The 71,597-nt window shown below is 45.8% G+C and overlaps 6 protein-coding genes; 4 read left to right on the top strand and 2 right to left on the bottom strand.

Moving 5' to 3' along the window:
- Positions 1–13,546: 13,546 nt before the first annotated feature.
- GSTUM_00008121001 (uncharacterized protein) lies at positions 13,547–13,713 on the top strand (the record flags this gene model as incomplete). The annotated part of the gene is made up of 2 exons (XM_002839852.1): positions 13,547–13,659; positions 13,701–13,713. 2 exons carry the CDS (start codon positions 13,547–13,549, stop codon positions 13,711–13,713), a joined length of 126 nt encoding a protein of 41 aa, XP_002839898.1.
- An 11-nt stretch (positions 13,714–13,724) lies between these two features.
- GSTUM_00008120001 (uncharacterized protein) lies at positions 13,725–19,246 on the bottom strand (the record flags this gene model as incomplete). The annotated part of the gene is made up of 7 exons (XM_002839851.1): positions 13,725–13,904; positions 13,972–14,834; positions 14,898–16,295; positions 16,352–16,605; positions 16,694–16,755; positions 16,806–18,879; positions 18,987–19,246. 7 exons carry the CDS (start codon positions 19,244–19,246, stop codon positions 13,725–13,727), a joined length of 5,091 nt encoding a protein of 1,696 aa, XP_002839897.1.
- A 3,277-nt stretch (positions 19,247–22,523) lies between these two features.
- On the top strand, positions 22,524–28,407 carry GSTUM_00008119001 (uncharacterized protein; the record flags this gene model as incomplete). XM_002839850.2 has 4 exons in its annotated part: positions 22,524–22,816; positions 22,914–26,477; positions 26,529–27,802; positions 27,865–28,407. 4 exons carry the CDS (start codon positions 22,524–22,526, stop codon positions 27,966–27,968), a joined length of 5,235 nt encoding a protein of 1,744 aa, XP_002839896.1. The 3' UTR covers positions 27,969–28,407.
- A 21,866-nt stretch (positions 28,408–50,273) lies between these two features.
- On the bottom strand, positions 50,274–53,497 carry GSTUM_00008116001 (uncharacterized protein). XM_002839849.2 has 4 exons: positions 52,067–53,497; positions 51,616–52,009; positions 50,647–51,555; positions 50,274–50,583 (listed from the first exon to the last, which is right to left on the bottom strand). The coding sequence occupies exons 1-4, from the start codon at positions 52,250–52,252 to the stop codon at positions 50,432–50,434; spliced, it is 1,641 nt and encodes a 546-aa protein (XP_002839895.1). The 5' UTR covers positions 52,253–53,497; the 3' UTR covers positions 50,274–50,431.
- Positions 53,498–55,827: 2,330 nt separating this feature from the next.
- GSTUM_00008113001 (uncharacterized protein) lies at positions 55,828–56,853 on the top strand. XM_002839848.2 has 2 exons: positions 55,828–56,580; positions 56,673–56,853. Exons 1-2 carry the CDS (start codon positions 56,537–56,539, stop codon positions 56,830–56,832), a joined length of 204 nt encoding a protein of 67 aa, XP_002839894.1. The 5' UTR covers positions 55,828–56,536; the 3' UTR covers positions 56,833–56,853.
- A 3,204-nt stretch (positions 56,854–60,057) lies between these two features.
- On the top strand, positions 60,058–60,781 carry GSTUM_00008111001 (uncharacterized protein; the record flags this gene model as incomplete). XM_002839847.2 has 2 exons in its annotated part: positions 60,058–60,162; positions 60,229–60,781. The coding sequence occupies 2 exons, from the start codon at positions 60,058–60,060 to the stop codon at positions 60,601–60,603; spliced, it is 480 nt and encodes a 159-aa protein (XP_002839893.1). The 3' UTR covers positions 60,604–60,781.
- Positions 60,782–71,597: the final 10,816 nt, after the last annotated feature.

Below are 71,597 nucleotides of genomic sequence, written 5' to 3'. Positions count from 1 at the left end.
TTCAGCTATGTCTGGAAAGTAGAATAGAGTAAACTTGTAGCAGGTGATATATTAGTTTAGTGGTTATATCGGGAACCTAGATATACAGTAGAGGTACATTACAGTACTTGGCACGGACTTGAATACCCAAAGTGATGTCAAATGTTAATTCTTATTCCTACACACACTATATATATCTCTTCCTGGCATTACACACAAACTAACATAGCTCTACTGTGAGTTTTAATCCATCAACTACTCAGACAGTTACTAGACTTCAAAGATAGGATATCTTAAGTATAGGCCATAAGTAGAGGGATGTTTTCGCATCAAAATATGATATTGAATATTGGAGAATCTTTAAGAAGAACTAACACATTCTCATCTACCCTACAATAATTCAAAAGGTCTAGAACTCCTAAGACATACTATTAAAGAATCCAATAGATTTTGTGGAGCGTTACAACTAGGTTAAGGGATGCATCGTGGTTGCCAGAATTATCTCCAATACCGGACAATAACTAAAGCTCTGTTACCTAGAACCAGGAGTTGCTAACTGAGAGATTATATACCAACTTGGTTTAATGACTTCCTACGAATTAGTAGATAGCTATTTGGAAGATATCTATCTGATAGATTAGGAGTTATGAAGATTTAAAGTCGATAACCTAGGAAGGTTGCATCTACAACTACTCCTGCAAAAATGACCTGTGGACAAAACTGATCATTTCATCAATATAAGAGATAATTAGGACCAACATAGTTCGACTTAAGAACTAGGCCTTAAGTCTAAATACTCTGAAGATCAGAGAATTACTATTGGAAATAGTACAGTTCTCTAATTAGCATAATGGTAATTACTGAAAAGGGTGTGATGATTTTTAGTGTCTCCTAATGTTCACACTTCAGGAAAATACTTAATGTTGCAAGTTATAGTTAAAGAGGTACATAATTTGTAGAAGAGATCCATGTAGTCTGTGAACACTCAGACGCAGAATATAAATATTGAAGTACCTCATAAGTTTTAAGATATCATCAAGGAACAGAGAAGAGATCTTAGCAATATAAGATTGTTTTTACAATTCTCTTCTACTTTACTCATAGTAGTTATAAACAAAACAAGTAATCCTTTAAGCCTTCATAGACAAATCTCCATCTACAAAATGAATCTCAATTGGCCTAGATGATTTTGAGTCTATCCATATTGTCTCCACCTAACAATAGGCAAAGTACTGCTCATATAACCTAACCATTAAGCTAATTACTAGCAATAGTAAAGTGCAATACTGGGAAAAGGACTCAGTAAGAGGCCCCTGTTGTACTAAATATCTGGATTACTTGTTTAAGAATATTGTAAAAAAATTATTTGCCAATCATAAGTACAATAATGCTGGCCATCCTGTTAGGCGGAAGCCAACCCCAGTGTATGTTGAAAAGACTTTGGACAGAATATTTGATATAGATGCAGATTGTCAAAAAAGGCTTGGTAATCATTCCATTCATTCATAACTATTAAGAATTCACTTTAAGAGAACAGTACTAGTAAAGATATTATTATAAAAGTTTAATGGTAAAACAATACTATATTACCAAAATCTTTTCACGATTATATACTGATGTCTTTAAAGCTCAGGAGGTACTTTGATATTGATATCCAACGTTTAAGAGTTTATGGACTACTTCTAAGTACTTTACAACTACATATCTTACTCTAATCTGTTAGCAACTGTTTTAAGTCTTAACAAGTAAAAACACTCAGGCTGTTTAACCCTGAATTCTTTCACACTAACTTCATACATACTCTTGTTAATAAGATATTCATCATCAGAGAATGTGCTTTTATCTTTCAACTAGTAGTCTCTGATTTATAGAGTTGAATCAACATCTTTTTAAAACTTTCATCTAATTGACTATTGTTCCAGTAGTCTTTTCCAAATTCACAAAGTTACTATTTTATGTATCCAGTACCTATGTATAATGCAGACTTAGTAGACAGTATGCCAACACTTTATGTCTATTACCTATTAGTCTTCTGAGTCTGAACAGCTTCCTCTCAGTCTACCTCGTCTTCAAGAAAATCACCTCCAGAAATATCCTGTTTCCAGGACTAACCAATATACAGCGGCCTTTAAATCAGTACTGGTGTCTTTTCTATCACTTATGGCCTCTGGGGTACTATAGGAGCAGTCATGAATTATTGTAACAAAATGGTCCAAATACTTGTGGCCTGTAGTTAGGATGTCTAACATTAAAGTCTAGTAACTCAATGTGTCTCTAATGGACTTCTTCCATTCTACTTCACAGAGATACCCAGAGGTCTTCTCTTGTATATCCTGCAATCAGCTTCCAATTGGATCAACAGTAGTAATATATATGGTGTTATCAAGTAGACTTCATTGAAATAATATTATAGTCATGGGATGCAACTTTTCAGAATCTCACTAAGAATGTAATGGCCTCATAATAGAACCAAAGAGAAGTGTTGACAACTTTGATAAATGAGGATCTGTGTATAGTTATCCTACCAAGAGGTCTGTACACTCCCATATGCCTAACAGTTCTACTTTGAATCTTTATCTCTTTATTTTCATTATTCTTCCAAGTAAGTTCTTAGTAGTTATAAATAGAAAAAATATTATCAAGTTTTCCTTGAAAATCTCCATCTACATTAAAGATTCCAGCATAAGTCTTCTCAACATATAGTGGAGTTGGCTTTTCCCTAACAGTATGACACTTCTGTAAGAATTTTTTATGTACTTGTAGAGTTCAATTATTCCACCTGAAGAGAGGATTACAACTATGATTTATTTCCAATATTCTTATATTCTCCATATTTTCCAATATTTCAACCCTTCTCAAAAGAGACCTTTGAAAGTGATTCTCCAGAGAGGAATAGAGACTCCATAGTACAGCTGAATTATTTCAGGCAGCTAAAGACAAGTGAGAGACTTCAGGGTCCACTGGATGCAAATTGAGGTCATACCAATGGTAGCACAATGAAATTGTTATTTTTTTTTATTTCTACTATTATCTATTTCTTAATTCAATTTATATCTTTTTTGTATATTTTTATTTTTTTATGGCAACCGGTCATATTCATTGTAGTGGTGCGATTGCCGGGGACCGTATCATACGTGGACTTTCCAGACACGACGGTACTGCTAAAGCCTCAAACGATCGCTTTTGCCAACCTCGAGACCAAAGTGATTCATGAGGCTACTGATGGCAGTCATCTTGAGAAATCATTATATTTTTGAGTCTGGATCCCAAACTTTCCGAGTCGCCAAGCATTCTCCCCTACCAATATTATAAACTTTATTCCTCGTTAATCCCGCCATCAAAGAGAACCTCGCATCCAACTCCGTCTTAGTGTGATTCCCCTGGTGGGCATCATCCGTGGTTACAAGACACACAACCCCCCCGCAATAAGTTGCCTGAGTACCGGTACGGCAAGAATTTGCATAATTGAACCTCGTGCTAAGAGGCCCAAAATTACCTTTCTTCAATAGGGGGGTGAAAGGACTGCGGAAACTGACCCCACCAGCCCTGTCTTAAGACGAAGAGGAGCAAAAACGAGCCGCACCGTACTGGCAGAGCCAACTCCAATGTCCTAACGCAATGTTCAATTGTTCGAGTTTTTACGGCACTCGACATGCGCCCCATAAGTAGGAAAGCACGGTACCGGGAGAGGCATCTTCCCGAATACCCCTTCCTGGGCGTTAAAGCGCTTACACAGCCATGCATGCGCTTTGTATACATCGCACATCCCTGGCTACGGTATTTTAAGTTACACCACACATTACAGAAATAAGCTCTTGCGGAATTTGATTTTATTCTCTGTCTATTTTCCAGGATAGGGATGGAGGGAGGGGAGGAAGGAGGCTTCGGCCTATATACGAGGCGACAGGTAAGCTTGCTAGTTGTGGGTATTTTGGCTGACAGGTGTGCTCTCATATGATGATGGCAAGGATTACAAGAAGCCCATCTCCTGTTCATTCAAGTACGGTGCACGCGTCCACAAATGCTTTTTTTTGCGATCCGATGCAGGGTCATCATAATGTTGGCCGAGTAGTGTCTCCCCCCTCTTGTGGAAGGGAAGAAACCCACACATTCATTCGTCCTATATTAACCCCCGGCAAGCGAAGCGGCGGTGCACTTTAAATTCATTCATTCATGAAACCCGCCGAAAAAACCCCAAGCATTACCGATCCAATCCAATCGATCCAACCATGGCTATCGTGGCCGCCGCATGAAGGCGAGCTCCTATTGTGCAAATATTAAGATAAGATGCAAATCGACCGAGTATATATACGAAAAAACCCCTGATCGAACAATCCTAGGCTCGCGCAGTACGGGTAGGACGGGGATAAAAGAACGACCGACAAGGGCGGCTATCCCGGCAGGGTCTCACACGCGCTTACTTAGCCAACCCGACCTTCATTCCTGGATGGTGGGGGCTGCTAAATTTACGAGTGAGCACAAGTGGCGTCGGTATTTTTTCATTTGTCTTTGTGTCAGTGTGGGGGGAGGAAAGAAGGAAAGAAAGGATGTGAGGTGGGCAAATGAGTAGCTTAGGCCGCCCAAACGCCGGAAGCGAGAGTGACGCTATAGGAAGGGAGGGGGAGACTGGCATGATACACGTTAGCGCGGTTAGGGCCTCGTCGTGCGATATACTCAGAAGTAGAGTATGATAGAAGAAGCAAGGCAGGTTAGGGTAATCAGTGCCCAGGGAGACACTGCGTGCGATACCTTAGAGATACAATCTCCTCAAACGTCACGAAAGTACCAAGGCAAATCTCACCCAACCATCTCTCCCCCGTTCACTTATTCATTTGTCCGGTTCCTCCCCCACGCATACCGCCTCCCTCCCCTCACCCCTATCCAGCCCCCGGCCTTGCCCTACTCCCAATACCCAACCCCGATGACCCCGAGTGAGACCTCATGAACTTCAGCCTTGCTGGCCAGTCCTCCGGGTTCGTCCTCTGTCGCTCATGCAAGGGGGTGTTTTGTGCGTGAGAATTATTTCGTTTGGAACATTCCGCCGGAAACCCCCGTTAATCGGGCCCGAGCTTCAAGCGATCAGAACCAGTGCACCCGGGAACCGTGACCCCTCGTCCCAGGCAAGAAGCACTCGAGCAACGAGGGCATAATTTTGCCTTTGCCTGCACGCACGGATACGCACGGATGATTAGGCCTATGTTCGTGCGCTCCTTGCCTAGGATGGGAACGATACTAATCCCATACCGGTACTACGGTACCTTCGGCCTTCTTGATTCCAGTAGCGCACTTTTCGCCTTCATTTTATTTTACTGCGTGCAATGTAGGTGTGCGGCTGGTGTTCACTTTACCGATAACTGAAATCAGTAATCGCAGCAGCGGCGGTGGTGGTAAAGAGGAGGGAAGGAATGGTGCTTGTCAGCTGGAAAAGGGATTATTGGTCAATTTATGATACAGTCCACTACAGTTCCCTTTGGTGACTCGCGGTGGGTTTTTTTTCTTCTCCTTTCATTTATGATAAGGTCTTTTTTTTAAACCGTTTTTGAGGGGGGTGGGGAATCGAGGGTTTTCCCTTTCCTTCCTTCGGTCGCCGTTTGGTATGATACCGGTGTGTGGAGGGCGGGCTTTTTTTTTTTCTTTTTCACTTTGCGCTGCTTTCTTGTTTATCGGGGTGGGGTTCGAGTGATTGCTAAATGGCCGGATCGCTTGCCTCGCTGGCATTCGTGTACTGGACTGGAGTGTAGAGGACTGAGCTGTTCGCTGTCTTGCTCGAAGGGAGTGATGTTTTCGCGTGGTTTCATCATTGCTAGCAGAGTTGAAACTTTGTTTTTTTTTTTCCCCCTCTTTTCTCCTTTCTTTTCTTTTCACTTTCGTTTCTCAGGTTTTTGGATCAGGTCCCGGGGTTTTGATGGGCAGGATAGGACAGACAAGAAGTCTGGGTCCGGACCAAACGAACCGGACGGACAGGCGAAAAATATCATAGGCGTAATATGTCTGTTCTCGGATCACCAATTTTGGACATGTCAGGTTTACGGGAGATGGAAAGAGTGATTGGCGCCATAACTTGCTTGAAGTAGTGGGACTATCCGTTCGTTATACTTGGTGGTTAAGTGGTTTACTGTCACCTCACACTTCTGCCTGACCTGATCTCCAAAAAAACCTCGCACCCCACGGCTCCATTGGTACGACTGTTCCCAACTAAACTTGAGCGCTTGTTCAGCGTGAAGGTTTTTTTTCTTTTTCAACCCTGTCATGTAGGTTATCGTAATATCCAGTCCATATCTTACCAGAGAGAGGAGTAGCGTTGAGACAAATTTTCTAGGATCTGTTAACCACAGGTAGGTGAGCATTCCCACTTAGTAAGAGTCGCAACGGTATCCAAAGCCTTATTAGTCAAATCCCATGGCTGACTTTATACTCGGGTGTGGGCGTGGGAGACCGGACCGCCAGGGATTGCTTATTACCCTCATACGAAGTAGGGGGATGGATTCGGTATGGAAATTGCTCAAACAAGCAAGAAGCTTTGATACCCCCAATACCTGGCTGTCCGATCGCCCACATTCATACTTGTACCCTAGCACTTGCCTCAGGCCATAAGTGCCAGGAAACAGGGAGTTGAGAATATGGCAAAACATCTGCCTATCTGAACGCCAATACTCGTACAAGGTAGACCCCCCTTGTTTTTTCGGCATTGATGACCTGGAGAAAGCACTTCATAACTTAAGACATGCAGATCTTGCTACTCACCCCTCATCCAAGTAAGAAACGCTCGATATATACCGCGTCCAACCATTACACCCTTCCTCCACAGAAGCGGCAGCGAGGCACACGTCATAACACCCCCCAAAGCAATTAGGCGAGGCCCCACTGCACTTTTATCCAAGAGCACAAGATTACCGCGCTCTTGGCATGCCTCACTGGGCTGTAACAAATTGTGTAGGCCATGGGAGGACAGTGATAAAGAAAGAACGAAGGGGGGAAGAAAAGAAAAAAGAAAAAACGACCTGGTAACCCACCCGACGAAAATAAACGACCCACAGTCCTGCTATCCATTGTCCCTATGGTCACACACATACTGATAAGATGCATCATAGTACGAGTAGTTTTGGGGGCTCGGTACTGATGTTTTCCTAGCGGGTACTGTGCGTTGCTGAGGGGGAAAGAAAGGGAGGAAGAATACAGAGATGTTTCCACCAACCGAGATTTTTTCTTTTTCTTTCTCTTCTACGGGAACCCCTTCCGCCTCCAGAAGGCTTTGTTCTAGTATCATACCGGTAGCTCGTTTTACCAGCACGAAGCAACTCCGTCGGAAATATCCCTGATCATGACCCCGAGGTCCGTGCTATAATGGATGATAATATGAGCACGGGAACATTCAGCATCGAATTCAAAACGGGGAAACCCTTCAGAAATCCCTCCGGAACCCTCCATTGTCGCCACCATCACCGCCATCACCAGAAAGGGTTTCTCGGATGACCAAACAGGAGCTCCGTGCATTATCGCGCGATACCATTCTTCACACTCACCTCTGTTTCCTTGACCACTCCGGTTTCCTATTGCTCCGCCAGCATACCCCGCTCGCAGAGTTATTCCAGCGCGCACAGTTCGTAGTGCATACAAACAGGCGCGGGGGGCACAGCTGAAACCGTGCGTCTATCGAACTATTGAGCGCGGCTCCCCCCCACCTGCCCTAATTCCCTCGTCCAACCTTGGCCGTATCCTATCTGTTTTGGAACCTTTTTGCGCTTTTTTCCTCTCTCCCCATTTCCTCACATTGCTTGCATGGCAGGAAGGCATTGCCAAGGGCGAGTGATATTTTGTGAACCCAGTGCAATCTTGGGATGTCTAATTCCTTCTTTGGGGCCTTCTCTTGTATAATGGGTGCGGTCTTTGGCTTTGTGGGTGGCTTAAGGTCTCCGATACGAGGAGGTAGTGAGTAGCTTAGGAGAGGAAGGAGAAAAATTTCACTGATTAGAGTGGATGCTCTGACGGGTCAGTCCGAAGGTGAGAGCTCAACCCTATCGTACCAATGCGTAGCTAGCCGACTAGGATGATCTCGGTTAGGGGTCGCGTCGAGTGAATCTGCTGTATATTTTCGTGTCACCGCTGTTGCGCTGCACTCTTTACAATATCAAGTTCAACGATTGTACGGGTGCATAAATACTGGATTGGCGCACCAGGAATGATGTAAGGCGTCAAAGCGTCGCAAGAAGAACAGTTCTCTCATGTAATGACGCGTGATCGTGACCCCGATCTACGATACTTGTAGAGCGTATGATTTATCAGTCCAACTTACCCACAGAACACCCAGTAAATTTATTCTTATCATAACATCCATTTATCATCTTGATCGGTGGCGCAGTCCAGTAATGTGCGCGCAACGGCGTTTGTGCGCTTCTGATGTGGGGGGGGATATGACTTACCTTGGGGGGGGGGGTCAGTGCGACGGATAAAAAACGAGGCTTTCCCAGTTTGCCCAGGAAGTTACCGCACCTCGCTTTCACAATCATCCACTTCTCGCGCGAAACCCCGGTTCACCGCGGAGGGTCGATGACCGGATATGCGCGCCCTATGCGCTGTTACGCGTCGGAAACGCCTTCTCCTAGGGGGTTAGGCGGTCCACCGCATCCCCTCTGTGTCTCTCTTTGCTGCACTGTACCAGGTCGGCCGCCTGGCGCGGGTATTGTTCTACAAGTAGTACTTGTGCTTTACTGTAAATGTAATTCTGTGCGCCTTCCTATAGGACATCGGTTGGTGATTTGTCCATCCGCGTGACAATTTAATTGCCGTGAGCCTTTGGGGGGGGGTCTTTCTTTTCTTTCTTTTTTTTTTTTTTTTTGGGGGGGGGGATGGTAAGTTCTCGTTACAATATAATCACTGTAGCCTGGGGAATCCTTAACCGTATTCAGGGGCGCTACCGTGGACGTGAGCAGGAGTCAAATAGGCAGCTGGTCGAGTGATCTAGTATGCAGAGTGCTAACATGCATAGTCGCCTGTGTCCGGTGCGCCCCTCGGCTGTCCGCGGTAATCCTTCCCTCTCTGACATGGGTTGCGCCGACGTGCGAGTTGCCCTAATGACGCCGGCAGTCCATCCATCCATGTAAAGTCACTCGGTAGTCAATTTGCTAACCGTGGCGCTTTTTTCAATGTTTGGAGTTAATGCGTGACCGTATCTGAATGGAGTAAGTCCCCTTTTCGTGAATATTCATCTATAGTGAGAGGAATCTATACTTTAATACACCAGTCCAACGCGGGGGAAAGCCCAGGACCCATCAACGACCTGGGCAACTTGGCCGGTGAGATGTCATAATAGCTTTTTGCGAGTATAACGGGCTGGACCCAGAGCCGCTAGTAGACTTGCAGCCCATGCAGTAGCGGGGCCGGGAGGCGAAAAGTGGGGTTCGGGCTACTCTTTCTGCTCTGTTCGGAAAAGTTGTCTAGGCGGGGAACAGCCATCAGGATACCGATAGGAACAAATCTAGGCGTTCGTGCGGCTAGGTAGCTAGGAAAGTCGAGGTCCCATGCTCCTCACGTCAGCTGCCAATGCTCGCCCTGTGGGAATCCCCTCTCTGCCCAGCCCATGTTTCGGTGGTATTCGCGAGGTCGGGCTACGGCCCGGCTCGGGTTAGGTGTCTGTGTGCTGGGGTACCGAGAGAACTTGCCGTGGGGAGGGATTTGCTAGAAGGGTATCATAGCTAGGGTGGGCAAGTGGAGACCTTGCACAAGGCTACCTTTTTTTCCCTTCCCTCTCCCCTTTATGCCATTTTCATTGATTCTGTATGGCCTGGGGTAGGCGCCGAAGATTCTCAGTTGTAGGCTGGATGTCATGAGATAGAGACTGAGTAAGAAACAGCCTTACTTCGATGAAAGTCTCCCAGCAAGTTTGCTTCAAATGAATGTGAAACTGGATATACAGGTTTGATCACTACCGCATGGTGATGGCACATGTAATCATCGCGGATGAGGAGAACTGGGACAAGACTGTCCCCTCAAAATCTGACCGGGGACTTTAGACACTATATTAATATACTTTTCCATGTGAGACTGCCAATTTTCGGGCTCGGGGTGTTACTCGTTGAAATGCTAAGTATCATACCGATCCCGGACTCTCCCCTCCGGGCCACACTTTGCAATGTGGATTAGGTGTCTATACAAAAGAATAAAGATAGACATGAGTCAGGTTTCGGAGCCTCTTACCCCGACTCCGGGTTTGCACATTTCCAGGAGAGGGTAAGAAAATTCTGGTCCTTCGAAATGCCTGGCTATGATACCGTTCCGCAGTAAAGGTAGTGAACCCACCGGGATGCCGTAGGGGGTCAGCGTGTATGATAGCTGCATCATGAATCGCTTCAATGCCGAGGTTGGGAGGCTGTGATAGGCAACAGTTCCTTCTGGTCACAAAAAATTCCCCCTGGCTTGTGAAATTGGCCGAATATCGGCTATGATATAATACAAACGCATCTTTATTAGAACCTACACATGGGCACCCAACACCAAACAATTTTTTTTTGCACAGCAAGCTTCACAGACATGTAGAGTATATATTCATAAGTTTAAAAAATATTCATGAGCCTTATATACTGTGAATTGCATCCTCTTGATTTACTTGATATTTTTTTTTCTGGTTAGCGCATTATAAAAAATGTGTTTTTCTCGTCTCAGCAAACAAAGCCTAAGTGTAGGTTCTAATAAAAGCGCGTTCATATTATTATGGTATCTTGAATTGGCCCCTCAGGTGCAAGCCTAAAGTGAAATCGTTCAGCAAGGAAGGGTTGGGTTCTTATGATACAGGGCTATCAAGCGATATCGGCACACGATATCACTCGCCTCGTTGCCGAAACTAGGAGCATCTCGATAATATGTGAAAGTGCATGATGTGCAGCCACAGCACATTTTACCATTTCCCGTGGATCCGAGAATAACGTTCGCTGTTTCACTCTGTTCATTGTTGCACTATATTGTAGGTCAAAGTGCGCGGGGGACGATTCTAGCTAGAGACGCAAGTTTTGGGATGGTAGATGTGGGGAAATCGCGGATTAGTTTTCCTACTGTGAGCAACGCTTTAAAGAGTAGCCCTTTGTGTTTTTTTTTGGCAAGGCGACACTGGGTCGAGCAAGCAGGCGTTGGTGGGCACTTGGCTGGTGTTTACGTTACAGACGGGTTTTGGGTTGTGAGAGTATCAAATCATCTGCCCTCACTCGATCTCACTTGCTATAATTGTGAATTGAGGAAGGATTTTGTGAAAATGGCCGTCGAAGAAGACTATTTTTTTCTTGCCCCTTTCTTTGACAACCAGAGCAGATCATAAATAAATACATAAAGAACACAACCCTCATAGATTTTCATACAGCCCCTTGATCCACTGCATTCCATTCGTCCTATTCCATTCCGGACATTCCATTCATGGGAAGCCTCAACCCCTGCCATGTCACAACAGATTGTCGGAAATATTGCTTCAATGTGACGGAAGCATGTTCACCTCAGAATACCGGGACCCGTATCGCTATATATACATAGCTCTCATGGGTATATGCACCGCGGTCTTGAGCGCGGGCAGCAACATAAGGATATGGGAATTGATCATTTCTACCGCATATCTATACCCCCGAGAGTCTTTCATGTGTGCGATAGTGCTGCTGCCGTACACCTCTGAAGCCTGAACCCTAGTTGCTCCAAATCGCTCTGAATTTCTGCTGAAGAAAAAAACTTTTTGTGAAAGAAAAGATGTGAACCCCCCCCCCCCCCAGCCATCCCAAAGGTGCACAGAGTTGATTCCCAGCGTGAGGACCTATATCTGAAAAGGTGCTAACCTGTTAATCACAGCCGGTACCCGTTTCGTCCCGTCTTGAACACCGTAAAAACCCTCCGGGCATCACACCGTCCTGTCTTACTTAACGAAGGAATGACATAGGGCAAACATATCAAAAAACCAACTGACAAAAAAAGGATAGTTCCCCCAATGCTTAGTCCTTAGTCAATCCTTGTTCATTTATCGCCTACTACATTCCCCCCCGCGTCCGGAAGCCGAACTCCCAACCTTCCTGTAAATCTTAGCGGCGACCTCTCTCAACAGTTGGGCCATCGGAGCCTGTCGGTACTCTCGTGATTTGGGTGAATCTGGAGTGTGATTATGGGGGATTCATTAGATATATGGGCATGCGGGGAAGGAGATTTGGCGGGGATAATGGGTATGATTCGGTGCACCTAGGAGCAAGGGATAAGCTACTCGAGAGAGAATCACTTATCTGTTCTCCCTTAGGATTGTGTCTCAATGTTCCGGGATACCCAGTTACATCGACCTGTGAGTTTGCTAAGTCGAGCCACAGAGAGAGCTGGGCTAATTGTTACTTATCTGTTCTTGTGCTCTTTCTGGGTATATTTGGCTTCGTGTTGTAGAACAGTGTGATAAGGAATACGCGGACGGTTCCACCATGGGTCTGTGGGTGCTCAGGTGTGTTATTGAGTTTGTGAATATGACAAGTAGGATTCCGAGGAGGTAGCTTTACTAAGAGCTTAAGCTATTCACAAAATGCATCATACCATATTGCTCGATGTCCATTCTTTCTCTGTTGGTGCGCTGGCTCTGCAGGGCACTGGTCACGATCCGGCTCATAGAGATTCTAGGCTAGGGCCAGGGATTATTGGCAATCATCCTCTCGTTCTCGGATCTCGATGTCCGCTTAGTTGTCGGAGGCTGCGCCAGCCGATAAGGGTTTTGAGGACAAGGTAGAGTGTAGAAACGTATTGAACAGTAGACAGATGGTGGGAGATATTGTTGCCTCTCCCTTCCCCGATACATGAGCCAGAGGCTGTGCCGGTTACGCCAGAAAGTGGAGTCAAAAGGCCCTGAATGAAGTGAAGGGTATGCATCACCTCCAGACACAATGGCAGCAGCCAAAGTTGCCGGAGCCATCGTTTCTGATAAGCGGGACCTCATGTTGGAAATCCCGAGGGGTTCACCCGCAGGAGTGGGGAAAAAGGGTTTGAGCTCTTTACCTAGTCCTTGGTAGTGGCTCCATAGCCATATCCCCATAATACCACTCGATGCTGCCCCTCCACACAACGTCCTAACATCCAGGCACTATCGCCCTGTCCATTTTTCCTAATCAAGGGAGAAAATGGCTAGTCTGGGGGTACTATCAAGTGGGATTTAAAATAGGTACTACTGGACAGGAAAATGTAATAAAGTAAGAAATGGAAAAATGAACGACACGCTACTCCAAATCCATGCATAAATATAGCAACATATAATGAATTAATTGACCCCCGCCGACCCTTTTCTGCCTCCCGTCACCCGCTTTTGTTTGCCATCTTAAGGAAAAGAAAAGGTATCAGTGGATAAATAGCCCTTATTAAAAGCAACGTTCACAAGCAATCATAAAGCCCGTACTGCAGTACTTAAAAGAAATTACAAATTGCCTCCGAGAATTGCCTCCGTAGCTGTAAAGGTGTTGTTAGTATAGGGGAAACATGTAAGAGTAGAATGATAGGGGAGAAAAACATACCAGAATTGATATAGGCTCGCTTGGCATCTAATCCCATCCCAAACTTCCTTTCTAATTCCGCCTTGATGCTCTTTTTCGTCACCGTCATCAAGTCAGCCGTCCTCAAAATCTCTCGTATCTCTGCTAATACTGCGTCGTCATTGGGCAGCTCAATCGTACACATCTCTAGCTCAGCTCCGTTCATGCCTCCTCCGCCGAAGAAAGCAGACCCGCGTTGAGAAGCTATTTCTGAGGGTGCTATGCTCAAGCGGCTTTGGTTGCGGGGCAACGGCACGTCAAGCTGGGACATTGGTCTGCTGTGCGCTGCATATCCACCCCATTCCGACTGTGCTGGTGCATAAGACTTGGTCCCATAAGAGTACCCAGAAACCTCCGAACGGGTATCATCATGGCCGCGGAGGGTCTGTGCTTCCCAGAGCTCTGCTTGGTACTCCTCCCACTTCTTGCGAGGAATACTCGCAGGATCAAATTTGCCCTCGTCGGAAATGACAATCTTCTGCCCTTTTTCGCCAGTGACGATACGAGTGTTACCCCACGAGAAATCATCCATGTGCCAGAAGGAGTATAGAGGGAGGGCGAAACTGAAGACAGGAATGGCGAGGATATAGATAACCATCCATCCGATCATCTCCCACTTTCTCCTCAAAATAAAAATAATAGCCTGTAGACCGTAAATGGCTCCAAGAAGGACAAAGGCCATCATGGGAATAACGGAGGAGCTTGTGGCCACTTGATAGATGAGATAAGCAATGTAACCGACAGTGACTGGTTGGACGATCGTTGAAAGTAAATCCAAGAAGACAATAAACCTCATGGAGAAGCAGCAAAAACCACACAGCTGCTGCATAGGCATCAGTTCCATCAAGTTGTGAAGAGTTGAATTAATCCATCGACGACGTTGTGACATAAACACACTCCACGAATCAGGAGCGATAGTCCAGGCATGGGCATTGAAGATGTATTTGGTCTTATACTTCTGATGATGCTTGAGGAGTAAGGTTGTCAGATAACGATCTTCTCCAAGATGCAAAAGATTTTTCATATGAAGGGTGTCCACGCGAATTTCGGAGTAAGCTTCAATGATTTCTTTACTGACGAAGAGTGGCTTGCCGCTCTCTGCAGCCCGAACGCGGTACATGGTGAAACAACCGGGCAGACAAGTGACACTGCCAAACAAGCTCTCGAATGCTTTAGCTAAATTGTGTGAAATGTAGTATTCGTAAACTTGAATCATGGTAATGAACGAATGTTTGGCGTTGGTAAGTGCGGTCTCGCCACAAAGCGCGATGATTCTCGTATCCGCCAAGAATGCAGCAACCATACGGGTAGCAGAATCAGTAGCAACAACGGTATCTAGCCGGCTCGTTAGTCAATCGAAATCAAGAGGCGGATGTAGGTGTCAGGTTAGCAACATACCGGCGTCGATCTGGAGCATGAACTCATAAAAGGTGGGGTTCACTCCGATAATGTTTCGGATTTGGTGATGCATTTCTAGCTCTAGAGGGCTCATGGGAAGGTTGTAATGGATACGGTTCAAGAATCTCATCATGACCATCTGGGAATCGCGCTTTCCTCTGTTACCTGGCCGAGAAACCTCCGAAGGCTTTCCAACCTTGACAACAACCATGAACGGTACGATATGTCCCTGGACTTCATACAATCCAGAGTAGACTTTGCCCATATTGTGTTGCTTCTGGCCTTCGCCCAAAGACTCAAAGGAAAGAGGTTCGGGGTCGACACTATCGGAGACACCCAAGATGTCCAATACAATCCTCGGAGTGGGCCTGTCGTTTCCTTGACCAATAATCATACCATCACAAACGACGACTAAGAGCTTGCGTTTATCATCATACTTCATTCTAGCAATCGAGTCGATAGCGCGACGGAGGGACTCCTCATCTTCGGTATAGGCGGGGACTTGACATATGATGAATTTATCGAGATTCTCGGGCATGTTCTTGCGACCGAATTGAAGCGCAGCCAAAAATTTGAAAGCGATGACCGAACACATCATAGCGGAGACAGCAAGAAGCAGATACTGCGCGAAAAGACATTGTGCCGAGTTACGGGTATCGACCTTTCCGACATAGAACAGGTTGTCAAGACAGACCTTCATGCGATGCTTCCGGTCTGCGGTCAGAGGCAAAGCGTTCCAATATTTGGTGATATCTTGCCCCGAGCGCTGGGTAAACAAATCTAGAACCATGGTGTCCATAAAATCGGTATTGATTTGGGTCTGATCAATGCCGTCGGTGTTGTGAGGAAGATCGATCCGTCTTCCACCAGCGGCATAATCACTAAGATCGTAAACACGGTCGCCGATGATGGCTATGTTCTGAGACTTTTTAGTCGCTAAAGTCTTGACATACTTCTGCGAGTATCCCATGTCACCCTTTCTGTAATTTGCCTTAAGAAGCATCATCTGCTCAAAGAACCAATCAGGCCGGGAGTCATTAGTATATGCCCTAAAATCATGGTAACGGGCATTCTTGTCGAGCGCTCGGTCTGCAGTCGCATTGGTGCCTTGGAAGTCGAGAGCTACATATGGACTAACAGACCCTTCAACACCATCACAAAGAGCTGACACTTGTACCGGGAATAAGGAGGTTGCATCTCTGCCTCCGTAGGCCATAATGTTCTTTCTCGGGACTAGCGATGGGTAATGTGAAGGCGCATATTCGGTGAGATCAAAGACCACGCCACGGATGGCAACATATGCGGTTTTTTGCATGTGGTCTTTGCCTCCGTCGTAATCGGACAGTTCCTCAAGAGTGAAGACATTTTGTTTGGGGCAAATCAACATCGGGAACCAAACTGTAAACCTAAATCAGTCAATTGCTCAACCGCGTGCGTGCTAGCATAAGACTCACCAAGGAAGAAAATCGAAAGACCACACAGGAACCAAATCATAAAGTTGATAGCAAGCTTCTCCCGCCAGGCAACCTGGATGTCTTTTCGCTTCATTCCCCCAATCCAACGAATAAGGAAATCGGGAATAAACCATGTAATAGCCCATACACCAAACATCCACCGCTTACGGCCCGCTGTAACCGGTAACTCTTCTATCTCCTGCTCCCTAGCAGCCTGACCCTTTTCTGCCATCTGCTGCCGGGTATCGAAATTCCTGAACATATCGCCCGAATGAAAGGCAGATGCGGCCGCTTCAGATCGCAGGTCATCCGCCTTAGAGAAAAAACCGCCTTTCCCATCACCAGTACCGTAGATATGTGTTCCCAAGCCCCCTGGGCCGGGAGCGCCATGACTCGGGATTAGCCTGACCCGTGAATCAGACCCCCCGAACAGACCTCCCCCAGACTCACCAACAGGTGTGAGCGGGTTGCTATGATCATCCGAATCCAAAAAGCCAGCACCAGCCATTGACCTCCTAGCAGAGCTGCCCCTTTCCCCAATATTGGCAATCTCAAACCAACACCTCTCACTGAGGAAGATACCAGTAGCTCCGACTCTTGCCTCATTCATAGGCCAATTCTTCTCCTCAACAACAAACTCGGTCTTCTCCTTTTCACTACCAACAACAATGCTCTCAGCTTCCGTAAGACCTAAGAACTCTCCGAAGGGCAAGAAGACAGAAAAGTCGGCATTCCGAACTCTCTGCGAAATTTCTGCGATGCCAAATGTCCGAACTTGGGTACGGACGCACTTCGAATCGAATTGGTTGGCAATCCTTCGGTCATTAGGTTTGAGACAGAAAACAAAGTAGGGATTGGTATTCGTTCCAGTAAGGGACCGTGTTACTGTGTCTAGGGCACTAACAAATTGGGCTGCCGCGCCTTGGTCAGGGGAGCTAACGGTATTGATCTCAGCAGAAGAGTCGAGTGCTAAGCCCTTGGTATCACCGGCAGCTCCACGCACTGGCCGCTCGCCCCTCTTGCGCATCACGCTTGGCATACGCAAAGGCTTCGACGCAATTTGACCTTGCATAATGGCGGTCTTTTCTCGCGGGTGGTGGACAGTAGTGACAGCCTTGCTACTGAACAATTCCGTAATAAACGTGCTAGTTGTCCCGCGAAATAAATTCATGAGATCGCCGGAAATAATTTCGCCATTTTCCTCCAGGAGACCATTCGCTGGATATTCTACCTCCCCGGCGAAATGTTTGATGGTGAAACTTCTAGCGGCCCCCGGGACAACGGATGCACTAGATCCGACAGTAATGGCAGAGTTATTCTTCGAGTCGAATCGCTTCCTCAAACTTTCCAAAAACTGCGCATCGGTTTTCCCGCGTTTCGTTTGATCGTCAAGAATACTAAGCAGTCCATTCCCGTGTTTCAGAATACCGCGAACAGCATCGGAATTGTCGAAGTAGCTGGTAGCTGAGACGCCGACCTCTTCACTCTCAAGCTGCTCCGCCCGTCGATCGAAAAATGTTTGAAGACAAAAGTTGTACAAACTTTCGGTGGCAGCATTGTTAAGCAGTTGGTCTAGGGTACTGCCGGTGGCCGAAACTTGTGTAAAGCCCGGAAAATCGATAATGGAGATTGTGTTGGCAACTGCGTCCTCAACAGCACAGATGCGTTCGTTGGCAGATTCGATTATCCATGTGACAAGTAGCGAATATAAAGTTCTTGCCAGCTCGTCCGCATGAGCTCTAGCCCCTCTAGCGTCAAGCATAACCGTTACCCTTTCCCGATTCAATGTCTTCGTCTTGTAACTCAAACAATTTTCCAAGGCCTCAGTACTAACACCCAAGAATGCGGAAATGACTCCGAGTACATCCTTATTCTTAACATTTACAATTTGATCGCCCCCCTCCATGGCACCAGATTCTTCCCCGTTTGCTTGTGTTGTATGGCCATTGGCAAATTCTAGTTGACCAATGTGGAGAATAGTGGCGAGAAGCTGGCAAATCTCGGCAATCTCTTGTCGAGGAAATTCCAACTTCCTGAGTGCTGTCTTAAAATGCTGGAAGCCTTCAGCGTCATTGATACCAACCTTCAGTTGTGTCGGGTGCCCTAGATAACGCCATCTCTTCTGGCCTCCACGGCCTGATGCATCACCGCTATGCCTATTGCTTGACGCGGTGGCAGAGTTGTTGAGCCCCAAATGGGCTTTTTCGGCATCGGAAGTTCCGGCAAGCAGGTAATAGAGGATGTGGAAATTTCTTTCTCCGGTAGGCACACCGGCGACACGGGAACGCTCCAAACGATGGTCCAAAAGTTTTCCACCAATGAGCGTTTGGGAGATGTTGTCATACTGAAGCTCCAGGAACAAACCGGCCTTAGATGCGGTGGGAGTAGTGAGGGATTTAGTTGTTGTAAGAGAGTCGAAGAGAAAAGTAAACAAGGATATTTTCTGTGAGAGCGGAGTTGAGGTGAAGGACAAGACATGGGAAAGCAAGTGTGATCGAAGTGTGGTTTTTCCGGAGCCAGATTCACCTCTGGGTGTTTGTTAGCAATGGAGATATGGACTGTAAAATCCCCCCCCTTTCCCCCAACAACTAGGAACTTCGCTACAAACTACACAAGAAGGAAAGCGAGGACCCACAAGAAGATGACTGCCTGATTTTCACCTCGTCCACCCAACCGCCGCCACATTCGCCCTGCAATTGCCTCCAACTCGTTACTCGCAACATTAGGGGAAGTGTAGGTGTTCAAAGAAACCAGAGCTTGTGAACTGATATTGGCCGTGGGCAATGATAGATGAAAGCGAGATGCCAAGTGAGCAGTAATGTGAGTATCAGACTGCAAATGTGCTGGCAGTGATGGTAGCGATGGCTGGGACTGCGGCGTCTGTTGTTGTGCCATGATGTTTATAATGTCGAGGGGGGTGGAAAACCCCGAGCAACAAGTTGATTAAAAAATTATTAGAGCAAGTGTACAAAGAAATGCTAGATACCAGTGAATAGAAAACGAATGTACGGCTGCTCAATGGAGTTTGTGAAGTACGGGGAATGGATGGCGAGGACTAGGGGGTTGAACGATAAAATGGATCGTTTTCGTTGTCGCGATTGTGAGTGAAGACGAGGAAAACAATACCAGGCGGCGTGGGGAACAACAAAAAAATAGAGGGCGAGAATGCAGAATGCAAGCGAGCGTATGAAAGGCCGAGGGGGGAAACAGAAATGAAGGTGTAGGTACAAGGGGGAGGGAACCCGCACGTAATTCAGCGAAGGGAAAGCAAGAAGCCCAAGCCACGAGGGTAGAAGGTTACTCGTAGAAGGAAGGGAGAGCTTATTCGAGTGAGGTGGGGAGGAAGGAGATTGGCTGGTCTACCGTCCTTTGTGGTTTTCGGGGACTGATAGGGGGGTTTTTTTTTCCCAGCAAACCCCATGGCACCACGGCGGCCTTAACCTATGCTGTTGTGCATGCGACTGATTGGATACAGTAGAAGCAGCTGTTTTCCTCCTCTTCCTCCAATTTTTTTTCCGTTGTTGTTTTTCTATTGAATTGTATTTTTATTTATTTATATGAATATGATGATAATAATAATATTACTACTTGTACATCGTTTTCTACCTGTATGGGTAACCGTTTCTAGCCATTCCCGAGTCAAAGATCCCCCCCAATGCGGTACAGTGTTATATTTCGCTCAGCTTCGATTCTTCTGAGAACCCTTTTCCCGGCCCCATTTTGCTCCCCGGCAGGCGAAACACCGCGAGAGCAGGTGTGTTGATGGGTCGCATCAGACTTATAAAAGTGCAAGTGCCGTACTCGAGTATGATACTCGTACTGTACAGCACGAGTACAGTTGCCCGCGCATGAACGTAGGTGATCGGACAGCCAGGGATTGGACGGAGGTGCCAAAGCTGCTTGTTTGAGCAATTCAAATCCCGAATTCATTCTTGTTTCCTACGAGGGTAAAACTACCAGGCCTCCAGAATCCCTGGCCGACCGGTCTCCCACATCCATACTCGAGTTCAAGGACAACACTCCTCCTCAGACCCCACTAGCAACCCTCCCCTGTTTCTGTCTGTAAATCCTATCAGAGCTTGCCACTCATCCCTCCTAGATGACGAATAAGAGATACTGTACTCGAGTACCGGTATCTCTAAAGATCGACTCCTCCCCTCCGCCCCTTGCCTTTCATCTTCCTTCGCTTTCTCCATAAAATGGTACTTGTACCGGTACCGGTACTATTCGAGTACCGTACACATCAAGCATCCCTCCATCCATCTTACCAGTACCAGTACGAGTACTTCTGCTCGGGTACTGCGCTCGTACAGTGAATACCCCTCCCTCCCTCCTCATTAACACAGGTTGATCGTTTTAGCTACCCGGTGCTTGCCGGAATTGATGGCTCAGAAATCTCTTCCTTCCCTCCATCCCCACTCTTGCTCTCGTGAGCTCACTCGAGTACGCCACAGCGTTGTCTTCCGTCATTACCGCAAGTGCAAAATCCCCCCTCCACCTCGTAGGAGTAGAATCTATAATTCCGGTACCGCGACTGGCCACATCTTGTGGCAGAGAGTGTTCAGCACTGCTCGAGTGGTGAACTCGAGCACTGGTATCGGTACTAATACTTCGAGCACAGTCACCCAAAAATAGGGGCCATAAGCTTACCGGTTGCGGTATCGCTTTACAGTATGAACTACGCATGATTTCCATGTCTCACCCGTTCCCAAAGCATTACTTTTTTTTTTTGCGGGTGTGTCGTTTCTTTCAAGCGGGACATGCATCAAATCTTGGCCCTTTAGTTTCCACCCCACGCCACGCATTACCTTCGAAAGGTGTGCAACTCGCCCGAACGAGACAGGGGAAGCCACCTTATTGGGTAAAGATCGTTGGCCCGGTTCAATCTTATTCGTCATCCGGAAGCTTGTAATGCTATGTTTAGAACAAGCCAGTCCAGTGCTCAAGGACTCGAGTACCGAACGTGTAGAGCAAGACAGGAACATGAAACCTTGGCAGCCACTTGTGAATATTTCTTTTTCCCTTTTCTCCACTGTTTGTTTTGATCATCTCTTGTGTGGCATGCACTACGACAAAATCCTTGCGCAGCCTCGCTGGAATGGAGTGTTTTGGTCACGACGTGTTTCCTATGATACCGTAAGTTCCGGTTGAGGAAAAGGATCACGAGTAGTGCAGCAGAAAATAGAATTCTTACTGGGTACGGTAGAGCACTGATCGGAGCTGAAAAGGCGGAAAAAATGTAATGGTCGATGTTGACTTTTCGATCACTCGTCCTCGTCGGGTTGGTTGCCCAGGGTGATAACCGGTCCTCCCAAGTTGGGCATTGGGAACATGGGGTTGCCCTGTCACAAAAGAAAGTCATCCAAGGGTGAATTTGCCTGTTTTAAGCCAAAGAGTACCAGTATTAGCGTGAGAACCAGGAGGAATTCTGCACCCGGACAAAACAGGACAGACCCAGCAAGAGGAACGGGCTCAAAGGAGCGGAAGTGAAGAGAACGTGGAGATAGGGAAAGCGATTCCACATTCACCCTTCGTGCTCACCCCTCCGAACCCTTCTGCCCGTTCAAACAGGAAAGAGCCTTTTCTTTCTCTCTTTCTGTTTGTTGACGTCTATTCACATTCGTTAATCCACAGTTCGTTACTCTGGCAAGGTTTGTTTCGGGATTCCCTTTCTCGCCTCCTTGACCGTGTGTCTATTTCCATCTTTAGGAAAGGGGGAAAGGGGGAAAAAGACCTCGGGCAACTCACTCTATCCGCCGGTGGGCCATAGCAATCGCGATAACCAACCCCCCAGCTGGGGCATAATAATCTTCAATTTTTGAGCTCTTCTACCAAACGCTCAAACTGGACCTCTGCACCACCCGCACACTCGCTTGACTTTAGTTAGGGCTCTGCCATTGGCCTTTTCTTTTGTTTTGTTTTTCTTTTCTTTTTTTATTTACTATACACACCAAACCCACACACACCAAACCGCGGTGGTCAACGAGTGAGTGCTTCTGTGAATTTGATCTGGCAAGAGGCAACAGCCTGCGCACAGAGGGAACTACTCGTACTCTCAGTGAGTTACCTACCCATCTATCTTGTTACTGATCCATCCTATTGCTTCCTTCAACCCCCATCCTTCTCCATGCACGCTTAATTGACGGAGCCTTCACAGTACTGTTTGTTCATCATGTCGTTCTCTAACCGGCATTCGATATATTCTACGACCTCAGCATCACCGTACGGTGGTAATGCTGCACAAACTTCTGGAACCGTCACCACTTCTTCATTACTTTCTACCCTTCACAATGCCTACCAATCCAGCATTCCTCATGCTCTTGATGCGAGTACCACTTTAGTTGTCAATTCGAGCAATAGTGGTGGAGTAGGGGGCTACGGCACTAGTGTAATTGACGAAACACTTGGGACGAGAGCTTGGGAACACGCCAGACGACGGGCAGAGGACCAGACAATTCTCCTGGGGTATGCTACTATTTTCTCATCGTTTGATTTCAACTGTTTTGCCATCCTACCTTGGCTTCGGTATTGGGAGACAATTTACTAACTTCGCTTTTCTCAGGTCTCTCCATTCAAACTCCCCCTCGTTGATTCTACCAATTCTTGGAACTCTCCCCTCACCTCCCGACATCCTGAATACATCTCTTGCATTAATATCTGCGTTCACCTCATGCCTTACACCTTCCTCTCCATTCCCCGTTCCTTATCACAACGGACTTGCTATCACTCTACAAATCTCTCTCTCTGGAACCATTACCGGTGCCCATATCTCTATCTCGGCTGCTGGCCTCGATACCCAAAATGGTCTCCTTCGAATCCCAGCTCAGGCGGGGTATCGGGCGTTCGATGTTTTCTATTACCTGCTCTCGGCAGCATCGGCCCCGGCCGAGAGGCAAGGCCTAGGTCTGCAGCCCGCTGATAAGTACTCTTTGTTGGCCAGGAGCGGCACATATTCTCTTCCTAGTTACCTTCCAACTGCAGATGATTCTGCAGCGGCAGAGGATTGGAGAGCCAATCTTAGGGCGGTCGGGATCAAGGGAAGCCTTCTTCGGGGGCTACTTTCAGCTCTTGCTGGAATCTTAAAGCTTGGTAATGCGATTGGCTTATTGGTCGATGATGAGATTATTGAGGAGGTATGCGAAGATGTTTCGGGCCTCCTTGGTGTTGAGCCAGAGATACTGGCCAAAAAGGTTGGTGATGGTGAGAGAGAAGTATTCATTGCGGCCGTATACGAGGCCATTGTCGAATGGATCGTAGCAAAGGCAAATGACGCCATAGCGGCAGACTTTGCAGCTAGGAAGGATGCCGAGTCGAGCTCTGAAGATAGTCAGGAAGGTGATACCGTACAAATAACCGTCCTCGAGCTACCGAACGAAAAAATGGCCAAGGCTCTGTGCCTCAAAGGTGTCTTTGATGACGAGAGCGGTCTCAACGTAGAAATGAAGCTGGACGGCGTCGAAATACCGAGTGCTAGTGGGACTGTCCAGCGAGAAATGAGGAGCTCGTGGGCCGAGGCCGAGAAGGAGGGATTAGTGGGTAATGGCCGGGAGAGAGAGTATGAGAGAGACCGGCGGGAGAGTGTCGTTGAGAAGACTGGTCGAGATGCCGAGGAAGGTGGATTTTTGAAAGAATTGCTATTCCCTACCGAATTTGGTCGATCCCCGGAGACTGTGAAATTTGAAGCCACCCAACTGCTCGCTGCTAGCAGAGTTTGGTGGCATTTATCACTTTTCCCGTCAGATGATATCCCATCCGGTCTTCAGCCAGTTCCTTGGTCCGCTTCTGCAGTTAGTAGGCAGCTGAGAAGTTGGAGACTACCGGAATGGGCCAACCGTCGAACTAAACATCTTGACTTCACAGCCGATTTTGATTTCGACGAATTTGCTGTTCGATACTCTCCCCTTGGTTGTACTAGCGGTAGGGACGGGGTTGAGAGCTGGGTCATTGAGAGAGGATGGAGCAACGGGGAGGTAGTGGTTGGACGGGAGAGGGTATGGATGAGAGAGGGCAGTTGGTGGGAGGCAGAGAACATGCTTGACTTGAAGCAGCCGGGGGTCCCGCCGAATATGATGGGAATGGGCGCTGGACCTGTGGATACCGGCTATACTCAGAATACCAACGGAAGTGGTTACTTTGGGCCAATGGGAGGAATGGGAATGAGTCCGCCTGGCTCGACTTCCCAGCTTTTGCAAAACCAAGGCAGCATGGGGGGCAGAGGGCTTCCCGGAAGCTCTCCCCTCGCCCACAATCGGGACGGTTCTGAGCAGGGAGCGCTTTTGTCCAAATACGAGCAAGAACACTATGCTGGGAAACTTGACCCCGAAATGGCCACCCCTAAGAACGTTGAAAGCGTCCCCACGTCGAAAACCCGAAAAATATGGGTCGCCGTAGTGTGGGCGATGACTTGGTGGATTCCTGGCTTTGTCCTCCGATTAGTTGGTAGGATGAAGAGACCGGACGTCCGGATGGCCTGGAGAGAAAAATTTGTTCTTTTCTTCTTTATCTTTATCCTCAACGCTGCAATCGTCTTCTGGATTGCCTTTTTCGCCAAACTTCTTTGTCCGGACTACGATAGAGCCTGGAATCGAAAGGAGGTCGGGTATCATCAAGGTGAGGGCGATTTCTGGGTCAGTATTCACGGCTACGTTTACGATATCACCTCTTTCTGGACTCTTCAACACAGTGATTCCAATATCAAAACTACTAGAGACAATATGATTGATTTCGCCGGCTTGGATCTCTCCCCGTACTTCCCACCTCCAATTAACCTTGGATGCCCGGACTTGGTGCAGTCCAATTTGATCAACATGCAATATAACGATACCTCTGCTCAACGCTTAGTTGTTGGTGTTCATGCTTCGGGTCCGAGGAATGCCCAGGATCCCACCTCCAAGCTCCATTCTGCCGATTGGTACTCCCAAACCTTCCTCCCAAGGATTAAAGAGTACCGCAAAGGCGACCTTGTCTGGGATCGTAAGAAAATCAAGAGGGATGGTGTGGCATTTAACAAGCCTTGGGGGATTATTGACGGAAAGATCTACGACCTCACGGATTACCTCTACACTGCTGATCAAAACCCTAACTCTGGCGCTGCCAATGTTCCCAATTACAACTATCTTGGATCGACCCTCGAAGACATCTTCAAGAACAACCCCGGCTCTGATGTCACCAAGCAGTTCCGCGAACAATTGAATGCCACTGCTCAGACCCAGACCCTCAGATGCCTCAATAATCTCTTTTACGTTGGTAAAACCGATTTCAGGAAAACTGCCAAATGTCAGGTAAATAGCTACATTCTTCCTGCATTTGCTGGTATCATTTCCGCCGTTATCCTTGCCAAGTTCTTGGCTGCTCTTCAGCTTGGATCTAAGCGCCGTCCCGCTATGCAAGATAAGTTCGTTATCTGCCAGATTCCTGCCTATACAGAGGGTGAAGACCAACTCCGTAAGGCCCTCGACTCGTTGACCGCACTGAACTATGACAACAAGAGAAAGCTGCTTTGTGTTGTTTGCGATGGTATGATTGTCGGAGGAGGCAATGACAGGCCTACACCCAGCATTATCCTTGACATCCTTGGTGTTGACCCCAAGATTGATCCTCCTGCTCTTCCATTCAAGAGCGTTGGCGAAGGAAGTGCTCAACTCAACTACGGAAAGGTCTACTCTGGTCTCTATGAATACGAGGGGTGTGTCGTCCCTTATGTGGTTGTCGTCAAGGTCGGAAAGCCATCTGAGCACGGGAAGTCGAAGCCTGGTAATCGTGGTAAACGTGATTCTCAAGTCCTGCTTCTGGATTTCCTTAACCGTGTCCACCACCGTACTCCTATGTCCCCTCTTCAACTTGAAATGTTCCACCAGATCAACAATATCATTGGTGTAGATCCTGAGCTCTACGAATACCTTCTCATGGTTGACGCCGATACTAGTGTCAGGGAGGATTCCCTAAACAGGCTCGTGGCTGCATGCGCAAATGATGCCAAGATCGCGGGCATTTGTGGGGAGACTAGTTTGGAAAACGAGGAACGCAGTTGGTGGACCATGATTCAAGTTTACGAATACTATATCTCTCATCATCTCGCCAAAGCTTTTGAGAGTTTGTTCGCTTCCGTCACTTGTTTGCCTGGTTGGTAAGTATGGTTTAACCCCTGTTGGGAGGAGAGCTAGGCTGATCTCTTTAGCTTTTGCATGTATCGTTTGCGCACTCCTGACAAGGGTCGTCCGCTTATCATTTCCAGCAAGGTCATTGATGAGTACTCGGATGGCAATGTCGACACTCTGCACAAGAAGAATTTGCTATCTCTTGGAGAAGATCGGTACCTAACCACCCTTATGACCAAGCACTTCCCCTACATGAGCTACAAGTTTATCCCCGACGCTTTCGCACACACCGCTGCTCCTGAAACCTGGAGCGTTTTGCTCTCCCAGAGACGTCGCTGGATCAACTCGACCATTCATAATCTGTTCGAATTGTTCTTTCTTAAGGAAATGTGCGGATTCTGTTTCTTCTCTATGAGATTCGTTGTGTTCCTGGACTTGATGGGAACTATTATCCTTCCGGCCACATGTGTCTACTTCGGTTACCTTATCTATGTCATTGCAAGCAAGACTGGCCCCATGCCAATTCTCTCGTTGGTCATGATTGCAGTCGTATATGGTCTCCAGGCGATTATCTTCATCATTAAGCGACAATGGCAGCACGTCGGTTGGATGGTCATTTACATCCTGGCATTCCCGATTTACTCCTTTATTCTCCCTGTCTACTCTTTCTGGGCTCAGGATGATTTCTCGTGGGGTAACACCCGTATCGTCATTGGCGAAAGCGGAGATAAGAAGATTGTGGCGACCGAAGACGAAGGCTTCGACCCCAGGAGCATTCCTCTTCAGACCTGGGATGATTATGCAGCTCAAAACTCTCTTCCTGGGCGTCGTGGCGGTGCACCCGAGAAGTTTTCTAGTGGATATGAGGACGGCGTTGAGCTTGATGACATTCAATCGACATACTCCTCTGTCAAGCCCGCCTCCACCATTCTTACTGGTCTTCCTCAGATGGGCGGTGTCCACCCCTACATGCCTCCTCAATCGCCAGCCTTCCAGAACAACAGGCAGTCTACTTACTCAGCTTATACCGCCTTCACCGGCCATCCGGGTGATCATAATCAGCACCAACGCCTCATGTCTATGGGCGGTATGAGCAACCGGGATTACTGGCAGGATGGACATGGCAACCGTGGCGCCATGAGCACTGGATTACCGAGCACTGACAACTTGATGGCTATGAATACCCCACCGACTAGGGCTCCTAGCCGTAGCCCTCTCGACTTCCCGGCTAGTAGGCCGGTAAGCCAAATAGATTTTATGAGAGCCGGGGGAGGGGTAGATGACGAGTTGATTGTCGAGGCAATTAGAGCGGTCCTTAGAGAGGTGGACTTGGAGACTGTGACAAAGAAGCAAGGTACGTTTTGAGTCTGTCTCGACATATAACTTGTTTCGAAGACTGACATTTTTACAATTCAGTGAGAGCATTGGTGGAACAGAGACTACAGACCGAATGCCAGGGAGAGAGACGAACATTCCTCGACCGACAAATCGACACTGAGCTCGCAAATATGCCGATGTAGATGATGGTTGACAAGCTCTCGATCACGTCTTGGGGAAAAAGGTTGCTTTTTTCTTCTTCTTTTGCTACCCGTTCTTGTATTTCTTTTCTCATGTATAATCGATCACATTGGAAGTTTTTTGCCGCTATCACTATTAATGGCTCGTTAGGGGGGAAGCTCTAAGATGTGGGGAGGTGGGGTGTAGGCGGGTGGAAGTATGAAACAGAAGCAGTACCGGTAATGAAAGCTGAGAGATGGCGGGGTGATTTGGGGTTGTCTTTTTTTTTTTTTCTCTTGTGGGAAGTACTCGTAGCTGTTTTTGCATAAAGGGGAAAAGCGAGGGCGGAACAAGGGTATAGTATTGGAAAGCCGAAGTTATGGAGTTGTCTTTTATTTTATTTTATTTTTTATACCACACATATGTATAGTCTAGGCATTTTTATATCATTTCGCACCATAACTTGGCGTATCATGCGATGGGGTACTATAACTAAGGTACGGTATTTTCCTGTTGTCGGTCTTTTATCTCGAATTTGTGACTCTTGGTGTCGTTCGCCCGACGTACAGTACATTACCGGTACTGTACTTTTTTTTTGCTACGGTGGTGATAATTGCTATGATACTACTATCCCTCCCTCCTTTATCCCCTCGGCCTGGGTAAAAAGGGTCTCGATTCGCTATGATATCTCTGTCAGTCTCCAATTAACCCTGTGAAATCACGCATTACCGTAGCCTATAATAGGTTTTTGTTGACGAGTTGACAAGGGTTGAGAAAAGCAGATACGGGTAGTCTACTCGAGTATGACTGTAAATTTACGAGTAACGAGATCCAACACTGCCACAGAACTCTTGACTTTTTTGTCTCAGAATGCGGAGATAGCGAACAGCAGTCTTTTTTTCCACGTTACTCCTCTCCTCGCTCCTTCCTCGCTCGGTAAAGTACGAGTATCATAGCAACTCTGCTGCACCGCTCCAAGATGGAACATGCCAAGACATCAGCCCCAACGCCACACACTTCACCCTAGATCCTCCTCCTCAATGCGGCTGATGAAGTGCAAATCCTGTACATAGATTGGGGGGGGGGGGAGTGGGGCTCGCTCTTTCGGGCGGACCGTGCCAAAGTGCTGGGTCAAGATCTGGTAGTGTTTGGGATGAAGGCACTTATTGTACTTGTACCCGCAGGTGCTACTGGTAGTGCAGTTTTTGCGGGGGTTCGGTCTCGAAGGGGGGGGGGGTGCTCTGGATAAGTTTGTGTCGGGTGGCGCTTTTTAAGCTTTGGGATGATGGGTGAGTGTCAGCGCTGGTGGAGGGGGCTGAAGTGATAAATAATATTCTGTGTGGTGGTGGAGGAATGACTGGAACACTCTTTGAGGGTCTCGTGCTTGCCGGTACCGGTATTGCCGGAGTTGTTGTAAGTTCAAAAGTTGAGTGTACTTGTACAGTACAGTACTGTACTGTACCAGTTATAGTCTAATAAGGTGTCATTTCTTTTCGCGCGCTGAGTTGATGCGAGTCGTACCAAGACATACACTAACTTATCATAACTATGATACCCTCCTCCGCCCTGTGCGAGTACTCCGAGGTATACTGTAGACTACTAGTAGAGCTCGTGTTCATGATCTGTGTGTGGTGTGGCATAGTACTGTATCATACTACAGCTAGCTTTAGGATGTCAGTTCAGGTCAGGTCAGGTCAGGTCAGGTTTGTCAGGAGGGGGGGGGGGTATTGCTCCTTTAACAGGCTCTGTCTCGCAACCGCAGCTTTCTCAGTCTGGTCTGGGTGACTATTATCACAGCCCAGGTCTTATTGTACTCGTACTCGAGTATGTATGATATACTAGCTACGGGTAGTACTTTATCCCATCCAAAAAGGGAAAAGAAAAGAAAAAAAAAAAAGATCTATATTTAACTCGGGAATTCGAAACCAGAGGAAAAAAGCATAGACCACATAATAAAGGAAATCAGCGGGAGACTTCCGGAAGTTCCGGTTTGTTTGTGTGGGCGACTTTTTTTCTTTTTTTTCTTTTTTTCTTTTTATGATGGAAGAAGTTTGGGATAAATTATTTCCCGGGGAACCACTCACTCCTTCCATCACTTTTTTATTATTATTTTGTTCGTTCCTGTATGGGATAAAGTTGGTTATCCACAGTACCGTGGAGTAGAGTACAGTACTTGTACTATATCGCAGACTGCTGTCCTCCTACGAGTACTTCCTCCTGTATAATTTTTTTCATTATATTTTTATTATTTTCGCATCCTGTAAGTTACAGTATGATAACTCGTAGAAGTGAACCAGAGGGTTGGCCTGCTGAACCCATCATTTCATTTTTTTTTTTTTTTTTTCCGCCCCCATTCCCACAGAGAGGAAATTTTGAACCATCACAACTTGCACTTACGATAACGAAAGACCAATAATCAACCAGATAGATTATTTTATTTATTTCAAGAAGCGGGAGAGGGGTTTTTTTTAAAAAAACATTTCATTCCCCCCCCACACACCGTGAGTAATTGTCATTCCCAACATTTCACATTTCGCGGTACGGATTTTCCCGCCAATTAGCACTTTTTTTGCCTTCAGAAAAGAGCACTACCATAATATTCTCTTTTTTCCTCCTTGAGGGAATTATAACCCCAAGCCTCGTGAGGAGTAAAAAGTACCCTACCCCACCCTACCGTGCAAGTAAGGTAGGAATACTCGTACCGTGCTCTTACAGAGTTGGTCTTCCCCACCTATTCACTAATCCAACCAACCCCATCAATGACTACTTGTACAATCTATTATAGGAAAACTATCTTGCTAGCCTATGACATAAATACTCGTACTGTAATGTGCTCCCTTCCGGATTATACCGGCGAGTTGAGCAAGGGTTTGGCAATGACCAGCGCTGTGCTGTATGATAGGTACTGTACAGTACTGTACTCGTGGACAATGTACGAGTACGGTACAGTACAAGTATGGTGCTAGAGTAGAGAGGGCTTTGTGGACAAGTCATTCACAACCAACTCGATCGAGCAGGTATCAGCGTTGGTGCGGTGGCGGGGTTCATCTTCGGTGCGGTATGATGATACGGGATAGTGGTGATAGCGGTGCTCCTTCTGGCGCTGGGAGAATAGATTCGTCTGTTGGTTGGTTGGGTTGGTTAGTGGCCTTTCTCCCATCCCTTCTCCCTCCTCCTCCTGCCAAACGGGAACTTTTTTTTTGAATTCAGTGCAATCACAACTTCTCACTCAACAATACACCGGATCACCACCCCCCCCCCCCCCCTACCAAACTTGCCACGTCCCCGGAATCAATGGGCCCTTGGACATCCCGGTTGGGGAATCCCCATTGTGCGTAGTGATCGATGTCAGCGGGAAGAGAAGGGAAGAGGAGAGAAAAAAAAGCCTCATTCAAATGGTATGTGCTCCATCTCATTCACCAGGTAGCTAGCAATAGCTAGCTATCTCCCTTGACCAAGACCACACTTCCTCAGCGAACATTCCCCCGGCAGAGAGATTCTCGATAGCGACTGAACAAACAAACCCCGTCGTCAAATCGCGATTGTGTCCCCCGTCAACGGAACAAAAAAAACGTAGCCCGCCATCTGAGGGAAGTGATGGATTAATCCGCAATCTGGACTGCAGCGTCACTAATACAATCTCCTGACGGGATAGTATTTCCCCGCATACATAGCATATTCCTGGAATATGTGTATCCTCCTCCTCCTTCGGAGACTTTAGGCTGTATAATTATATACATCTCGCCGACATCCGCTTTTCATCTCTCTCTCTCTCTCTCGGGGGATATGTGCGACACCGAGTGGTCGAATGGGTCAACGGAAATTCAAAATCTTTTATTGACCGCTGGGATATCCCTCCACTGGTGAGGAGGCCTGACCGAGCTTTACGTGACTAGATGGCTGGCCGGACTGCCCATGTCTGTAGACTTTCTACTAGTTTGTAGATACCCAGAGTGGTGCTGACAGGAATGCATGGCGTCGCAGATAGTCTTTCGCCCTACAGTGTAATAATAGTAAACATTTCGTCAACGGTAGAGGGCGCTTGTGCATGGCGCATTGGTATACGCATTGGTATATTACCCTACTTGTAAAGATATCTATCTACAAAAGCGCATAGATGTTAGCAAATGTTTGACAATAAGATAACAGACGTTGCAATCTACCTGCTTTAAAGCCCGGGATACACAAGGAGAAGCTATAAAAAAATAAAAAATAAAAAATCACGATTGGTTTAAAGAATTGCGGTGGGGATTCTAGGGCAGTTTGGTACAATTTAGAAATAGATAAATTACAGGTACAGTACATTCACCAATACTAGTTCATCATCGAGTAACTTCCCCCACCACCGCCTTTTGTTCTCCATCTTGACGATTCTGTAATGCCAAATTGTTTCTCCTTTTTCTTCTCTGAACTTGGTCAACTTGTCGGATACAACTGTCCAGGAGGAAATATACATGCGCTGTACTGTACAGTGCACCTAGGACTAGTTTTCCCCATCCTCCCAATCCAACTCGAAAACTCCACGAATCTAGTCTTCATCCTTAACATCGATTCCCTCTTATGGCAGTATGGGCTCGCCAGGCTCATACTACAAACTAGCTTCCCTCTCCATTTTAGTGATCCATCTCGCAAGCACAGCGGCAAAGTAAAGCCAACAGGCAGCATTACCAACCTCATCCTTCGCACAATCTGCCGTATGCTCCTTCATCCCGACGCAAAGCTCACTGCTGGTATAGAAATAGAAGAGATGATTTACGACAGCACCGAATTTTCCATGTTGAATCCGCGAGGGGAATTCCACCGGCTCTCGCTGAAACGACAGGCCATGCGTGATCGGATCCTTCACGTAAGGACAACTGTGCCGCCGGCTTAGTCGTACTTTTCATCGCACCCAACACTATATTATATAATAAACGTTAGGTTCGCATTTCATAAATTATCATCCCTGTGGAAGCTTACTTTGGTCGCTTGGCCAGACCCTCACGACCACATTTTGCGGTCGCGGATTATCTCGGCTGCGAAAGAGATTCCATCGTTTTGGTAAAAACACTATCAACGCGTCTGGACCATTAATGGCCGTGCTCACGACTAAAATGCGTCAATGCGAGATTATTCAAATAGACGTTCAGAATGAGAGAGAGTTCAACGTACATCAATGGCTACGGGGGAAGCCTTTCGTGAACATCACTGATTATGCGGGCACAGCATTTTGCGGTGAGATTCAATGACGTCCTGGATGCCTTTGCTGGGATCGAATCCCGTAACTTGAGTGTTATACCCTCTTGCAGGAGCTGGTCCCTGGGAGGCACCAATGGAGTCAGCAATTTCATTGGGAAGAAGCAAAAGTCGTTTGCAAGTTCAACTTACATCCCCTGTTCGTTGCATGAATTCCGTAGATTGTGATGATAAAATCTTAAATCCCGTTCGTGCCAGGGTTTATTAGGCCCATCAAGACTATATTTATTAGCCTTGGAAATTGGGTCGGAGGCGAAGGAGGCATACCAGTTTGTGCAAGTAGGCACCAACCCGACTATCGCCAATGGAGCGTCGCGCGGAACAAACTTGCCCACCGGGCAGCGGATAGAGATATCCGCTTACTTCACCACCGCCATACCTGCTCTTGTGGATCCCTAGGCCTTCCTACAATGCCTCTGCGGACTCCGATACGAGAACGGCAAGTGAGTTCGATCTCTGGGAGAGCCTTTCTGATTAATGGAATCAGTGAAGGTATTTGGGGGTCATTGATGATAACGACGTCTGCTCCATGTGGGGCAAGAGGGCCACCGGGCGAGAGCCAATAGCGCTTAACAGCTTAGCATTTGTCGCGATTCATTCATTGAGCAAGGCCTGCTTCTCCTCGTCAATTATTGCTTCAGGATCCGCCACTCCTTGGAGGATGTTTGTGGTTTGTCTTTGGAATTCTGAAAGCCTTCAGATTGGGCTTGGGAATTACCTGTCACATATCAGTAAATATATATTATGCGCTGTAGATGAGATGAAAACAAACCAACACATCTCAACCCCTCAATTCAGAGCAGCACCCAATCAAAACATGCCTCAACGCTATCCTGGGGTATTGCTGATAAAAAGGGTATTACAAGTACAGTTGGTGGACACGGAGAGTCCCATTCGGTCTGCCCATCTTTATATCCCCTTAACTCATATGCATACTTGAGAACAGTATTCCAAGCACAATTGTGTACCGTATCCTTGTACTCTCTCAAGTCCTCAACCAACTTGGTGGCCCTGGTAGCCCCTTGTGCGTCTCGCATCACCTGGTTTCTGAAAGCAATGGCAAGAGCCAGGTTGTGTTTAGGACCAAAGTACAAAACACACTTTCGTGCTGCAGAGTCCGCCTGCTCGTCAACGTTGATAGGAATTGTCCCAGAATCTTCGAATGCACCGAAGGCGGTCGTCTGAACTTTCAGAGCCACGCAAACATCCAATTTCCTGCAGAGTTACGCAAAAATTCCCGGGCAAGCCTCCTCAAGACCAGGGTAACCCCATCACCCACAAATTTAGCTTGGCCTTCTATAGGGTAGCCACCTGTCGTCTTAATAGCATCTGCCTTAATGAGATCTCACAGATTCCCACCATCTCTAACAACGAGTCGGCCAATGCACAGTAACCAATGGAGTGTGGGCGGCATCGTGAATTGAGATGCCAGTTCTGACAGTCTTACCATCACATCAACCCTGGTGGCTGCCGCCCCAAATCTGGAGCGGCTGCATTGTCAAGTTAGCAAACAATTTACAGAGTGTAATAATTGGAGATAAAAAAACAATTTAAAGAGGAAAGGGAAAAGGAAAAGGGGGGAACAAAAGGAAACAAGCTTACAACAAGCGGAATGCCATCCCAGCTTATCTCTTCAGTTGACAAACCACTAGACCTTCTCTCCTGAGAAGGAACAGTGTCGAAGGCATGTGTCTGAGCACAAAAAGTCACTGAATCAAGCATACTTGATGATTCCGAAGAGAAAAGAGAATGTTTGATGAAGGGGTAGATGAGTTAAAAGTAAATTTAACCCAGGAAAGGAGGGGGGAGAAAGGGGTGCCAAGAGCGCCTAGCCTTGTTACCTGCGGGGGTGTTCTTGGGATGAAGGATGTTTGGCGGGGAAGGAAAAGGAGAGGAAAAAAGAGGGAGAGAAGAGCCCTTTTTATACCCTTTAGAAGGGGAGGCTATCAAAGCGGAACCGCGAAAGTATCATAGGTATGCCAACCCAGCTCACTCGCCCCCGTTGTTTGCCCATTTTTTCTAGAATAGAATCTGATGGACGGGTTATAGGTGAAGAGCTAGTTACGAAATATCACTCACTTATTGCTCTCATTCCCCTGTTGTGAGAATATTGAATGGAACGAAGATATGGCGAAGTGAATGATTTGCTTAAGAGACTCAAAGGCTTATCTATCTCAACAGGAAGAGCAAAAGGCCTTGACTATCTACTGCTGAGAGCGAGACACAAAAGGTCGAGTGAACAGTAACAAGAGGAAAGAAAAAAAAGGAGAAAGAAGTAAGGGGGTATTAATAGGGGTAGACCAGTGATTGAGTTTGATGCAAAGGAAAAAGTCTATCCTAGCGTGATACCATAGTAGTATCAGAAGTATGTTTCAACATCCCCCACCGACCTACATCTTCCCCTTCCTCCCTCGCCATCACCCGCAGCCACACCACCGCCCACCGCTCCACCCTTCAGGACCCGCCACCGGAGCAAAAGACTGTCTTTTGCGAGAGGACGTCTGGTCTCGCCTATGTCTCTTGATATAACGTACCTTTGAGTTCTATAGTCCTTGCTCAAACCCAGCAACAACTAACCTGCCTACAGGCCAGGCATAACTGGTCTGTCTGTTAGCTGCCTTGTTCACCCCGGCCTTTCATTATCAATTCTTAGGACGAAGCTGTGTTCCCAACAGCCAGTCCGTCCGTCTTGGTGGTAGGATAGGACAGGTTATAGATCATAGCCCGTCTTTTTCCGATACCCAGACAGACTATACCCCCGGGTTACCAGCATGGCGCGGGAAACTCCGACAATTGGTCACCGTCCTCCACCGCCCTTTACATCACCTTACTAAAATATGCCTCCTACTGGGGAACACCCCTTTATTTCATCACTCGGAATGTGTACTCCCATTGCAAATCCACTAGGCCTGGGCTTCCCCCACTTTCCTCCTCTCGATAAATACCTTCCTTACCTTCCTATAGAGTTTGGGACATGGTTGCTACAGCAACAATCCCCCGTCCGATTGTGGAAATGCTTCTAAAGTTGCCATTATTTGAGGCTGCAGGCGCGGTCCGAGCAACCTTTCCGGAGCAGACAGCATACCGTAAAAATTCGAATAATTGGACCATGTACCGGACGGTTAAATTAAGGTATGTATTGTCAAGGGATCCACATGAAAATCACACATATCAGTCTCACTAACTCTTGGCATTTACTCATAGCAAAAGTCTGCCTCCTCATCAGCTGCCACAGTGATGAGAGTTTCCTCATCACCTGAACTATTTACATTATCTTCTAAGCCATCAATACCCCCCCTCTCCCAATCCTTTAATTGCCCAACTAGGAGGTCAGTGGCTAACCCTTTGATAGATATCTCCTGGTCCTCACTTCCATTGATTGGAAGTGAGAGACCTCCAATGCGAAAAGAGCGACGGATAACTTCCACTCTTTCACTTGAGAAGAGGGACCATGCCTCTCCTACAGCCTATGTCAGGGCAATACAGCGACGGCCAATCATGCTTCCAGTAAGCCTCCCCCCCTCCTCCAATATTCGCTCCTCCTCACCTTCTATAATCCCCAGCCACTCATTTATTGTATCCTAAAATAGGATAAATTTTTAGATAAGTAACCCCTCTCTTCTATTATGGGATTTGGCTAACCTTTAATATGTCCTTAAAGGGACAGTTTATAGATACGTCAAAGGGCTGCACTAATCCAGTACAGCCCCCTGGTATTACACTCGGTGTAATATCATGTACTTGGAAGGTATCAAGTACTTCCTCTGTCTTATGACCAGAAAAAAGGTCAATTGCCAGAAGGATAGGCTGACCATCAAGCACAGGCACAAGTTGCTCGTCCAGCCACTCGAGCATGTTACTCAAGTTGGCATAGGCGGTTGGGTTAAATTTGACAATAACCCGATCATCATATTGCTCTCTCTCTGCCTGGATAGTGGGCCCACACCCTGGCCCCAGAAGAAAAGCAGTGGCTTTACCTGTGGGATACTGTAACCGGTATGGGTACTTGGTTATTGGTTTTGTTTTGTTTTAAGTATCGCTTTGATACTTGTTTTGTTTTAAGTATCGCTTTGATACTTGTTTTGTTTTAAGTATCGCTTTGATACTTGGTTTGTTTTAAGTATCGTTTGATACTTGGTTTTGTTTTATGTTTTGTTTTAAGTATCACTTTGATACTTGGTTTGTTTTAAGTATCGTTTGATACTTGGTTTTGTTTTATGTTTTGTTTTAAGTATCGCTTTGATATTTAAAGAGTTTTACCAAAGTGTATCGATTGATACCTTTGATTAGTTTCGTTCATGCTAGACATGAACAGATTTGTGTATTTAAAGACCGCCTGTTTCTACGATGGAAAAGGCAGACTTCGACAGACAGTATTTCAATATACTTGGTTGAACGGTTACTATATTGTTCCCCAGTACACCCTCGAAGCCTCCTTTAGTTTCCCAGCTCTCGCCTCCTCTCTGGAAGAGCAGGCCACCTGCCAACTATCGTATCTATTACCGACAACGTGATTAGCACCTTGCGAACACGTTACATTTTTTTAACCTCAGCAAGTGGTTAAGAACCTGTCCCCGGATTTAGGCCTGATCAACCTATCGATATCCACCTCAGAACGCTAGTGGAGAGAAGCGGCAGAATTCCAGTACATTCGGCTTCATCTCAAACCCAAGATAGAGTCTTTGACGACCAAGAGTGGGAAGCAAATCCCACGGCAAGACCTTACAAGGAAGAAACAACCCCGGCGCTCTGCTAAAGAGTCCGGCGATCCTGCAAACACGGAAGATACACAACCTCCAGGAGAATTCCCTTCGAAGCCTTCCTTTGAACCTCCAATCGACCCCGAATCTAGTAGCGAATCAGATATAGCTAGCACAGGAGGAGGGCCTTCTGGAGGAGGGAAATCTCGGGCAAGGCCTGAAGAAGAGGAGGTACCCGCAGCATTTGAACCCCCTAAGTTTAAACTTCACCTCCCAGTGAAGTTCACAGGGGAAGGGAAAGACCTCAAACCTGAAGCCTTTGAACGATGGGCCACAGAACTCTCACACTTCCTACTCTTACAAGGAAAAGATGTGGAAGACCCTACAACCGGACTTATCATTGGATCATTCTGTGAAGGAAAGGCAACCGACGTATACCACCAATGCTATAAGGCCTTCGGCGGGAATGTAAGATTAAGAGGATCTACAGTTCTCGATTACTTGAAAGGACGATTCCAATCCTCTATAACCAACGACCTCCTATACAACAAATTCAACCAGCTCCAGCAAGGTAATGGAACACATGTCAAGCGAATCACCGATGTGGCTACGGACCTAATAATGTATAAGGACCGAATGGAGAGAGGAAGTATCTCCAAATACATCCTGAAGTGACGATTCTACGACGCTATGCACCCTACCCTCCGGCGAGAAGTAGAACCACTCGAGGAAGACGGCGATGATATTGCAGTAATAATTGCTAGAGCAGAACGAAAAGACGCCATTCTCCATGAGACCAAGGCCTACAAAACACAGACATCCTCTAATAGGAACAGCCAGCCACGACACAAAGCCTCCAGCAACTCTGAAGACGATACCCCACGAGTTTTCAAGAAGAAAGCAAAATCCTCCAAAGAATCGAGACGACAAAAGGGAGAATGCTTTAAATGTGGAAAAACAGGGCACATGGCAAAGAACTGCCCTACGAAGAAAGGAAAAGGAAAGGCTATTAAGAAAGAGGCATCGGCCAACAATATTGAAAGCGATTACGCTCCATCCAGTGAATATGAAGAGATCCACATTGGATACATCGATGTGGAATGCAACAGTGTTCGACCTCCGGCTACATTCAAAACATATACTGCTCTAGAAGGCACTATCCTGATCAATGGCAAAAAGGCTCGAGTCCTATTCGACACTGGTGCGATCAGGAGAGATATGATCAGAAATGCCTTTGTCTCTGTCCATGGAATCCCTACCCGAGACTTTAACCAACCCATACCAGTCAATATGGCAGTAAAAGGATCACGATCCACAAGCCATAAAACCTGTAGTGCGACCATTCGACTTGGTTCTGCAGTCCTACCCCCCCAGGAAATGCTGGTTGGAAATTTAGCCAAATATGATGCCCTAATAGGCATGCCATTCCTGAACCGCCACAAAGCTATAATCAGGTGTGGGGAATCAACTATCGATTTCCCAGATCAGAAGGTCAGAGTCTCATGCAAACCAACAAGCGGAGAATACCGAGCTGCAGTCTGTGAAACAACTGCCCTTCGACTATTGGATGAATACTCTGATGTTTTCCCTGATCAAATACCCGAAGAACTACCGCCTATGAGAGAGGTGAATCACCACATCCGCCTCTGAGACCCCTCTAATCTAAAAAACCAACCCACCTACTCTATTCCTGACGCATACAAAGGCCCACTTTGTGATTGGATCAACCAACAACAAAGAAGAGGAGTCATCTACCGGGCAGAAGCCCCAGGTGCCGCTCCTATATTCGTTCAGCCCAAAGCAGATGGCAAAAGAATCCGCCCCTTGGTTGATCTCAAACTACGGAATGAAAACACGGTTATGGACAGCTCCGCTATCCCAAACCAAACCCAGATCCTAAATGCAGTTGGACGGGCTAGGTTCCGAAGTAAGATTGACCTAAGCGATGCCTATTTCCAAACAAGGCTAGACCCAGAAAGCGAACGCTACAACAGTTTCAAAACGCCCTTCGGAAGTTTCATTAGCCGAGTTATGCTACAAGGTGATATGAATGCGCCCGCTACCTTTATGCGAAGTATGGAAAACCTCCTAAGCGAATACCTCCACCATTTTGTTTTTGGGTTTACATTGATGATATTCTCATTTTCTCGAACACCGAAAGAGAACATGCCTACCATATAGGATTAGTTTGTACCAAACTAAGGGAAGCTAAATTTTACGCTAGCAGAAACAAATCAATCCTGTTTGCCGACAAACTCGATATTCTAGGACATGTTATAGATGATGAAGGAATACATGCAGCCCCAGGAAAAATAGCTTGTTTAACGGAATGGTCAACACCTCGGAATCAAAAAGAACTCATGCGATTCCTAGGACTAGTCAACTATATTTCCCAGTTTCTCCCACACCATGCCACTGTGACAGCGCCGCTCACAGACCTCACCGGCAATGCAGAATTTGTCTGGACCCACACTCATGACCAAGCTTTTACCAACATCAAAGAACTGATTAAAAACGCCAATGTTATCCAACCTATCAACTATAGTAAACCAGAACCGATATGGTTGATTACTGATGCATCGAATGTTGGAGTAGGAGCATGGGTTGGGCAAGGGGCCTCCCATGAAATGGCAAGGCCGGCGGCATTACACAGCAGGAAGTTCACTAACTCACAGATGAACTATGGAATAACAGACAAGGAAGCCCTTGCTGTGATTGATGCTCTCGCCGCTTTCAACCACATCCTGATGGGCAATACCTTCACTATTGTTACCGACCATCAACCTCTCACTAATCTTAAAACAGAAAGGATACCGGGAAGAAGAAGAACAAGATGGATAGGCGAGATCAGCAAATACGATGCAAAAATCATATATACCCTTGGAAGAACGAACTATTTAGCTGATGCTCTCTCCCGCCTATATGAGAACCAAGACCTCGCAAACCCTCCCCTTGTTCACGACCATACAAGACAAAGCGAGGACATCCCGGACGACACCTCCTATGAACAAGAACCATCAATGGCTACCGCCAGCTCTGCCGCTCCCTCCAATCCTTTCTCTTACACCATGTACAGTGCTGCCGGAACAGAACGAGGAAAGGACATTGATGAAGAATGGAAAGACAATTGCACGCTCCGCAGCATACCTCCTCACGAACTTGAACAAAGCAGACTCCACTGGTCCCACTGTTATCATGACACCTGCCCCTTTCACCAGACTGAGATCAAGTTCGGCAACAGATACCAGCGACCATACTATATGCCTGCTGACGATTCCAGAGACACCAGCTTCGACACCATAGAAGGAGCGGAAGACATGATCAATGAAGATGAATCGACCCAACCTACTCATACCCTCAACCCTGTTCCAACACGATACCAAGGTCTCGAAGAACTCGAACAAGCAGCAGCCTACGTGGATACAATATCCTATTTACACCCCCCACAGTCAGCCCCGCCATCCTCTCCTCCCATAATCGATTCACGACCACTACATAGTGGACCCTTACGAGTATACAACAATGAAACTATTGTCTCGGTCATACCCCCTACTATTCCCGAGCATCGGCGTCAACTCTACGAAACCTTTGAGGAAGAGGAAGCTCCTATCGAACCAACAAGAGGATCCCTAATCGAGGATGAACGAGATGTTAGATCAACCACAGAAGAATTAACCTCCTCTTTCCGAAGCCAAATGATAGCAGGATACCGCCGTGACCCGATTTACTTCAAAGCCATGGATAGCTCCAGGCATGGTGACCTCGCCCCCTACAACATATCAAATGGAATGGTCTATACCAGCACCCGTTATGGTGAACACTACTTATACATACCAAAAGGCCATATGTTCAATGGAATGACTATTAGAGAATATGTTATTACCGAAATCCACAACAAAGGACACCATAGTGCGGATCGCAACCTCCAATATGCCTCAGAATATGTTTACTGGCCTGAAATGCGAAAGGACTTCCGTGATTTTATCAGACAATGCGAACTCTGCCAGGCAAATAAGGAGCGAACACAACTTCCTGAAGGGAAAGCTCAGACCCTCCAACTACCATGTGAAATATTTGAATCATATGCCATCGATTTCGCAGGACTATTCAACAAGTCCGCCGGATATGACACCGTCTTGGTAGCTGTGGATCGATTCTCTGGATACACCTGGTTAATACAAATGAAAGTTACTGACTCCTCCAAAGACACCTGGAATAACCTACAGCGATACCTGTTTACCCCCCACGGGTACCTCTTATCTATTGTCAGTGATGCTGATCCCCGCTTTACCGCCAGATTCTGGAAGCAAACCTTGACCTCCCTCGGAATAAACCACATTATGGCTGCCCCAGGACACCATGAGACTAATGGCCAAGCAGAACGAAAAATCCGCGAGGTTAAGACCGGAATTAGGAATATGATCAATGAACGACAAAACAATTAGGAACCTGCCCTTGTTGAGCTCGCTGCATATATCAACGCCAGATTTTCAGATACCTTGGGGATGTCACCATACAAGGCAGTCTTTGGCCGTCAATACCCCCTCCTACCTACAACACTATTTAAGAACTCCTCAGTCCCTGCCTCTGACGACCATCTAAACCGCCACCAAGCAATTCGGAACGATGCCTTCCAAGCTGTTAAGGCTGCCCGATTCCGAAGCACCACTACTGCCCAGAAATGACGACGCAAACATATCCCCATCTCACCAGGAGACATGCTCATGGTACACGGTAACATGTTCATTACCAATGTTGGACGCAGCAAGAAGCTGCAACCCCGATGGCGTGGACCCTTCAAAGTCATATCCTTTGACGAGCACACAGAGAACTACACTGTCCAGATGGATGGACACATGTACCGCCGCAATACTGCAGTCTTTCACGCCTCTGCTGTCAAACGGTTCCACCCAAATGACGACTCCAAGTTCCCCGGAAGAACCCACTCTCGACCCGCACCTATCATCATTGAAAAGAAAGATCAATGGGAAGTTGAAGAAATCCGAGACCACCGCCTTTGGCATGGAAACGATCAGTTCCTAGTCAAGTGGAAAGGATATCCGACGAGCGAAAACAGTTGGGAACCACTAGAGGGACTAGAGCACGCTATAGATATGGTGAACGAATGGTGGAAAGACAACATGCCAAACGAATCCCTCCCCCCAACAATCAATTATATCACCATGTGCTGGACACCTACAATGCCAGAAACTGAGCGATGGCACGCAGAACTCGAAGCTAGAGATGGATTTTGGGCACCACACTTTGAGTCGGAGTTTGAAAGCAGCGATGAGGAGAATCAAGCTATGGAGCAGGCCCTCGACAACCTTATCTAGTCACCAATCACCATCCGAATACCATAACGATGTCAAACTATGTGGAGCTCAATGTGAGGCAGCGACAACAGGTTGTTGGACTGTTGTTGAACCGCGATGCTATCCAACTTGAAGACTACTTCGAAATCCTCTGGATTGACTACTGTGCTGATTGTAATCATGCTTGGGTTGACGTACAGCACGAATCTGGTATTCGTGACTACTGTGATTTAGATTTCTTCGAGTCTAAGTGTTTCCTTAGAGTTTCCTCTTGCCCCTGGTGTGATACTTATGATGAGGAATTTCTTGCGGAAACTGAAGCCATGAGTTTCTCGGAATCCGCCTTTGATGATTATTAGGTTTTGTTTGTTTAAACAGTTGTTTTGTTTTGGGGAATGTAACCGGTATGGGTACTTGGTTATTGGTTTTGTTTTGTTTTAAGTATCGCTTTGATACTTGTTTTGTTTTAAGTATCGCTTTGATACTTGTTTTGTTTTAAGTATCGCTTTGATACTTGGTTTGTTTTAAGTATCGTTTGATACTTGGTTTTGTTTTATGTTTTGTTTTAAGTATCGCTTTGATACTTGGTTTGTTTTAAGTATCGTTTGATACTTGGTTTTGTTTTATGTTTTGTTTTAAGTATCACTTTGATACTTAAAGAGTTTTACCAAAGTGTATCGATTGATACCTTTGATTAGTTTCGTTCATGCTAGACATGAACAGATTTGTGTATTTAAAGACCGCCTGTTTCTACGATGGAAAAGGCAGACTTCGACAGACAGTATTTCAATATACTTGGTTGAATGGTTACTTCATTGTTCCCCAGTACACCCTCGAAGCCTCCTTTAGTTTCCCAGCTCTCGCCTCCTCTCTGGAAGAGCAAGCCACCTGCCAACTATCGTATCTATTACCGACAACATGATTAGCACCTTGCGAACACGTTACAGATACCATTTGCAAAAACGGTGAGTTGTATTGTACCTTGCCTTTTGTCCCACCCCAAATGGCTGTATTGCAACCAGATAGTCTTCTCGCCAATCTGATTGTAAGTTTTACCTTCTAGGTACTTGAAAGGGACAGGAGTTTAGTCCATATTACAGATGTTTTGTAATCTGTATCGACCTACTCGAGGCAAGATAGGTTCTCCTGCTACTATTTGGATATCCTGTGGTCGAAGTTGGGAGTTACGGCGATTGTATTGTACCCAGCTAACTATTGCACTAGCAAAATCAGTCGGGAGTTGACAGGCTTTGTTCGTAATATGTCAGAGGCTAATCTGATGCCAGGATAAATTTCCTCGAAACCAGCCATTGGAGAAAGTGAATCTCTGAGAAGTATCTGCCGTTGTAGGATAGTGTTTTTGGAAAAGCTCTCTGCTAACTCTCCGGAACCAGCTTCGTCGAACAGGACGCCCTAATGCCTGCCTCTCCCTGAACTTGTCAAAAAGTTCTCGCTCCATTTCTGGCCACTGACATGATCTTCCACCACCACTCATCTGCCGCTGGTCTCCCTTCATTTCCGTGAACTTCCCCTCCTCTTCCTCTGTTTTCCAGCGTGAAAGGTTTGTAGCTAGAATCCGAAACCTTCTTGCTACCTCGTTACAGCCCACTTCCCGTTCTTTTGTTGGCCCATAACTTATTCTGGCTCCAATCCAATACGAGAGAACACAAAGTTTAAAGCTGACTGTATAGGATTGATATGGGTTTTCTGCCTTTCTTGGTTTACTTTGCAGAATCTCACCAAGAGGCTTTCATTGTGGCCCCCCCCTTTTTTTTATTCTGGCATAAAATTGATCTGCTGGTAGAGGTGGAATATTTGTTTGAACCCATGCATGACCACAAGATTGGGATGGCATAGTGGTTTCCTTTTTTCAAAGTAAAAGAATAGTAGAAAAGATGGTCTGCTATCACAAGTATTGAGATTCTGTAAATATTTGATTTCTTATTTACATTTTATAAAAAGATGGCATCGCGTGAGGTTGAGAAATACGTCGCGTGTGGTCTAGTGTTTCTGATTTTTTAAAGTTCAAGACACTAATTTCTGCTTGAACGGGTTTTACACCTTATTTGAACTACCTAGCACATGGTCCAATTATTCGAGTTTTTACGGTATTCACAAATTCAGGCTTCCAGATTCCTGCTCAGTCAAGTCCTGCCGCTGGTCTGGAACAGGTAAAGGCAGAGTTAAAATCACGGGGCATCACTCGTGCCGTCCCCGGCCGTTTCCTACCGCCACCTGTGGCCTTACAACCACTCTGTAAGGCCTGCTGTCTGAGCAAATGGCGGTAGCCCCGAGATATCACTGCCCCTAACAGACCGCTGAACCCTCGGCAGTCCCCCTGAACGTTTGGAGACATCGGGATGAAGAGCGCTTGGAGACCATGTGGTGGGGAAAAGTCCATAGATAAAGCTTTAGGGAGTAAGAGATCCTAGTAATACTCGAGTGGTGTAAGAAGACAACTTGACAATCCAATAAATACAATTATGAATGTGCATTTTCAAATTATATTGAACGATAAGAAGCCATTAGAACGTGTGACTGGTATTGCATTAATTTATTGTTGCATCGTTTTCGTATGGTCAGGGTATTCTTACTATGACGCGCGATGTTGCTTAACCTTGCGGCAGGAATGTATACGTTGTGGGCTATCTATACACTCCTGCGCACCGATTGCTTCCTTTGTGTTTGCTTCCTTAAGTAGTGACTCGCTTCCTCTCCTCTAATCCCCTCTAATCCCCTCTTTTTCTCCCTTTTCCTTCGGAGGTCGTTTGCCAGCTTATGATAATAACAGCTCTTCTCTTGTTTGTTTCCACAAACGAAGTTTCCCAGCACCTCCACTACTCTCAATGCTTTCTTTATACTTATCGGAACTTGAATGCAGTTGATTTCCATCCGTTTATCACAAGCTTGAGCCACTCGCAAATACCCTCGGATATGGGATCTCACGATAAATTTATATAATATATATATCTCGGTATCTCTCAATACATCCCAGCAACTAAGGACTTCGGTAAACACCTATGGGTATATAAAGGCATTTACTACCCATTGGCGAGATATATACCGACCATACGGGATATGTTGACGGACTGCTGGTACTGTACATCCAACCTCGAGGCTATGAAAATGCTCGACCTACGACCCCCAGGTCAGCCTCACTTTGACCTGGCCCGGCCGCATATCCGAAGGGTATCCACAGGCCGACTTTGCCACCTACGAATACTGAAGTGGGCAGCAATGGTACCTGGCCGAGAGGATATCCACTTTACAGAGCGAATATCTTAATAACTGGATGGAACACATTGAAATTTCAACAATTAATCAGCGCCCAAAACTTGCATACAGAAAATCTGTACAGAAAGCGCCAAAATAGGAGTTCAAACTAACTTGAGGAATTTGGTAAAGTGAGAGTCAAAAGTCACGCATGCAGCTGGGATTGTGGGTAAGGTCATCATCAGTTGAGTCTCACGGTGAGAAACAATCAAGGGATCATAAGACCGAAAAGGTATCATAACGGTTCTTTCTTATCAGGAGGTTCCAACTCGGTGGATGCAATCCATGTAAACTACATCAATAATTTTTCATATCCATCACGACAGTCTCGCAATAAGCACACAAACGGCCAGCCACCATACCGATATTTGCGAGCAAGCCACCTCGCTGCAACATTGGTCGCAGAAAAGAGACAAAATACCAGGTGCCCAGACTATTGCGAGGCAACGGTGAAGGTCTAACGTAAAGAACCGGGAAGCGGGACAACACAACCATATTTCAAAAGTAGCCATAACTCCACCAGTCCCCAACCAAATTGAACAAAATAAAATGGAATCAATGCACAAATGGTATGGGAAGGTATCTTTGAATTAAAATTGATTAAATAAAAAACAATGCTAAAGAAAACTCATGAAAAGGTGAAAAAAGGTCAATTAGAGGCAAGTTGAGAAAAGGCAAAAAGCAAAGGCTTTGCATCACATAAAACCATGTAGAATGGGCTACTGTATAGTGTTATATTGGTATGAATAGTACAGGAGATGATATTTGGAGTTTGTAATAGTGAGACAATAGAGTAGGTAAGTTATGTACAATTTTTCCTATTACCATTGAAATATATTACCACAAGCTGAATGCTAGTTTTAGTAGATAGATGATCTATCAATATAGATTATATAGCTACCATATTTCGGAATTTGACTTAGTTTTTTACTCTTTACATATTATTTCTAATCTTTTTATAACACTTTACTACATTTTTAAAAACAATTCTTAGTGTAATACTCAATGTACTTTGCAGAATTAATTATTATCAGAAGGTACACCTTTCTCCTATAATACTAATAATAGTCTTACTATGATAGGAAGAAGTTCTAGGATCAAACTTTACAAAGTAGTTTCTGATATTGAATGCTTTCAATCTACTTGATAGACTAGAGTTGAAATTGTGAGAAAAGTCAATTATATTAGCAGTGGAAAAGCTATATCTGTTCTCCAAAATTTAGATTAACTTTATCCAATTTCTGCTGATGTTATTACCTGAACAGAGATGCTTTGTATGTGGGAAATGTAAGAAAATCATAATCAGAATAAGAGTATACAAAAAGCTAGTCTAATGCTCACCAGCAGCGGAAAATAACCTAAACCATATAAATACAACACTCAGAAGAATGCAGGCCTTATAGTACTTTTACTTTACTAGTTTTTAGTCTTATATTATTCTTTGTTCTTTCAAGAATTCTTACAATTACAAGTAATTATAGTACTGTCAAATTATCTACTACCTTCTCTACCACATCATCTCACTAGCTCTATCAACTGCAAGTATTGCCCCCCATTGATATTTCAAATAGTAGAAGGTTACTTAATGTCTCTTTCTACATGGTTTTATGTGATCCAAATTCTTTGTTTTTTGTCTTTTCTTACTTTGCCTCTAATTGACCTTTTTTCACCTTTTTATGAGTTTTCTTTAGCATTGTTTTTTTTTTTATTAATCTTAATTCACAGGTACCTCCCCATACCCTTTGTATATTTATTCCTTTTTATTTTATCTAATTTGGTTGAGAACTGGTGGAGTTATGGCTACTTTTTGAAATTTGGTTGTGTTGTCCCACTTCCCGGTGATGTCCCGCTTCCCGGTTCTTTATGATACGTTAGATGAAGAAACCTCAAATTAGTTCCTCCACTTGAACGATAGTCTACCCTTCGACACGCTCCACAATACCAATGAGATCCTTCCAAACTTTGGTTTCTCTTCCTGGAGTATCATAAGAAATGCCACCCCTTCGCCCGTATGTCGAATTCCACGGAATTCCAGCTCGAAAGATAGAGGAATACTTTGGCTTGGAAGAGTGTGGCTGAGGTCTTCCGATGGCTGGCCCAGCCAATAAACCGTTTCTGGCGTCGAGGATACGCGGGACTTTGTCAAGTCGGAGGTGTTATTATTATCCATCAGATGGAAGGCGGTCTCGATGGTATAATAGCTCTGCCGGTTCAAACGGAGGGGCTCCCACTACGAGTATCATACGGTACTCGAGCACACAACAGTAGTAAGCATCTCTAGCGGCCCTCCCTGTTAACACAAACGACCAGTCCGGAACCTGTCCGACTTCGGCCGACGGGCACACAAGCGCTATATCTCATAGCTACAGAAGTTTTAAGCCGATAGCAGTCACCATCTCGGTCCCGCATCACCGATCGTAAAAGGAAAAAAAAAAAAAGTGACCATGATAAATTCTCCATCTCCATCCCAGAATGCGTTAATTCCCGTCCAATTAGAGAGTATACTTCAAACCCCTCGGACACGTTTCCGATTGGCCGGCCAATCCAGAGGAAAAGGCAACCAACCAACTACTATAGTCTAGTCTAACCTTACTACCGGTAGCCCGGAATTAAGACATCCCGGGACGGAGATAGTGCACCCTCAACATTTTTCCAAGATATCATATCGATTAATAAATAACCAACGCACACAACTCAAGGCCACCGTATACAAGGTATCGAGTATTACACTTATCGCATGGGAAATGCAGCAAGCTAATTATGTGACCACGGCCTTCCGAATTGGTCCCTTTTTTCTTTATTTTTTTCTCCCTTCTGGATGGGTATGGTTCTCCTCTTTATCCTCTCTCGCTAAGGTGTGATAGGAGTAGGAATTGAATACCGTAGTATCATCCATAGTCCAGACCCGCCTTCGCCCGACGGAACCCTGCCTGCAGAAGAGAACCCCACCCGGTTGCGGCAGCGCTTACACCCGGGTATGAATATTCGGCTGAGCGTGCGGCACTGTATCATACTATCATACGTGCGTGTGTGTAACACCTCCCAACCGCAAGATTGGTTCGCACCCCCGCCTCCAAGCTCCGAAGCTCCTGCTTACCGTACAGTACATACGATACATGTTCTATCGTACCCGAGTGATAATTCATGTACTGTACCTACTTCATCCCCCTCCGCCGAGTTTTTTTCTTCTTTTTCCCCCAAAGTCCTATCATAACCAATTATTATTATTATTATCAATATTTATTATCATTATTAAATTCCGAATTTAAAATTTCCAACCACAACTCCTAACAACTTTTCGGCCTTAATTCTATATTCCTAACGCCTCGGAGAAAGAAGGTTTGGTGACGGAGAATACTGTACATCAAGCTTTTTTACTGGATAGAATTCCTAACTCCCTACCCCCCCCCCCCTTCAAATCTTTTTTATCATAATATTTTATGATATCATGCTTCTCTACCCCCCCTCACTTCGCCACCCGCCCCGTGCACGCCCACCACCATCCCGGGGAGGATATCGCGGCGATGGGGGAATCATAGTATAATATTTGCGGCGTGTCCGAGCATAAATTGTTTACATACAAGGGAGGCTCTCTCTGTCCAGCGCGTCACAATATAGATACTGTATGTATTTCCAAAATAAATATTTGTTGTATCCCCCCCCCCTATGTGTGGCAATTGTTAGGAAAGTGGGAATATTTTTGTTGTGCGCTGAACATTACCGCAAAATAGGGGCTTTTACCATAATAGCGTAAATAAGAACTATATGTACACACACTAGTAGTGATGGTGGCAATAATATAAACTTCCAACCTTTCATCAAGATTAATTTAAGCTGTGCCGTAGTGTATATGTTGTTCTATGAATAGGATGAACCTTCCCGAACTCCAAATGCCGTGAATGGGTGAAGTGATGAGATGACACGAAACAAAGGAAAGAAGGGGTTAAAATGCCAGCTAGATAGCTAGACAGCCTCCTTCTCCAGAGCCAACCCCTTGAAGGACGGAGCCCTCGACGCGGCTCCCGAAGCTGAGCGTGCTTGCTCCTCCTCATGTTGGATCCTCTTTCGCTCCAGCAGGAATTGACAAAACCTTGACCCAGCGCGGATTTTCCCCCCTGTTCCAGCAGTGATTAGCCCGCTATATCCACGATAAGCTAGATAAATGAGGGGGGGCTGACCATATCGAATAAACAAAATCGGAATAAACGACATCCCCAACGCCGCGAACGCCAAAAGGCTCGACGCCCAGGGGATCGTCAAGCGGTCATACATAGTCTTACCAAACAGCGGGAATGCCGCGCCGAGAAATGACCGACACATACTCGCTGCGGCCAGAGCGCTCGCAGCATAGATCTCGTAGGCGTCGGTAAGGTAATTCATAAAGGCGAGGAAAACAAGGGAAAAGCCGAACCCAAAAGGGATGCCTGAGAGAGCAGGGATGGCGTAATGAACGTCTTCGCGCGCAGTCCAGGCTTGCCAGAAGAGGCTCGTACAGTACGCCAGGCCGCCAATGAGGGCGATGGGAAGTCGGCAGAATTCGGGGGATAAGGGCACGTTGGGGTTTTGCTTTTGCCTGCGGTGACAGTAGGAGTCCCAAGCTATGCCCACCGCGCAGGCGAGGCCCGCCCCTACCGCTAGGGGGAGGAAGAAGAAACCAACGGTACCGGGCGTGAAGCCATATATGTCTTGGTAGATCATTGGGAAGGATTGGAAGGAGAGGTAGAATGTGCCGTAAAGGAGGCTTAGGAACATACTTGTGAAGAAAACGATGCTCTCTTGCCAGAACATGCGGAAAGGTCTGGTTATGGTGGTGGCAAGGATTCTCTTTAGATCGCGGTCATCGAGTTCAAGTGGCGCCACAGCGTGTATATCGCCTTCTGCGCGAATCCTCTCAGCGCGGCGGAGAAGGAGAATAGGAGCATAGGTTTCCGGGCAGAAGAGGACTAGGGGGATGAAGGATATGGCAGCTATGATGAAGCCGATCCAAAATGTCATCCGCCAGCCCAGCTGTGTCTCTGAAATGTAGCCGCCGATGAATGGCGCGAGAGTTGGCCCTACCATTGTGCAGGCACAGAACACAGCCATCACTATGTTTTCCCCGGGTCAGTACCATGCAGATAAAAATGTGGAAGAAAAAGGTGATGCACATCTCCCCCGCTTAACAGGGTCATCCCAAAGATCCGCCATTTGGGCACCAGCGACGCTCAACGGCGCACTCGCTCCAGTACCCGCCAAAAACCGAAACGCCAGCAGCGCACCAATATTTGGCGCAAGGGCACAACCAATACTCATAATAGAGTACCATAAAAATGCTACAATAGACACATGCCGCCGGCCATAGAATTCACTGACCGGCGCGAAGAATATGGGTCCGACAACGTAGCCAACCAAAAAGATGGAAATTGTCAAAGAACTGATTTCCTGGCTGGTAATATCTAAATCCTTCCTTATGTACGACATAGCACCGGCGGGGAGCGATGATGCAAATGTTGAGTTTGAAACCATCAGTATACCAATCAGGGAGACAACCCATTTCCTGCCCTAGTACTGTCAGTTCCGTAAATTGGCTATATTAGGGGATTTCAAGAAAATACACACATTTGACCAATTGTGCGGATTGTCAGGATCACCCTGCTCCCAATAAATAACATCTTTATCCCGTTCAACAACTCCCTCTACTCGCATAGCTTCGACTGGTAGAGGCTCTGAGTAATCCGTTGCCCCAGCGTCCTCACCATGGAATGTTCGTATGGAAACGGTTCTCTCGAGACTCTGGCCTGTCATTTTCCCGATTTAAGGATGCTTCGTCCATGGGAGGAGCAAATGGTTTCTCAATTTATGTGCGAAAGAGTTCTCGGTTAAGCGGCACCCGGGGCAGGTTTGCCACATTAGCTCCCTTTATTTCCATCGAAAGTCTGTCCCTTTCCCATTAATGCCGTCGAACCCACCTTCCTAACGTTGAATGTTTAAGGCCTAGAGTAAACCAGTCATGGCGGAGGTATGACAAAGTTTTTCCGCGCCTACCATATCCCTAGGATCCTCTTTGGGTTACCCAAAAACAAGCCCATCATAATACTGCATTTCGTTGAAAAAGACACCTAGCAATAGCCCTTTTTTCTTCCCAATTATGACGGAGGGGGGGGGAAGGGAAAGAAAAAAACGAAGCGGGGCTTAATATGATATACTCGAGTAGTTATTTCCAACTTCAACACCACCTTTCTCATGCACAGGTACGGTTCGTGCCCTACAGATGAGGCGCCAAAGAGGGATGCAGCGGGGGGGCTCCTTGGCATCAAATCCTCAGGAAAAAAGACCCGTCTATGCTCAAATCCCGATCAAATCCCGATCAAATCCCGATCACATCCAAGTTGTTTTGCATTTTTTTTAAAAAAAAATTTATCATATATCCTAATTAAAAATTGCGAGTAAAAACAAGGTTATGATGGCTCAGGTTCCGTGATAAAGAAAACTCCGACACAAGCGGGAATTGAAGCCAGGCCTATCATACTTTTTCTCCTAAGGATTTAATGCCAAGGAGCCCCCCCGTTGTATCCCTTGAAGATTGTGCCGAAGTGTGGCTTTTTTAAACTCTTCTAGAATAAGCCCGGGAGCGAATACCCGAGCATTTTCCCCGTTGGAAATTAGCCCTATCAGAATCGAGTGGTCGGACCCGTATGATAACCTCTTGGCGAAGTCATCCGAGAGTCATCTCAACGTCCATTAGGACTGAGCGTAGGAAATCAAATTGAAAAATTGCCCCAATCCCAACCAAAAAAGTTGATTGAAGCTTTTCCAAGAACGCGTCAAGGATCCGACGCAAATTTTGTGAATTGAGGATAGGGGGCGGGGTATGGACAAATCCAGTACCGTACCGTACATCTCAATTCCTCGGGATTGAACGACTTTTTTGTGAACACAACTATTATTGCATGACACTATAATATCCAAGCGAAAGATCTGAATTTTGGGGCATGCAATAGCAGACGCGTTCACAATGTCGTTCAACCACGAGTAACTACCGGTAGTCTTAGCAACGATATAATAAGGGAAAAGAGGGGAAATCGAACGATGACCTCGAGTGCATATATGTGCCTGTGTTCCATAGAATGTTGCAGAGATGGCCTTTCAGTTATCGAATCCGGAGAGATATGATAGAGTGGGGAGGATTTGAGTCGGGGCTTCTGAAATCGGGGATCCAAGTGGAGGGGGGGGGGTTCTTTGTTCTCTTTGTGAGCAAAAATGCTGGCACCATAGTAGGAAATATTTATTGCTCAGAAGCGGGGAAATCGGCGTAGGCTATCAAAGATTCCAGCACAAGCAATAATCCTATGTTCTACTTTTTTTTATCGGCGCGTTCGAGTCAAACATGGTCCCATCTGGAGAACACTAATTAGAGATAGGTATGATACGACGTACTTGCAAATCTCCAAGATACCCAGATACCTTGGCGCTTTTGTAGGGCCTTGGCATAAAAATGTCCGGATAATTTTGAAATTCAAAAGTACCGGCACCAGTACCCGGTACTTTATGATTGGAAAAAATGGTTAATGCTACCATGCTTTCTCTCTCTCTCTCCCTCTTTTTTTATCCTATCCCCCGTTTCGGGAAAGGCGTCCATCATCCTCTTATGCAACCCCGCTTCTTTGAAACATTGCTGAATTCCGCTGGTCAAAAAGGCGAAACGTATCATAGTCCGTGCCTAGCTCGGGCCGAGGTAGTCCACCCCCATACTCTGCCAGCCTCTTACTCCACCCTCCAACTCCGTAGTAGCGAGAGCTTAATATGCTATGGAGCTCTGTCTGTGCCTAGGGTTGACACCATACCGGTATCATACCTCCAAGAATTGTAACCTCTTAGCAATAAAAAAGGCAGACAAACAGGGAACAAACCAAAAATTTAGTTGGTTTGGTAGCACATCGGCGCCACACACTCCGCACCAAGAAAAATGGGCGGAGTCATTCTGCACATTATCAATTGGCTTTACGGTATGCAAGAACTGTTCGAGAACCGGTATGTGAGAAAAGCCATAGTCTATTGGACAGCTGGCTCGCGCTTCGTTGCTCAGGGCATCTACCACCACCACGCTGTGCAACCGTGCTGGCGCGCAGGACGCAGGAGATTCCAGAAGTTGAACTGGGGATAAAGATGCCAATAACGGAATCCCGACCATTCCGTTCAGAAAGCTTTCCGCGATTCAACGCATGGATAGACGAGGCGGATCGTGGACTTGTGGTTGAGTGACGGTAAGTAAAGGGGGAGGCGAGTAGATGAGGGGATGGTGAAGGGGATGGTGAAGGAGATGGGGTGAGAGACAGGTGCACATGATATGGGGATGCCCTCGAGGAATTCGAGACTCGTTCATGTCAGGGGTACCGTAATGGGAGATGCCTTCGGGTGGGTAACGCAAGTTATGGCGGGGGTACTCGAGTAATACGCAAACGAGTGCTTTGTCATGTTTATCACGCACCCGACACCCCTTCGCTGGACACGTGATGGGTCTCAACAGACGCAGACAGCACAACACATCAAACCAAACCTCCAGACATAGGCGAAGCAACGGCATCAAGGGAACGGGATTGAGCCCTCCAAGTACCATAACTTAAGATCCCATACGAGTACCGGTAACTCACCGCCTCACCCGCCCCTTGGGGATAATTCATTCTGGAAGATATCCACATCAGGCTGGTGCGATCTACGGCAAGGGTACTCTGCATACCCGGAGCACTCGATGAAGAAATGGAAAAAGGCTCGCCGCAACGCCAATGCTGAGTTGTCAGCCGCGTGTCTGTCGTGGCAGACTGGACGTGGACATTGTGTTGTTTTTTGCTATCATACTATGATAAAGCCTTGGTTGATTGGGAACTTGGAACTTGGGATGGAAGGTGGTTTTTTTTTCCCCTCTTTTTTCCTTCCCTTCGATCCCCGTTCTGACTGGGCCCCAGGGAGGTGAACCAGCGGGTATCATATGTTCACCACGCGTATCGTGATTCCGAGTATATGAGCCGTCAGCCCAAATTTGAAAATCCTTCCCAACTCTTTTTCGCGTCGGTACTTGATGAGGGAATGGGATGAGGTCCATGATCGAATTTGGGATATTCACGCTGTGGGCATGGGGGTGCATTGTGTGCGCCGGCAAGGTGCCGGTAACGTATCATTCGGCACGCTGCAGTCCTGACACGACAGAGGAGGAAGAAGGATGGCCGATTTTCCCTCAACCAATACCATCTCGTGCCAGTGCAGAAAAAAAAAAAAAAAGGGAGAGAGAGAGACAAAATTCCATATCCCACCTGCCTACCCGTGACGCTCATGCCGCGGGAATTCAAGGTCGATGCTCAAATTCTCCCATCTTGTCCGTAGCGCTTGTTTATTCATGGCTAGGAAGCTGTAGGAGGGAGGAAGGGAGACGGGCAGTACCAGCTGTCTGCCGCCCTGGAGGTTAAACTTTAGGGCCAAAGGACAGCACAATCGGGGAAAGCTTGATGTCATGAGACGCGCCATTAGATAATCTAGGGCGTGTGACGAGAGCTCAGGTTTGTATAAAGCAGTCTGTGATCCAGGAAGGTTTCCCTTTCCCATTATTCACGCATCAGATAGGATTGAAGAAGGCTAATCTACCACCTTTAACGAAAGAATTTACGGATTTCACGATTTACGGATGACCCGTGCTTTTTTTGCCCTCCTCCATCCTTGTTAGTATAAAACAAACCTTTTGTTCATTCCCGAACAAACCAAACCAGAACAACCCTGCACAACCAAACTGGGTGAAATGGGTGAGCCATCGCAAGCACAGGTGAATGGCATCATTGTCGGCCTGACCATCGGCGGTTCCATCTTTCTCATCTTCGTTCTTACCCTGTTTCACTACTACTCCAGACGCATGCACCGGCCGAAGGAGTCACCGATGGGGAGCGAGTACATGAGTGAGGCTTGACGGACGAACGTAACGAACGGCAATCGGGAGGTGCGTAAAAGTGTGAGAGGAAGGATTATAATTAATTGATCGGATTGTATAAGCGGGTTTTTTGTTTTTGTTTTTGTTTGCATTTTTATTTTTTGGGCTTTACACGAATGGGAGGGAAGGAGGGAGAAAATCACTGGCGGACACACCAAAGGTAAGCTTGATCCACCCTATCATACTTTCTACCAGTCGCAACATCACATCTTTCGATAATAAGTAAAACCAACTGACAATAATAAACAATAGTCGAGTCTATTTACGGACCTGGTATCATACCTTACCACATTTCCTTACTTTGTCATGTACCATTATACTGTGCAATTGCCACATCTATCCAAAGTACCTATCAACGCTATACACCTGTACAGTACAGTACTTCTACACGCACATAAACAAACAATCATAACCCCGAACCTTCCCTAGAAAACACGAATTCCTCCAACTCATCAAAACGTATGATATGATAATATGATAGAAAATCACTAACTCAACCCCCATCCTTTCCATCACCACTCCCCCAATCGCGCCGCGTACAATACCCGAAAGTGACCAAAAGGCTATAACTCCAAGTCCAACCCACCATTCCTTTCCTTTCCCAATTTGCCCATCTTGGCGGAAAACATGTTTACTCTAGTTTCGCCCAATGTTGGGGTGTGTGTGTGGAAGGGGCACCCGTGGTCTATAATACTTACGGACGGATATTGACATTATTTATCCATTAAATTTTATTCATTTATCTCGCTCAAGCGAGTGAGCGATTTGGAATCACGGTAGGATCGCCGATAAATAGAATAACTGTATCATATTGTGCTTGGGGTCGTTAAGTTACGAGTGAGCGAGTGGTGGCTGTTGCATTGATCCGGTTTGTGTTACTGTCGTTGGAATAAGGTTAATGTTTCACTGATGATATGGTATGGTAGTATGGATGGGTGGGTGGTGGGGGGTTCGCGAGTGACTGTTGGGGTAACGATAGAGTGGGCTAATCATGGTTCTATCGGTTCTGCGGGTATGGTAATTCGTATTGGTGCGCGGTATCATGACATTGTAATGATGAATTTTCTTCAAATTGAAAGGAAAAAGTGTACAGTACTGTACCGGTACTGTGACATGGTGGATTCATCATATCTGTTCCTTTTTTAAGTATGATACCTAATTCCTACATCTCTCGCTATCATCCATACCAGATCATTCTAGTTCTCCGCAATCCTGTCCACAACCACCACCCCGCTCGCCCGCGAAGGCCCTCTCCTCAGCCAATGGCCCCTTTGACCGGCCAGATACGGCCTCAACCAGCGCTAAATTTCTCCCGCCCAAGAAGGCATCGTGTCATAAGAAAGGAGAAATGCCGAAACGTGACCACACCCTCCATTCCCTCATCATCGGTGGGCCGCCGGATCAGGTCATGAACCTTCCTAGCACCTCCTCCTTCTACAGTGTCCTCCTCCTCAGAGATGAACCGGTATCATTACCCCCCCCCCGAGTGTGATGCGAGAACACACACGGAAACAGCAATTCCGAGGTCTGGGACGACGTGGGGGCCCTCCGGAATGCTGATGAATTCGTGCTCGCCGGAGGGGGAGGAATTGCATTTTCCGGATGATTGCCGCTCTGTCGTGGTCGTCGTTGCGTGGAACGGCGATTGTAGTCTTCTACGCGAGGGGTTTGGTTTTAGTAGGTAAGCCCTAGGGTGTAGAAGTGGCCTGTTGTGTCGTCGCCGTATAGTTTCTTTCTTTCTTTCTTTGTTAGGAATTGGCCGGGGGTGGGGGGGGGGTGGGAGGGAACCCCCAGTCTTTGGGGCTGCTGGTGGTCGCGGTGGTGCACGTTGGGGCCCTACAAAGTCACCTATGCCAAGTATCGTAGGCTATCGAGAGATTGATTACAAATACCCCACAAGTCCAGAAACACCCCAAGATCTCCAGCATCCTGGGGGAAGAAAAAAAACTCCTACCGGGGCCGCTAGCCCACCTCCCCTCCACCTTAACGTTGCGTCCAATAGGACATTGCCAATCGACTACCGACGGGAGGGCCAGGGCTCGAGATCTCCGCGTATAATGATGCTCATTGGGCTTCGAGAGTGCCCGCGGATCACCGTTTGGCCTGCCCCATCCATCACGCAGTCTCAGCACTCGGCGGCGGCGGCGGGACTGAGGAATCTGTATATATGTAACTTATGCTATAAACTTGATCAGCCATTCCAACCCCTATTGTACACTTTAGTCCCCGTTTCTGTGCTTCATCATGATACCCTAGTTGAACCTCTTTCCTTTCCATGATATGATATGCTGTTTGTCAGTATGATACTTGGGCAGACGAGTTATTCCATTGATTGTATTCCGAGCACTTGGTAGCGCGAGCGGCGAGTGAGGGGCAGTGATAGTGGCTTCGGAGGGGTTAAGTTACTGTTCGATAGCATTGTGGTGCGGGTGCGGTTGGAGATTTGTTCGTCGGGTGGAGATTCGGATGGCGGGCAGTGGGCCTGGGCTTGTTGGGGGGTATCATAATATTATGTTTGAGTGTGTCCACCGTAGAATCTCGAAATGATTGAACTGTTCTGCCATGTCAGTGGGGTTGCCTCTGCTGGTGATTTTTTTTTTTTTTTTTTTGTTCTTTAAATTTATATTTATGTCTCTCGGAGGGGCCGGGTTGCCCACCGTTTGCCGCGGTCTCCGTTTTTGCTCCTTCTCCAGAGTAGGGAGTTTTCGACTATGATGAATTGCACATGGTCTAATTATTAGGGTTTCCACGGTACTCTACTACTATAGCGGACTTATGGTATGTTAGCAGTGTCTTTTGTGGCGTAACCAACAATTCTATAGTACTGCATGTGGCTTGCGCGGAATTACCCTTCTAAAAGATGGTGTGCAGGTTGACACACTCTCCAAGACTTCAACATGCCGGGTCGGCGGTACATGTACTCGAGTAGATTCAAATATTTACCATTGAACATAAGCACGCTTCCCCCTATCGCTTCTAGCGCCATCACTTGTACCGGTAAAGTATCCGCAGCAAGTACGAGAAACTGCTGGATTTTAATGTCGCAGCGTTATTGGGCCTGAGAAGCCAGTCCACGCTGCTCCCGGATCTATCCCGTGAAGGCCACCAGGGCATCGTGCACCGATAGAGTTAGTTGTCGTGCGGTCGACCGGTTTTTTGATGGATGCGGGCGTGCTCATATTCGACGCGAACTCTCGTACTGCAAAGTGCGGTATCTGCGGTGCTTGTCCAGTACGGCGGCTGATACCGGTTCAGTAATCGACAAGCCGATCGGTGCACTTCCTGTGTCTATGGGTGTCTTGAGAGATGACTCTCTCTGAACGCTCTTCCCCACCTCAAGTGAATTTGGGTTGGATTACGTTACCGGTATGCAAATCCTGACCATTACGGTATCATCACTACGTAGCGAGAGTCTTGTGAAATTCTTGGTCTCGTATTTGGGGGCCGCCGCCGGGCGTCATGAAAATAAATTCAAATGCAACGTCGATGTACCGGTACTGTACTAGTACAGCAGCCCATGATCTTGGAGAATGACTCAACTAAAATCGCAAACCCGATAACCACCCCAGCCCCATAAAAGAGTTCAATTTCTCTTTAGATTGCAGAGTATCTCTCGAGCTTGAGCAAACCTAGCACAATGTCCGAAGAAAGCCATGCACCCATCACCGGCGGCTGCCTTTGCGGAGCAATTCACTACAAGGTCTCCTTTCCGGTTGGCCCAGAGTCGGAATGGCCTCCAGTTGTAAGCCCCCCCAGCGTTGCCCAGAACTCCCCTGCTTTTTGAGGGACTAACTCCTTGCTGAAAAAGCCGCACATCTGCCATTGCACTCAATGCCGCAAAAACACGGGGTCGCTGATGGTCCACTTTTTCACCACCGAGCCCAGAACCGTCACCTGGTCATCGCCGGCACCGACATTCCGGGAATACACCGCCTCGCCCGGGCGCTTCAGAGGCTTCTGCGACAAGTGCGGGACATTGCTGACGTGGAGGAGCGAAGGCAGTCCAAACGAAATTGAGATCACAACGGGTTCACTTGATGAAAGTGTGCTGAAAGAGTTCGGGGATATCCTGGCGAAGCCTACTGGAGGTCAATATTGGTGTAGAAACTTTATAAAGGGGCTCACGGCCGTTTTTCCCGAGTGTGATAGGTACACCGAAGGGCCAGGAAGTGCGAGGTGTTGAGGTGCGGGGCAAGAGCCTTCCCCCTGCGTTTTAAACACGGAGTAGGATTAATGGGGATAACGATGCCTTGTGGTGATTTCTTCTATGTATTGTGGTTAGTTTTGTTGAAGGAGGTTTGGCGGCACGGGTAGTCTAAAATTGTGTCTTTGAGAGCTGGGGTCGGTATCGGTATTTTGTTTCTTGTCAAGTCAATTTATGATACAATGCAGTATCCCGATCGACAAGATGTGAACAATGACTTCCCAGGCTCCACCCCTCTCCAAGGCACCGGTAATCCAATCCCATGGCTGTAAGCCTGTTCCCACTAAATTCCCACATAATATAACATCTCTAGTACGATACGGTGCTCTGCGTTTGCACCAAAGTGATTGCGCGTACTGTAGTCGATCCCCTGCAATACCAGTTTGTTCTGCTACCGAGGTACAAAACTACCCTCTCTATTATCCATAAGTTTATCTCCTTCACTTTCTCTTCCTTTCAGCCTCTTTCCTTGCCCATCATTTGCTATGCATTAGCCTGGGTTTCTTAGGGGGCCATTCCTCACTTTTGCGGTGAACATATTTGACGGTCGTACCGTGTTGGGTATATATAATATACAAGTACTCAAGTAGGGTGTTTCGGGTCCAATTAACAACTCGAATTGGATGTCTTGGGAATCAAATATATCGGCTCTGCTGAGTGGGTCTGGGAGATGGTTGGGCATCGCCTAGTCACGGGCTGCGCCTTTTCATTCACACGAGCATGCCTGTTGTGCGACTCGGGGTGGGGGGAATGGATGTCCCCAAGGCGTTATTCCTGATGGAGGATAGTTGAGGATGGATCTTCTTTCTTCTCGTATTCACAAAGGCTAAGAAGAAGCAAGAAAAGGAAACATGAGCTCGTATTGTCTCGTCACTGCCAAAGGAACAGCCGGCATAGACTAAGACATTTCTGATCACTTCCGTCGTCCCCACGCACACTACCATCTATCAGATTCTTGGCTCGGTTGAGGGGATTAAAGTTACTGAATGATCCTAGTGATAGGCCGACTACAATAGATTATTTTCGGTTACCGGTACCAGTAAGTTAGTTGACACGATGTTCACGGACCCCACAACAGGAGCGCCTCAGTCCTGAGCTTGGCCTTGACCCCCCATCTCAACGCACTTCCGGTCCGGGGATCTGGGGCGAAGGATGTCCTCGATTATAGGCACGAAATATGAAGCCTGCCTATCTGATCTCAGTTTGAGGGCCGTTGCTGCGACTACCGGTAGCGGGTTAACTTGCTAACCGTGCCAAGGTTCCCACCACTCCGAATGACGCTACACGACCTTCAAAGTAGGTGGCACTCCCCTGGAGTGCCTCACAGTTCAATGATAGTAACGGCTCAACGATAGATTTCTTAAATACTACAAATAAAATGTCCAATTTCAAGACCATGAATACCTTGAAGCTTTTGTTACTTACTTCTCTCTTTCACTGCCTTGTGCATCTGTTTACAAATTTCTTTCCACTGTTTATTACTCTTGTTTTCTGCTGACTTCTGTGTATTCTCCAAAATTCCCTGAGCCTGCCAAAGATCCTTCTCTGCCTTGTCCTCCACTTTCTGATGAACCATTGCTCAAGCTTCACTCATATAAAGTACGCCATTCTTTTGCAGAGATCGCTGGGAACCTCTCTGCTGTGTAGCATTTGCTAGTTCTGCTGCTTTGGTGGTTTCAAGATCTTCTAAGGCAAGTGCTCTACTCTGCGATTGAGCTAAGCTTCCTTGCAAATATTTCTGGAAACTATTGCTAATGGAGAGTGAAAGGAATTCAATCCCAGCTAGAAGTGAGTCTGCATGGCGCTTAAGTGACTGCATAGTCTTTGGTGTAGATTGAAGACAAGGATTTTCAAGTTGTAGAGGGAGGGATGGGGTTGTCAGGCATGATGTTTGTAGGGGTGGGGTTTGTGGGAGTGGAGAATTGACCATGAGAGATGGAGGTAGTTTGCTAAGAACTATTGCTGGGTTGAATGGTATAAGACCAGTTTTCTTGAAGGCAGAGATAATAGTTGTAGGTTTAAATGTTTAGATTTGAACAGACTCGATTGCATTGAAGAATTCAATTTTGTTAAACTCTGTAGATTGAGTCCTAGTAATACTATTCAAAGCCTCTACATGATAATGTTTATACAGTTGAAAGACTATTATATCAAGTGGCTGTAAAAGATGTATGCAATGTGGGGGAAGGTAAAAGAGAACAAATTTGTGATTATCACAGAAGGTGGTAAATTCATGGGTGTAGTGAAAATTGTACCTGTCGAGTACAAGTAGTCTCTAGGCTCCCACTTGACATGAAGCTGAAAACTGTTCAAAAGGATGGATCCACTCCCATGCAGTCTTATCATTAGAGTGTTGAGTATTGGATACTCTGACAAGAAAGGAGTCTAGAATATCTGCTTTTGTATACCAGTCCTCCATATGTAGTACTCCTGGTACCACTAATATTGGGAGCAAGACAGCATAATCACTACTAACATATTCAATCACAGTAACCAGCTCTCTCATACTCAAACTTGCAATAAAGAGAGGCCACTGTGAGTCCTGTGTGACCACTCACTAGTCACACCTGATCCCTATTCTAAACCTAGTTTTATCGAAATTGTAGGTATCAGAGTCAAGAATCTCCTTCTCATTCTTGATTTTTTGATATCATTCTAACCAATCATACAGCCTCTTGGGATCATGAGACTGCTTTCTCTCCACATCAATTGTCTTCTGCTTGTAAATCTGATACTGTGAGTATCTTTTAAGGAAGTGACTAGTCCACATCTGACTGACTGTGGACAGGTTTTTGCGGGATTATCATGGGCACATGCAAGTATTGAGTGTGCAAAAGAACTAATATGCCTGTATCTTGATGGAAAACCAACTAATCTCATCTAGCCTATTCAGAAACTGGCAGAGAGCCAGTTCTTGATCGCAGGAAAGTTTTCGGTTTTGTGACTCTTTTTGCTGTTGAGATTGACGTTCCTTCCACTTTTCATGTACATTAGGAAGGATTTATCTTGCATCTGATGCATGGGCGCTACGTCCTGACGTTCACAGCCTCTTTCTTGGATTCTGCGCATCCTGTGCATCCTGACTTGCATTGTGATGCTTCTTGGTATCTTGTGTATCCTGAGTTGCATTACGATGCAATTTTACAACCTTAGCATCCTGGCCCACCCCTCAGACCATATTGCATTCTATGCATCTAGGCTTGCTAATCTGTTATATCCTTGCATCATGTTAGTTCGCTTGCATGCGATGACGTCCAAACAACATTCAAACTGTCTGTTTGTCTTTATTTCCTCTCTGGATCTGGTGATCTCTACCCTGCATCTCCCCCTCATCCTGACAGTGGTCCCTCGTTTTCTACTCTTTAGGTGTTAGCCGGATGTGGTGTCTATAGTCCTCTTGTATCATGTTCCTCTCATTTATCCTCGCGATATCAAAACATCATCTCACGGGCTTTCCTATATTACTTCCTCATCCCGCTGTACCTACCTCCGCCTTCTGGCTCCCTGGTACCCTGACCTTGTACCCCACCTATAAGGCTACAGGATACCACAGACATTGTTTCTCCCATCGTTCTCGGTTCAGTTGCTTGGACATGGCAACTCAGTTCTACTATGTATTCTTGGCTCTCTGTTCTAAGTCGGCAAGCTTTCTGGGATTGTTATGTTCTTAATCTAACAGGTACTTACAATCTCTGGACCAATTCTTAATCATTAGTACCTTTAATTATTACTATTTTATTATTTCTACATATGACTTACAATCTAGTAATAGTATTTGCTCCAAGTATATCCTGTCGGACATTTGGCATGTAGCCAAAACTCTCAATGAGCAGGACAGTAATGTGTCAGACGCAAACGTGCATACCCACTTTCTGAGATCCGTGAGTTTGTCAATAAATTTCATTGAAAGTCCTTAAATTAATCCGACTATTGATAAGCTATCATTAGTCACACTGTGGAATTGAGTAGTACAGGCAGAAAATTGTGCTAATGTTGATGATTGTAAACTTTTGTGCATCTGGCCTCAGCTGGACGGTGACAAGATTGTGAAACTCTGATGGGCATCTAGAATTCTGAGCATTCAACATCTGAATACATGTAGATTGGTAGGCTCTGGTGGTGTACCAGTAGTCTTGCAGTTTGAAGAGCATGATTAGCTTCTCAGGAAGCTGGCCTTGAAGTGCACCGTACATTTCTCCTCCACCAACCTGTATCCAAACCCAATCATTGCGACTCACCTGGTTCTGGAAGAGACTGGTTCCTGTAGATCGCACCTGCTGGATGTTTTAAACAATGTCTTTCAGGAAAGCTAGAACTGGGATTTCAAGGTGTGATATCAGTTCCACAGGAAGATGTTGAATTATGGCAGTATCTTGGGAAAGCTCCACTCCATGGCCAGGCTCTAACGGCTATACCTTATCAATTCAATACTTATTAACTCCCTTAGGATGTCTAAGACCTTGCAAATATCAGAAGGTTTGCAATGTGTCAAGACGATATCCCTACAGGTGCTTGCAGCTTAATTTTGGCTCAGATTGAGTACTCAGAGTATTCGACATTGGAGGGGTATCAGCCGAGATTTGGACTCCCCAATATCGCAAGCAATCCAGGTTCAGTAGTCTCATCTGGATTGCATGTTGTTACCAGTAGATTTGCAGAATCTGTCTTGCAGCATTATTTTTCTTCGAATGTCGCCATCTGTCCTTGATTTTCCCATTATATGCCAGCTAGCTGAACTCTGTAAAATACATTAAAATATTGCCAAATTGGTATATATGATTGTGAAAGTGACTCAGTAGATGCATCTTTATAAAATTGAAATGAGATTCAGCTTGGATCAATTTCATGCGTCGGTGGTTCTCCTCGTCTCGATCCTGTACATGCACATGATGTTGCTTTGATCCAGCAAGAGTTTGATGCATATCCGTTCTTCGTTGTTATAGTTCTCTCCGCTAGTTGTTAACCTTTGTGAGTCTATATTTAGATATACGAAATTCAAGAAAAATATCCTTTGTCATGTGATATTGATCGAGATATTGTTTTATATAATTTATAGTCTCAGATGTATGACTTCTGTATTGGGCTACCATACTGAAATCGAGTAACAATTGGATACACGCAAGAGCATGTTTAAAAGGTAGTACTTAAGTACTATCTGGCTGTCTCAATGTAACTCCAAGAACTCCTAGAAGATATCATCCCTGATTCCTCATCTCCTTTCCTTACTATTACATGACCTTGTGGTTTAATGGGTATAGGTACTGAGTTATTAGTTTTGTTTTATGTTTTGTTTTATGTATCACTTTGATACTTGGTTTGTTTTAAGTATTGTTTGATGCTTGATTTTGTTTTCAGTTTTGCTTTAAGTATTACTTTGATACTTGGTTTTGTTTTCTGTTTTGTTTTAAGTATCATTTTGATACTTAAATAGTTTTACCAAAGTGTATTGCTTGATACCTTTAATTAGTTTCGTTCATGCTAGACATGAACAGATTGGTGTATTTAAAGACCGCCTGATTCTATGATAGAAGAGGCACATTTCGACAGCCAGTGTCTCAATATACTTGGTTGAACGGTTACGTCTTTATTTTCTCAGTACACCTTTTAAGTCTTTAGTTCTCAGCTCTCGCCTCCTCTTTAGTAGAGCAGGCCACCTGCCAACTATTGTACCCATTACCGATAATGTGATTAGCACCTTGTGAATATGTTACATTTTTTTAACCTCAGCAAGTGGTCAAGAATCTGTGATTGGATTTACACCTGATCAACCTATCGACATTCACCTCAGAATACTAGTGGAGAGAAGTAGCAGAATTACAGTATATTTGGCTTCATCTCAACACCACCATAAAGTCATTGATGACCAGAAGTGGGAAGTGGATCACAGAGAAAGACATTTCAGGAAAGAAAGAACCTCGATGCTCTGCTAAAGAGCTCAAAGCATTGACAAACATGGAAGCCATACAACCTCAAGGAGAAATCTCCCCTACACTAGTAAAGAAACCCACCTTTGACTTATAGAACGACTCTGAGTCTAGTAGTGAATCAGATATGGCTAGTACAGGAGAAGAAGGACCGTCTGGAGGTGGAAAATTAAGGGCAAGTCTAGAAGAAGAAGAAGACCTCGACTTAACTGACATACCTGGTCTTAAGCTCCACCTACCATCCCAGTTCACAGGTGAAGGGAAAGACCTCAAACCAGAAGCCTTTCATTAATGGACAACTTTGCTTGCATACTATTTCCTCCTAAAGAAAGTAAATGTAGCAAAGCCTACAGCAGGATTATACATAGAAGCATTCTGTGAAGGAAAGTGTTAGGTGGAGACAATCTGATAGACTTCCGAGTTGTCTAGGCCAATGACGATTCTTTTCTGTAGATGGAGATTGTTTAGGAAGACTCGAATTCAATCATTTCATTTATTACTACTAAGAGCAAAGTAAAATCAGTAAAGGAAGAGAGAATTATAAAAACAATATTATGTTGTTAAGGTCTCTTCTCTGTTACTTGATGATGTCTAAAGCTTGCGAGGCACTTTGATATTTATATTCCACATCTGAGTATTTACAGACTACATCTAATTACTATACAAAAATGTATCTTTCTAATCATAGCTTACAATATCGGGTATTCTTCAAAGGTGCAAATACCTAGAGACCCTAAAAATTACCACACCCTCTTTGGTAATAATTGAGTTAACTGGGAATCATTCCATTCCCAATATTAATTCACCCATTGTCAGAGTCTTTAGACTTATGGCCTAGTTCTCAAGTTGAACTGAGTTTGCTCCAATTGTCTCTACCATTAATAAAATTAGCAGTTTCATCTGCGGGTTGTATATGCGAAGGTAGTTGTGCCTGTAACCTTTCTGGCTCGGCTGACTTTGAACTTTCATAACTCCTTGCCCAACCAATAAATGTCTTCCAGAGGACTCTCTAATAATTTACAGGAAGCTATTCTACCGAGTTGACTGATAAATGCTTGGTCGGCAAGTTTTGGTTACTCTGGGTAACCGGATTTTGATTGCCATTCTAGTATTGGAAATTATTCCCGCAACTACAATGTGCTTTGAAACCTGCTTGTAACACTCCGTGAAGTCCATTGGCTTCGAAGGTGGTGTTTCTTGGAGTTCTAGACTCTTCTAGTTATTGTAGGGTGGGTGCAAAAAAATTGGCTTCTCGTTGAGATCCTATATCATTCAATACCATCTCATTGTGCAAAAACATTCTGTTACCTGTGGCTCATGCCAAAGACATCACATCCTTAAAGCCTAGTAACTTACTAAGTAGTTGACAGATTTACTCTATTTCACTTCTCAGACCTAACTCAAGGTCTCCTCTGATTTGTCCTACGAATAGGATCCGGATGGACAGAGGGCGACGGCGTATATGGTGTTACCCTGACACCTTCAATTCTGTGGTACTATGGTCACAGGATGCAACTGAGATTGATATATAGGATAACATGCGAGCCCTGTAAGGTGGCCGGAGGGGGGTGTTGGAGACTAGAAATTCCGATTCTAGGTGGGGTTACCCTACTTAGGGTAGTTCCTAGATGTCAGATCCTGGTATTCCTAACAGAAAGGCAATAGATGCTTACTACTAATGCTATAAAGAATATGGTAGAAACCCCAAACTAAGAGCAAGAACAGTACTCGAATACCTCAAAGATTGTTTCCAATCCTCCATCACAAACGACTTGTTATACAGGAAATTCAACAGGCTTTATCAAGTCAATAGAACACATATCAAGAGAATCATGGATGTGGCCACAGATATTTTAATGTATAGGGATCGAATGAATACAGGATGCATATGTAGTTATATCCTGAGGTGATGATTCGATGATGCCATACATCCTACCCTTGGCTGAGAGGTGGAAGCAGTTGAAAAAGATAATGATGACATGGGAACTATAATAAAAAAGGCTGAACAAAGGAATGCTATACTTCATGAAACCAAGGCATACAAGATACAGCTACCCTCCCACAGTAATAGACAGCCCTAATATAAGTCCTTCAACAGTTCTGAGGAAGAAATACACAGAGTCTTCAAAAAGAAAGTAAAGTCTACCAAGGAATCGAGAGGCCAGAAGGGAGAATACTTTGAATGTGGAAAGACCAGACACATGACTAAGAATTGCAACAGCATTCAACCACTAGCTACTTTCCAACCTCATAGCGCCCTTGAAGATACTATCCTAATCAATAGATACAAGGCCTGAGTTTGGTTTGATACTGGCACAATTGGAAGAGACATGATCAGTAACGCCTTTTGTCACTGTCCATGGACTCCCAACCTGAGACCTTAACAAGTCCATACTGGTAAATATGGCAGTAAAATAATTTACAATCTGCAAGCCATAAGACTTGTAATACAACTATCCGGCTTGACTCCACTACTATACTCCTTCAAGAGAGGCTGGTAGAGAACCTAGCTAAATATGATGCCCTGATTGGGATGAGATTCCTAAACCACCACAAGACTATAATCACATGTGGAGAATCTACTATCGAGTTCCTAGACCAGAAGGTCAGAGTTTCATGCAAACCAAGAAGTGTAGAATACTGAGCCGCAGTGTATAAACCAATTACCCAATGCCTATTGGATGAGTACTCTGATGTTTTCCTGGATCAGATCCCAGAAGAACTACTATTTATGAGGGAAGTAAACCACCACATCTGCCTATTAGACCCCTCCAATCTAAAAAACTAACTAACGTACTTGTAACAGGGACTGCCTCTTGGAAGATAGATCCTGAGGTTGCTACAGCACTGAAATAAATTCTTCCACAAATGAGAACAATGTAACAAATGTTAAAGTCTCAACAGTAGCATTTGAAGAATTGAAAAAGTAAAACTTAATATTATTAAGTCACAGCTTTACTCAATTAAGTCCTAATCTCGAGAGGTAGTTGATTGCCAGAGTAGAGGATAAATTGCATATACTTAAGTAGATTTCACATACTGCCAGTTGCTTCCCATCACTACTTTGTATTTGTGAGTACCCAACTCCTTTGGGCTGCCTAGCTACCCTCCACCGATTGGACCAAAGATCCTCAGTAGTGAACTAGACTACTCTTGTAGTTTGCTAACACCCACCTGATAGAAGTAGTTTAGTCACTGCATTTACAATGCAACTGCCAGAATAAAAGCTCTTGGTATTGTGGACATGTCAGTGGCAAACTGCCATGCCCGGGTGGATGTGATATCAACTATGGAACTCTCTACCCATATACATTTAGCCTTCTACAAGCTTCTGCAGCCCTTGAACGTCTATCCGGCTCTGCTCTATTGCATATCATCCCAGATGATAGCTACCCAGCTCCCCAGATAGACCCCTTTGCAGATTGACTACCAATAGGTGCTACCCACAGTCAACCCTGCTGGAAGTAGGTCTTATCATCACCTTAGACTAGTGTCTCAGAGTTCCTAACGATTCTCTAATACTATTACACTTTCGGGGCAACAGACATCGGTTACCTCATCTACTGGCCTCCAGTAACCTCTGATACTACCTTACTGTTCCATGTTGTATTACTCTGTTAGTCCTGGTCCGCTTTGCACGAAACCACCTGGAGACCATTCTCCAGGTTCACCTCTACCCTCTCATGTATCCTGCGGACAGCTTCTGGTCGGACCGACGGTGGGAACATATATCGTATTACAGGAGTATCTCCACTGGAAGATATTTACTAGGCTTATAGCAACTCTTTAGGCTATAGCCCATGATGCCAGGGACTTATAACGGGGCCGGAGGGGGGTGTTAGCCACTACAACTTCAAGTTACAGCTTGGCTGGAGCTCAACTGGTTGTGCGGGAGTGATTCACACAACCTGAGATTCGAATATCCTACATAGTTTCATGTGACAAACAATCTAGTAACTTCCCATGAAGTCCTGCATAACAAGTTACTTTTGAGTCAGGGTAACTTGGCTCCATAGCAGGGTAACCTATAGCCCAAGGCAGGTTAACTTTAGTCTGAAGAGAGGGTAACTCTATCCGGACTCACCGTTGAGCAATTCAGGGTCACTCCCAAATTGAGTACTTAGGTTACCCTACAGAATAGGGTAACTATTGCTCCTTACTAGTACCAATATACTTCATAGTATAGTATAGCATGCCTAACTGAGATACCTAGCCAACAGTACCTCTACTTGATAGACTCTAGTCTACTACCATTCCTGCTATGGTAGTCTCTTAATACCAGTATGGGTATCAGTTTGGTCAACTGTAATAGTACTCTGTGGAGTGCCGTTACAGTACTTCATCCCTGACCCATACAAAAACCCACTATGGGACTGGGTAAATCAGCAACAGAGAAGAGGCGTCATCTAGAGAGCAAAAGCACCAGGTGCCGCACTAATGTTTTTTCAACCCAAAGAAGACAGCAAAAGAATGTACCTCCTGGTTGACCTCAAACTATGAAATCAAAATACAGTGATGGACATCTCCGCTATTCTATACTAAAGCCAGATCCTGAATGCAGTAGGAAGAGCTAGCTTCTGAAGTCAGATTGACTTATATGATACCTACTTTCAGACAAGTTTGGACCCAGAGAGCGAATGCTATAACAGTTTCAAGACACCTTTTGGAAGTTTCATTAGCCGAGTCATGCTACAAGGAGACATGAATGTGCCTACCACCTTTATGCAAATTATAGAAAACCTGCTAAGTGAATACCTACACTATTTTGTATGGGTATATATTGACAATATCATTATGTTCTTAAACTCTGAAGCAGAACATGCATACTATCTAGGTGTAGTATACATCAAGTTAAGGAAAGCTAAATTCTTCGCTAAGCTGAATCAAATCAAGCCTGCTTACTGATAAGCTCTATATGGTGGGACGTGTAGTAGATAATGAAGGAATACATGATGCCCCTGGAACGATATCCAGTTTATACGAATGGTGTCATGAATGTGGCTTGGCATGGAAAAGGTTTTCACGTGACACATGGTTATGAGTCACAGG

The sequence above is a fragment of the Tuber melanosporum genome, assembly GCF_000151645.1.
Source record: "Tuber melanosporum whole genome shotgun sequence assembly, scaffold_42, strain Mel28".
Classification (NCBI taxonomy): domain Eukaryota; kingdom Fungi; phylum Ascomycota; class Pezizomycetes; order Pezizales; family Tuberaceae; genus Tuber; species Tuber melanosporum.
This window is presented reverse-complemented; position numbering and strand designations above follow the sequence as displayed.

Bases quoted from the DNA above. Each gene is read 5' to 3' on its own strand.
- GSTUM_00008116001 (XM_002839849.2), bottom strand. From the start codon at position 52,252: ATGACAGGCCAGAGTCTCGAGAGAACCGTTTCCATACGAACATTCCAT. The intron at 52,010-52,066 runs GTGTGTATTTTC...TGACAGTACTAG, and splicing joins ATCCGCACAATTGGTCAAAT to GGCAGGAAATGGGTTGTCTC. The intron at 51,556-51,615 runs GTGCATCACCTT...GGGAAAACATAG, and splicing joins CCCTGTTAAGCGGGGGAGAT to TGATGGCTGTGTTCTGTGCC.
- GSTUM_00008113001 (XM_002839848.2), top strand. From the start codon at position 56,537: ATGGGAGGGAAGGAGGGAGAAAATCACTGGCGGACACACCAAAG. The intron at 56,581-56,672 runs GTAAGCTTGATC...AATAAACAATAG, and splicing joins CACTGGCGGACACACCAAAG to TCGAGTCTATTTACGGACCT.